Source organism: Lontra canadensis, unplaced genomic scaffold, assembly GCF_010015895.1.
Source record: "Lontra canadensis isolate GAN:19392208 unplaced genomic scaffold, GSC_riverotter_1.0 scaffold2, whole genome shotgun sequence".
Classification (NCBI taxonomy): domain Eukaryota; kingdom Metazoa; phylum Chordata; class Mammalia; order Carnivora; family Mustelidae; genus Lontra; species Lontra canadensis.
Window position 1 is genome coordinate 29,526,248 of NW_022630996.1, and position 72,089 is coordinate 29,598,336.

Sequence of the window (72,089 nt, forward strand, 5' to 3'; positions counted from 1 at the left end):
GTTTAGCCACACAACACATTAAATGCTTCCGTCTGTTTTCTCTGGCTCTTCATACTTTAAAAGCAAGAACTATGGGGGTGTTAACCAAATCTTTTGGTTTGAGGAACAAAATTTCGTTTGAAAAAAATCTTAAACATCAAGGCCTCTCCGAGTAAGACATTGAGACAACATATTATTATCAGGTGCTGGAAGTATTACCATTATAAGTAATTGACGTGGATGTGTTTGATCAGCTGTTCTCATAAAATCTATACACTTATCAAAACGCCGTCCATCCCCAACCAAAAGTAATGTCCCACCTATCTTCCCAGTTTGGAATAATTTGTTACTAACATACCAGATGACATAGATCAGAAGCCCACTTGGAGGGAGGACCACACCTTAGCCTCCTCTCGGATCCTCTGCAGCGCAGGCTCAGGGAAGCCCAACACAGCCCACACCACCAAGTGCGGCAGAGATGCTCCAATCCCACTCGTTATAGAGAATTAAGCTTGCTCTGACTTGCTTTTTCATCACATCTTTAAAAATCCTTTTCATCTTCACAGTAAGAAGAATGGTATTTCTATAATGTTTTCCCCATAAAAATTTTGATTAAGAAGCTTTATCTTCACCAGGTAAGAATAAGGGGGCACACAGGTTCCAATAAGAATAATTTCATTTTCCTCTTTAAAAAAAAAAAAATACACATCCGGACTCCATGAAAAGATAGCTCATGGCCCTGTCTCCCTTTCACAGCTTCTTCTGCGCAAACTCGTTTACAAAGGGAATAGATTACCAGTCTTTTCTGACGATCTCTCTTTCCCTCATCCTCGTCTGAATTTAAATGGGGTCATTATGTCAAGCTGGAATAAAATTATTTTATACCCCCTAACTCAGAGAAATCTTGTTTTCACTGAAATTATCTTGCTAAGCAATAAAAATGGGCTAGAACCCAATGGTTTGGTATTTCTAAGACACCTCGGTTAGTCGACATGGCATGTGCACCAAAACCCTTCCATTTTCCACCAGCTGTCAGTAGTAAAATAAGCAATTGTTTTTGTTATTTTTAACTCTCCAGGTTTGCTCTGTTCTTACCCAAAAGCCTTGCTTTGCAGATTGGCATCCCCTTTGCAGATAGGCAGTCCCTAGACAGAGGGCCTTGGTCTTTTCTGGAGAAATGAGTAATGTGTGTCCCCTAAATTGGAGCTCAGCCGCCACACTGGGAAGCTGGGGCCTCCTAGTTCAGGCTGCTGCGGGCCCCAGTGTGCTCCAACGCGCTGCGTGCTCCCACGTGCCTCCACGTGTCAACAGCAGAGCATGGGGGGAAGGGCTGGGCTAGGCTCACCTGCAGGCCGTTGCCAAGGCAGAACTCTGAGGGGCTAGAAGAAGGTGGAATAGAAAGTACATGGCTGAGGCACCTGGGTGGCTCATTCGTTAAGGGTCCACGCTGGGCTTGGGTCAGTGGTCCCGGGTCCTGGGATCAAGCCCCGCATCAGGGTGAGCGCCTGCTTCTCCCTCTGCCTGCCACTCCCCTTGCTTATGCTTTCTCTCTCTCTCTCTCAAATAAATAAATAAAATCTTTAAAAAATAAAGAAAGAAAGGGCATGACCTGGTACCTGGAGGCAGAAGGTGTGTGTAATCCTTCTATCACAGTGGAGCCCATTGCCAGAAAAGAAAAAAACCTCTCTCTCTAAACCCCTTGTGAACACATACAGATTCCAAAGAATGATGCAAATGTTCTTTTCTTTTCCTATCAGGATATGTCTCAGATCAGCTGTCTTTTCTATTTCTTTTTCTCCTCTGTGTGCTCCCTCTTTCCACTGAACCCTGTGGCACGTTATTAGTGCTGGACAAACAGATTCTTGGCTCCATCTCAGGTAAGCAAATGTGGACCCTGATGTTCGTCAGACTAGATTATTTGATAAACAATAAAACCCTCCTGCATTTATTGATCATCTCCTAGAGCACAGTAAATTTTTTGCTACAAAGCCCCTCACCCTATCATCCTTGGCTGGATGAGATCAGGATGTTATGGTCTTAAACACTGAAGCAGAAAAAAATATTTTGGCTTTAAGTCCCAAAGACTTAATGCAGAGGTTTAAATGCAGTGGGTTATTTCCACCATACCATACTTACTATTTTTTAAAATAATAATTACAATAACAACTCATACTTACTTTGTTTCTGCTAGTTTTCAGTGCTTTATTAAGCACTGAAGGCTCTGTTAAGCCTCCCAACAATATTAAGAAATAGATTTAATAATTACCCAGTTTCGCTGAAGTTAATTTTCCAAAACTCACAGTAAACAATGGCAGCAGCATCAAAATCAGGAAATTGGGTTCCCCAGCCCATGTCTCAGCCACCATATTTGACTGCTATGTGGGCAAAGAGTACAAAGATTCAGTAATGCAAGAAGAATTCGTTTTCAAGACCTTGTGTCCAGCATGGTAATGACAGTTAACAACACCGTACTGTACACCTGAAATGTGTTAAGAGGAGAGCTCTTCCATATTCTTACCTCTAAATCCCCCAAACACAAATGGTAACTATAAAGGTGATGCATATATTAATTAATTTAATTGTGGTGCTCATCCAACAATATGTATATCAAAACGTCAAGTTGTATACCTTAAATATATACAACTTTTATATGTCAATTATAGCTCAAGAAAGCTATTTAAAAAGAAAGGAAAGGGGCGCCTGCGTGGCTCGGTCAGTTGGGCATCCAACTGTTGATTTTGACTCAGGTCATGATCTCAGGGTCCTGGGATTGAGCCCTGCATCTCTCTCCTTCTTGATAAATTATTTTGCCACAACCCAACAACGGTTCAGTAAGAATTTTCAGTACACACAAATTTTAGATTATTAAAATGTTCTATACGATATCTATTAATTTTAAGAAACAAGTATGCAGGACAAATGCTTTTGAGCGCAAAAATAGGTAAATAAAATGTCTTGTGTTTATTTCATCAACTAGTGTTGTAAAATGTAAATGTGTTTTTGTGTTTAATAGTTAATGACAGGGTTTTCATCAGCCCAAAATGAGAGAATTGCAATGCATTCTTCAATAAACTTGCACAATATATTTGCATTACATAAAAGATTTTCTAAGACTCACATGCTTTTTAAGCTCATTTATATCACAGCATATCATATCACAAACTGTGTACCTGACCTTTTGAGCTAAAACAGGGCAGGTTCCAGATATTCCAAAGATACAATTTCCTCCTGTAGTTTAGTAAAGACCACAAACTTATCAGATTTCTTCAAAATTAATCAGCAGAATTATGCTGAGGGTTTTTTGCATGAGAAAAGAAGCCAACAAAGCTTATATAACTTATATATATAACCATACATTTCCCTTGTTCCCCACTTGAATGTGAACTCTTCTAAAGTAGATAGATGGTTTGCACAAAGAGCTCAATAAACATTGGTTAAATAACTCAGGCTCTCTCTTTTGACTCCCACCCTACCATACACATACCAGTACTACTAGCAAATACCAGAAGGCAACTGGCTCTGAAGTCAGCCCAGCCCCTGTCCCTGGGGAAGTAAGAGTCAGAGTTTAATCACCTGAGCAGAATTTCTTTTCTTGAGAAGAGTCATCACCTGGTTCCCTTGAATACAGATAATTCACTGGATTCATCAAGCTGTCACAGGAATTCATAGGCGTGCTTGAGGTGCCATGAACTTCACTGGCTCAGTGAACTTATTCTGATGACAAAGCTCCTTTTGTAAGAGAAGGTGTAGGTGCGGAGCCGAATTCTCTTGCTAACCTTTGGTTCTCCTTCATGTCAGCCACCCTTAACCCCAATGAAGCAGAAGGACCCTAGCATAAAATGAGCCCTTTTCTGCACAGTACCCCCATGGCCCTTTGCGTTGGAGTCGCTCCCAACCCTGCAGCAGAAAGTTGGCCCCAGGGTTGGGATCCGAATCAGATAGTCTGTTGCCTGCAGAAATGCGCACGCTCAGTTCATAATCCTGCCTACACCCAGTCTAGCGCGAAGCTCCGGTGTTAGCAGCTGCTTTTAGATGTTCATTTCTTTAGTTTTGTTCAGCGTCCAGTTGATTGAGTCGCTTTACAATCAGGCTGTTGATTTTCTTAAGATCGTCTATGTCCTTTCCCTCAGCTGTTAGTCTTCTTGACACGTCATCCATCTTGTTTCCAGTTTGAACTTCAAAATAGAAAACAGACTGCGTTACACTGGTTTCCAGGCTGTTCCGTCAGGACTGGTTAGTGCCTTGTGTTGGTGCTTAGCTGAGTGCTGAAAGGACCCCTTGGCCAGTCCCCTGCTCCAGTCTCCCAGGCAGCCCAGCTGCCCGGGAGAGGAATTGCTTAAGACTAAAGTTATCTACCAAGTGGATTATTTTTACAATTTGTTGGGGCCAGCCTAGACTACCTTTGGAAGCTCCGCACAGATTTTGGTTGAGAAACATCACCATGAGCCACCAAGGGAAACCACCAGCATGTCTCATTATGAGCATGTCAGGGAAGTGACTGTTACTTTGTCTTTTTTAGAGACCTCTTCTCAGAAGGTTTTTGGCTCCTCATCAGGAAATGAGGTTTTCTGGGTTTTGGTCTTTTTTTTTTTTTCTTTTTAAAATTTTATTTATTTATTTGGCAGACAGAGATCACAAGTAGGCAGAGAGGCAGGCAGAGAGAGAGGAGGAAGCAGGCTCCCCACTGAGCAGAGAACCCAATGTGGGGCTTGATCCCAAGACCCTGGGACCATGACCTAAGCTGAAGGCAGAGGCTTTAACCCACTGAGCCACCTAGGCACCCCTGGGTTTTGGTCTCTTTTGACATAGCTCTGCTGGTTCTGGATTACCAGCCCATAAATGAATATGTAAGAATTCCCCTCAGACCATCCTGAGAACAGAAGACAATATTTTCAAAATAAACCAAACTCCTGGTGATAAAGTCAGCTGCAGAACGGAACACACTGAGGCCTGCTGATCAGAGTTAAAATTTCCAGGAAATGCAGCACAAAATCCACACTTATTATTTGAGCTTCTTGATTTTCATTTTAGGCAAGTTTTTTCCAAGGTATCTGTCAGGAACTAATGGTGGTAACATGCCACGAGGCTTAGTGAATAAACTAATATGGGAAGGAAAACTAGACATTAGAGCTTCCCCTTCCAGGCTTGGGACAAATTATTGTTCGGAAGCTGCTTCTTCCCCATGTTTGAAAAATTATGCTGGATGAATTATGATCCAAAACTTGAAGGAAGGATCTTAATTGAGATTTGCTGCAGAGCAAGATGGAATACCACTTGCTTCTGGGGAAAAATGTGAAACTGAAGTAAATTCCTAACACGTGAGACACTTTCCCCTCTTGGGAACCTCCTAGAACATTAGTCACAAAGAGAAGGAAGCAGCAACCATGTTGGCTTAACTGTGTTCCACAATACACTGATTCCAAATTAAATTCTCCCCCCAAAAAAAGGGTTGCATGTGCGAAAAAGTTACAGAAACATTATATACTGACTTGCCTCTTGGAAACTCAGAGGAAGGTAAAAAAAAAAAAAAAAAAAAAAAAAAAAAAAAAAAAAAAAAAAAAAAGAGCATTATCTAACTCAGCAATTCTCAGGTGCATTTGGCCATAGGATCCTTTTTTTCTTCAGGCAACACTTAATAACATCCTATGTGCCCAGTATTCTCCGGAACACACTGCCTGGCCACTAGAAACTGCTACCAGAGGCATCCATAGTTATCTACCCTTGCTGTCTATTATTCCTTTTTAGGAGAGAGATTATGACAAAAACCTAAGGCCCGTTGTTGGGGTTTTATTTTTTTCTAAGATTTTTATTTATTTATTTGAGAGAGAGAGACAGAGATTGTGAGAAAGAGCACAAGCTGGGAGGAAAAAGACGCCCTGGCTGAGCAAGGAGCCCAACCTGGGGCTCGATCCCAGGACCCTGGGATCATGACCAGAGCTGAAAGCAGATGCTTAACTGACTGAGCCACCCAGGTGTCCCAAGCCCCCATGGTTTAATAAGAAAGTAATTGGCATAAAATAAGCCTTCTCTCTCATGTAAAAAGACCAGAGTTTTAAAGAATACAAGTTCTTCCACTTCAGAGAAAGGTTACAAATCTGCACTCAATCCCACTGAGAGCAAAAAGATTTCCTTGTTAAAGAGGAGCACAGGCCAAGTTCATTTCCAGATGCCTGTGCCAACTCTGGTCTTAGTTTGAGTTAAGTTTTGTCTGAAAACCAGAGGAAGTCCTTACTTTATTACTTCAACACAGGAAATGGAGGGCAGGGGAGCTCTGGAGCCGGACAGATGAGGGTTTGGATCCTGGTTCTGCCTCTGATTAGCAGGGTAAACATGGAGAGGTCAACTCTCTGGACCTTAGTCTTGCATTGATGAAATAGAAATATTAAATACTACCTCAAGATGTAAAAATTAAGATAATGAATTATGTGTCTAGCACAGAGCAACTGCCCAATAAAGACATCCTTTATTCATGTCTTCTTCCATTTGTTAATATGACTTTGCCCTCAATATAAAACACCAGCAGCAAATATAAAATAAACCATATTTATAAGGATGCTGATAAAGTCATGCTCTTTGAGGTAGGGCGGGAGAGTCTTTGGGCACTTATGAGCTGTGGACCTTGGGCATGGTAGTTTAACTCAGTCACTGTCCCAGATGGGTGTGGCAGAATGATATTTGGAGCATTCATTTTGGTTGGTGTAACATGTCAAAAGGTAATCCATAGGCTCTCTATGGTCCTGAAGGTTCAGGAACAACCCACATCCAGCCGACGGTCAGATACAAGGGTACCTTGTCAGGAACGTTGCCCTTGCAGGTTCTAAGTGCAAGAAGGCAAGGGCTGGGCAAGAGAGAATCGATTCAACATGATGCCTCCCCACCTGCCCCCACCCACAGGCTGGATAAAAACCTTTTAGCTGGAAGGAGGGAGTTTGGGGGAAAAAAGGGTGGGAAGCTATCAGTCACGTCCTCTGCCCACCTGTCTCCCCCCATCCACCAGCACTACCTCTAGTCCTGAATGAATTTAAATTAAGGGCATTCCAAAGACATGGGCTCCACTTCTCAATGCAGATTTTCAAAGGCTACACGGCCTGCAAAGTAGGAAAGGGCAGAAAGAATGACAGTGTGGTGGATCCAGGGGGAAAGGGTGTCAAAGATGACTCCCTCCACTCGGGCTTCTTTCACTCTTCTCTCGGGGCTGGGAGGAAGCTGAAAAAAATCCTGAATGATGGCCCACAGGGGTTAGCTGTGAGAGAACACTGGTGGGCTTGAGGGCAGGGGGCAGTCTTTCAGCTGAGGAGTTGTGTGGGACAGCCCAGGTCCCCATGGGAGAGGTCAGGCCCAGGCTGAGAGCAGGCAGGGCAGCGAGGAGAGCCCAGGCACTGATCAAACAGGAAAAAAGTGGTCTTATCGCCTTCCTAACACTGCCTCCCGGGTCCGGGGGCCCTGCAGAGCCCTCAGTGTTACCAGCTGATTCCTGGGAAGTGAGAAAACCTGGAAAGGAATTGGAAGCCTCAGCGTGACTCTGCTACAGACCTGAATTAATAGAACCGTTTTACACTGGACCAAGAAAACCGACAGTCACCAAGGATAAGCCGCCGGCCATTTGACAGTTAGGGACTCCAAGTAAGAGAGTAAAGTCCTAGGAGGTGTTTGTGAACTTTGGGCACCATGGGCTTGTGTCCCCACGATCCTCCTGGAGCCGCAGGGCTCACTCAGGGACACCGCACACCCTCTTTCAGCAGAGCTGTGAGTGCCAAAAAGCACGACTCCACCCAGAACAAAGTTAAACAACCAGCCACGAAGTAAGAGCCTTTGAGTAATGAGAACATGTCAGTGGTACTTACCTATTAGAAAAATCACGAAGGAAACCAGTGCCAGGCTGACAATCAGCACAATTATCAGCCCCATAAAAAACAGACTATGACTTCCTTTTCCTGAGTTAGTGCCAACATCCGGGATTTTCTCCTCGAGGGCTGATAGGAAACAAAAACAATGACAAAAACTCCTCTGGCAGATGGTTTGTCCACAGACCTGAACTGTCCCCATGATTAGAGTGTGAGTAAGGGATACATCCGTTTTCCCCAGTGATCGCCCTGGAGAGTGACTTAGGTTTTAAGAATGCCTTTGGGCTGGTGCTCTTTGTGAATTTTTTACCTTCTTCAACATTGGTATTCAAAAAACAAGGAATCTCTTTGGAAAGTTCTTTGAAGATGGTGTTAACACTGAAGGAGCAGGACCGGGGCTTTTCCTGGGCTGGGTAGAGGAAGCTACATACATTAAAGGCTCAGAATGTTGGAGGCTCTGTCTCACCTTCCGCCAGTGTGAGCCAGGAGTAAAACACAGCTGGCTGGGACACCTCTTCTAAGCAGAAGGCAGACTACTCTGGGATGTCACCCAAAGACAGAGATGTCTCTTTGCATCATGGGAGTCATCAGTGAAGCCCACATCCATTTAAGCAGAAAAATGGCTCCAATGTATTTTCGTCTCTTAGAAGCATCTTTGGGATCAAGCTGCTCTGGAAACAAGGTTCTTTTAAATGTTCTGAAGTTAAATTGAGACTGCAACCATGCTTTTAAGGCAGCTTGGGTCCGCCAGAGCATGAAGTGTCTGCATGTTGCCATCATTTTGTAAGGCCCGTGTGCCTAGTGACACCCAAAGTAAATTCATTAAGAAATAGACTTGGGAAGACTAATGACTTCCTTTCTGTATTCTCTCCTCCTTGGCATCAGTCCTACACAGGGTGCTACTTGATTGTAGCTGGGTGAGTGCCTTGTGTCCTGAGCCAAGTCACCCTACAACAACCTTTGCTTCCTAATCAAAGTGATGGGATAAGTTGGCATCGAAACACCTGTGTCTATTGAGACTGACCCAGTAAAAGCAGGTGAAAACCCAAACGCATTAAAATGAAGAAACAAGCAAGACCTCAGGAAGGATGGAAAAGGGGAATAATAGGTGTAAATTTGGGACAGTCAGAGTTTAGAATGGGAATGGAACAAATGGCCAGTGGAAAATTAAGCTGGAAAAATGGGGCTCAGAATGATCTGATCGAGCTCATGTACAATATTTAGGGAATAAAGTCTACATTTAATATTTAGCAGATTTTTGTTTTGCTTTTCCCCCGCTTTCTTCAGCCTTTAGCTGGGGCCATTTGTAATTTGTAAGTAGAAAATTAAGTTGATTTCTTTGCCCAATAAAATTCTAATGCCTTTTTAAGAGCTGGAGGAATGTGTGGAGCATTTTCCAGGAATCCACTATGAAGTCAGAGCTCTCTAGGGAAGTGGGCCCCACTGGTGATGTGGATGGTGTCCCCAGCAGGTGCAACAGATGCCCAGAGGGAGGAGCAAACCTCTCGGAAGACCTGCAGCCTCCAACACTTTCCTGGGAGAGACACTCCACAGAAAAGTCTCAGAACCCTTGAAGACAGATTCCAAATCTTGCTTAGGAGCCAAGAAAGCCCCTACACCTGGCAAGTATTAAAAGAACAAAAACAAGAATTGCCTAATAATAAATAGCACTTCCGTCATTGAGCTGTTCCTAATGCCCACCCTGCCCCCCCCACACCCCCACGTCCAGATTAGCATTTGCTATTTTTAGGTGGCCTGGAAGCCAGGAAGGGCCACCGAGCCTGGGAGGGCGCACATACAGAACAGGTGCTGTGATCCCGCAGGACAGAGGTTAAGTTTGTTTAAGTCGTTTATGGAATCCACAATATAAAGTTTTCTGTCTTCAGGCATGCCTCCAGGGCCTGTGTCCTGGGAATGATTCATTGTTCCTGGAAGAAAGGAGGGACGTGAAGCAGAAGGCTGGGCCCAGGAGCCCCCATCACAAGAACCACCGGCCACAGGCACATAAGGAACCCTCCACATACATTCCTTTCAGCCAAAGGTCTAAAAGAGCTGCGCTTGTCCAGAAGGAAATTTTTCCTTGTGGGGACAACTTCGTACCTACTCTTTTTGCCTGGCTTGCCAGGAAGCTCAACTCAAGTGTGTGGCCCAGTCTGAGCCCTTTATACCTTGCTTCTCTGAATATCCTTCCCCTCTTCCGCTGATTCCCCAGTTCTATTTCCCCCGGGCCTCCTTTTTTTTATTTTCTAAGTTATTTTAAAATATTTTTTTCTTTTATTACATTGTTTATATTCTGGTGAAATGCCTCAAATCCTTTGCCCAAGAAAAGTATGTATAAACATATAGAAAAATAAAACTAAGCTAGTCAGCCTCGGGCCCAAAGATTCTGAGGGGAGAAGAGAGTATTAGGATGAACTGTCCTAACTGCATGAGGCTTTAAAATAAAACTGCAATTTTCTTTTAACTCTTTATTTTTTTAATATATTATTTATTTATTTTATTCTTTTTCAGTATTTTTTATTTATATATATATATTTTTTGAGAGTGGGGGATGGGGCAGAGGCAGACCAGGAGAGAGAATCTCAAGCAGACGCCACACCGAGCACAGAGCCCGGTACGGGGACTCGATCCCATGACCCTGAGATCATGACCAGAGCTGAAATTGAGAGGCAGACGCTCAACCAACGGCACAAAACTGCCATTTTTATATTTTATATTCTCCCTCAATATGGCATATGAGTTTCTACCTTAAATGTACCCTTTAGCCCTGAGTTGCTGGCTGGGAGTCCTCAAGACAAAATCTTCACAAGCTTAGAAGCTACAGACAGGAACCCTACGGCGAGCTGGAGACCAGACTCTGGGACATCCGAGGTCTCTTCCCTCTGAGTTTCCTTAGATCAAGGTCACTTACATAATACAGAATTTTTAAAGTGAGGCTTACATTTTCTAACGACAGCACCACTTCAAGCAACCCCGAAAAGCCTGAATGGATTAAAAAGGTCTATTTTAAGCTGTCTGTCCAGCACAACAGAGAAATGACGGCCCTTTAACTACATGAAATACAGAGCTCTAGGAAGACAAACTCAAATTACTATCAAAGCTGTCTCTTTCACAGTTCTCTTTTCATAAAATGAGTCTGATAGTGATACCAGGCTTTTTGATCTGAAAGGGATGGTAGACATGCTCTGGTTTGGTCCTCATTCTTCCCTCAGTGAGGAAATCGAAGCTGAGCTGGGGAATGCCCGAGATCATACATTTAGTTAGTTGCAGAGCTGGAAGCGGGCCTCTTGCTTCAGAGTTCACTGCGTCGTCCCTTTCTTCTCCGCATCCCTCCCTAACCCTCTTTCAAACCTCAGCTCAAACGTCTCACCTCCTCTAAGAATCAACCTGCTTCTCCTCTGTGCTTGTGCTGGATGCAGTACCTTCTTCCACCAGAACATTTACCCTGTTTTACAACATTTATTGCTCCCATCTTTGACTTTCCCAACTGACAGAAAACTCCTGAGGGTCAGCACCGAATTCTCCAAGTGCCCAGTGTCAAATGTATAAGCCAGTGACTTACAGTAAGTGGGAGTAATTAACATATTTTATACAAGAGCTGAAGCTCACCATTTTCAAAAGAATTTAAGGCAGTTAATAATAAATACACTAATAGAAATAAAACTGAGTGTAAAAATCCTCATGTGATATCTAACTGGCCTCTGGTAAACTAAATAAGCTTTGTGCCTGCTGATAGGAAGCAACACACTACTTCCCATAAACATTTTACAATTTTCCTTCAATAGCAGTTACAGAATGAAGAAAAATAGGAGAAACCAAATTCAGGGGGAAAAAAAGATGTGAACACCTGTAGAAGATCTGAAAAAAGAATCAGCCATTTACTAAGTAGATTAAATTATATTCTAAAATTAAAAACCAGGAATTTTCCAGTGATACCTGAAACCCACTAGGACTTATGAAAAAAAAATATGCTCCTGAAGTCCTAAGAAAAACAGCGAGTTCAGAATGACCTGGGGCGCCTGGGTGGCTCAGTCAGTTGAGAGGCCACCTCTTAACTTTGGCTCATGGTCTCAGGGTTGTGGGATGGAGCCCCACATCCCGCTCCATGCTCAGCGGGGAGTCTGCTTAGGAGTCTCTCACCCTCCCTCTGTCCCTCCCACCACATATGCTCTCTCTCTCTCTAAAATGAATAAATAGATCTTTTTAAAAAATGTCATGGACTCATTAAACTTTTGCTCAACCAAAGTTAAAGACTGAACAAGGTGTTTCAGTTACCCTGAAATTTTAATTAACAAAAATACATAATTCTCTGGGTAGTTTAATTACTACTGAAGCACACCTGAGATATTGATATTACTGAATTCCAAATAGACCCATGGCGCATTCATAAGGGAATGACATGGAGTGGTCATTTTTTAAAAAGCAGCAGCAGCATATAAAATAAAGGAGCCTTAGAGATCAATCACATCTTATCCTCTCACAGGTAAAACCGTAGTGACTGAGGCATGGTCACAGATTTCTATTCTTCCAGAGATGTTTTGTGTGTTATCATCTCGTATACTTTACTCTCCCCGATACTAAAATTTGATGAAGACTAAAGGTTATATGTTTCACATCATAAGATCATCATTCCAGCCATGGCTCCTATTTTAGGCTTGGTGACTGACGCGTGGTTCATTTTTGGATCTCTGACTTAATGTCCTTGAGCCTTCCCCTTTAGGAATGGAATTCGTATTGCTCAAATCTCAGACTGAAGCTTAATTGATGTTTGCAAAGTGGAGGGCCAACTAGAAAATCACAGCCACGAAAGCGAACCCAAGAGCCGTGCAGTTAATTAAATCTCCAAATCATTAGCCTTGCTACTGCTGACTACAAAGGTGACTCAGGGCAACATGGAGTCCAAAAGCACTAAGGCAGCAACGTAAGAGAAAGCTATGAAGGGCCCTGAAAGTAAATTTCTCATTCAGGATGAAGTCACAATATAAAGAGATGCCATTTTCATGTATTTTTAACTAAAACATGCAAATGGAAAATAAAGACCTGTCCAAGAAAACAGAGTTGGGCGTCTGTGGTTCACGGCCACCAAGTGCTCACCAATGACTCAGTAAGTAAATGGATACAGGATCACATGGCCCTAAAATGAGGCCCCACGGCTGTTGGCATCCAGTTGTTGCTATCTGTGGCTCCTCCGTAAAAGGGCAACAATCAGCAGGGCTGGTTACTAAATTCTGCATCCCCCCGCCCCCGCCCCGGCTCAGCCCTCCTCCCTAATCCTGGTGTGCAAATCTGCTCATTAAGGTTGACCAAAGCAGTATCCTTTTAATGGAGCCCTTTCTGATACCTGGCACTAAGACATGTAAGTAATTGCATTTTCCTCCAGCTTAGATCAAGGCTCACAACTGATTCTTTTCATCATTTAAGGACACTTTCACTACCTACAAATATTCTGACAGAATAGTTGTCTATGAAAAATGGCTTTGCTCTTTATTTTTTAACCAAAGGTGCTCGGTCTCAAAGATCTGAAGTAACACACCGATATTGCTTGCCATAGGATCAGAATTGTTATAATCGGGCATAACTCAAAGCTAACAGGAAACTTTGAGTGAGTCATGGTAATTTGTTCTTTAAATTCCATTTCAGAGTCAGTGCCTCTTCACATTCAGGAATTAATTTTTTAAATCAAGTCTAAATCATTTCTATCAAAAGTTTAAAGCAGAGTGCATGCAACAAAAAACATCCCAGGCTCAAGAATCATAATGCAGGTCGGCAGAATAATAACATGCAAATTACTTACAAAAATGTGAGCTTTGACTGCTAGGAGGCCAGGAAAAAAAAAAAAAAAAAAACCTGATCAGAAGCAACTGCAACAAAACTTTACAAATTCTGTGGTTCTTTCTTTGCCTTCCTTCAGCGCACAGGTGCTCCTACAAGGCCCAGAAACTCCAGCTTGATGTCGGTCTATATTTAGTGTTCATTTAGCCAAGCAATGTAAGATGCCAAATACTTTTTTCAAAATGTCTGAGGTTCTTTGTGAATATATTGCTGAAACCATGCTTTGAAAATAAAAAGCCACCATGCTTTTATTCAGTTGGTAACTGATGAGGTCCTTATTTGGCTGGTGTGTGTGTGTGTGTGTGTGTGTGTGTAAGCCCACACATTTCTAGCGCCTCAGCCACGGTATGTGCCCATATATAAATGTCCACTAGCGGACTGGAGCTGCCATCCTGACAACTACCTTGCACAGGACTCCAGACCAGGCAGAGGATGGCAATCAGCAAGGACAGAACAAGGTTTTGATATTAACTAGGGGCATGGCATGTCAGAGAGCCCCTAGGGCGTCCAGTCACTAGGAAACAGGATTGTGGGGGGAGATTTTGTGGCTCCAGACCCACCGCAGAAGAGGGAAGCACTTTGTCTTATCCACCTCCCTGTCTGCTGGAAGGCTTTATTCACTCTGAGTTTTTAGGCATCCTCCTTTCTCAGGAATGTCAGGCTTTCTCTTGTGTGGTTCCCTCACGCACACGCCAAGGAGCTTCTGCCCTCTGCTGTACATAAAAGGAGCTACATTGAGTCCTGCCGTCCCTGTGAGTCCCATTTGAAGGCCACAGGGACAGACTCTCCCAGTGGGATGCTGAGGGCTGGGTACTAAACGGATTCACAGTCATTTCTAATCCCACGTTCCACTGCCACGTCTAAGACAGACATTATTTGTCCTTGAAACATTTTGTATGTCAGTGAGAAAATACTGGCTTCACAGAACTTCCTTTACATTTTACATTCAGTACAGACCTCACCCTACTTTTAGGAGAAAGGAAAGCCATTTTCTTAGGCTTCCTCTGTACCAGAGGACCAATTCATGCAGAAGACATTATAACATAACTGCCTTCTCAGAATTCTATTGTACATTAAAAACCTATGCCAAATTCCATGAAAAATGAAAATGTTTGCTGTTAATTATCAGCCTGTTTTTTAAATACTCCCCTGACTACCTGATCTTAAACCATCAAATCTTTGAAAAAATAATAGAATGGCCTCATTTTGAGCATTTACTGTTTTTCTCTCTCCTATAGTCTTACAAGCCTGTGAATTATCAATTTCCTCCAGGGATGAGGAAAATGGAGTCTAAGCAATTCCTTACACCAAAATCTGAATAAAGCCATTTTTTTTAAAGATTTTATGTTTTTGAGAGAGACAGAGATAGCAAGCATGAGTGGGAAGCAGGACTCCATCCCAGGACCCTGGGACCATGACCTGAGCTGAAGGCAGACATTTAACCAACTGAGCCACCCAGGTGCCCCTGAAATTTTTAAACCAGTGAAGGGGCTGAAAGTTTTTACAGCTTATGACCAATTGTCTCCCAATTCTGGAGAACTACATTAAGAGCAAGAGGACACACCTCATTTTATCTATTACATACCTGAAAGAACACATCAGGAATAGTTCAAAGCCACAAGAAGAAAATAGGTTTTCTCACCTGAATTGTTTAATCTGGGGGCATTTTTAAGTATTTGATTTTTATTTCAAATACTTTATTCTATCTAGATTCAATTCCCAGAAAATTCAGTGGATGCCACTTGAATCATGGAATGCTGGTTGTTCCAAAATTAATGCTTGAGCCTCAAAGAACTTAGTAGGCAGGGGCCATTTTAACCACTGAGCCACCCAGGCGCCCCTGGCAGGGACCATTTTAAATTCCTTTAAACCAGCAAGATTAACGAAGAATCAAGGAATGAAGTCGTCTGTCCTACACCATTTTACTACTTCCAAGAAAACTCAAACATTTGTATACACTGAATCCCTATTAATCCTCGTTGAGCAAACATCCATAATTGCATGAAAATGTATCCACCTACAAACCTAAGAAGCAGATAAACACTCATCTCTTCTTCCTCCTAAAACCCCAGCTAAAAGGCAGAATAAAGATTTCAAAACCACAAGAAAGAAAATTGGAAGAAACAATACTGAACAGTATTTCAACAAATGTATTAAATATGGAAGAGACCGTGGTTGTTAGCCTGCCTTCACAGGCCTCCAGAGGACGATCACTGATGAGTGAGGGAACCTGCAGGGTCCAGGCGGGCTCAAGAATTGGAGGCAACACGAAGTATGGAGCGAAACACAAGCAGGTCATTTCATAAACATTGGAAAACTACATTATAGAAATCTCCCAGAAAGAAAAATGAATGAAAAATAAGGAATCCAGCAGCTTTAGTTATGTCGTGGGGTTTGGACACAAAGAAAAGTGTATATGTGTGTGCGTCCAGTTGGGTTTTTTGGTTTGGGGAGGGTGCAGTGCAGGGCAGGGTCAAGAACTTATGAATTTTATTTTCCAGATTGCCAGGGGCCACCAAAGCACAGTATCACACAATTTTAGAACACTAATAAACCTCTAATAAAAAAAAAATCAGAAATAAATACTGTGCATCACAACACTTTAATTAGAATAGAGCAATGCCTTTGAAAATCTTGATTATCTACCTTAAGTTTTATATACCAATCCATACTACCTTTCAGACATGTAGTACTCTCAAATAAACGACCTCCCATGCACCCAATCCTGGAGTTACTGAAGGAAGTGTTCCACTTCAACAATTAAGTAATCTAATAACCAAGACATAGGGTCCAGGAAATGCGAACTCCAATCCGAGTGAAAAACAAATCCCAGGATGATGAAGTCTCAGGAAACAGCTGTATACATGGGTAAGAAAGAACTTAGTTTACACTGAAACAAGTACACAATAGAGCTTTGACCATGTCAAAAATAGATTTAAAGTTTTACCTATTTGGGACTGTTTTGGAAGAAGTAGTGATGTGTATGTAAAACCAAGACAAAATGTTGAGAATAGAAACAGAAGCAGTGAACTAGTTCGGGAATGAACACAGAAATAGGGTTGCTATAATACAAAGATGCCAATTTAATGAAAAAATACTGGGAGAATGAGAAAAAAAAAGGCAGAAACCTTCATCTATCAAACAGGAAGCTGTCAGATGTTTCTAAACATAGCAAATTAATAAATAAGCAGTATAAGCCCCACTCAGAAATATGAAACCAAGGTGCTAGGAAAAACCTCAAGGCTGAAATGCCCCCTAAGAAATGGAAAAGGATGGTGCCAGGAGCTAACATTTTTCCTTACAATCCTTGTGGTACTATTAAGCTATGTATATAGATCGCTTTAATAAAAATTCATTATTTAAAAATATGTATAAATACAGGAAATTGAAAATTAAGGGGGGGGGAAACACTACTTGCAATCTCTTTTCCACAGTTCTCACCTACTTGGGAGCACAAGGAGGTGACAGCAGGCAAACTCAAATTCTAGATTCCAAGGCAGTCTTCCGCTGCACCGGATCTGAAGGATGGAAGGATGGGCCACACACTCACAGCAACCAAGAGCACCCCCACAGCCCAGCCAAGTGCAGCCGAGGGGCCCCATCAGACCTCCCAGAGATGTGGAAAATGCAGGAGAGGAAGAACTCTAGTTTGGGAAGTACCTTCACTGATTTTGGTTCTTCTCTACACTGTACATGCTTCCCCACCCCTCCTACCTCTTATTACTGTTCTCTGCACTAATACCAAAGAAATCAGTAACTAAAATCCCAATGATATGCTACAATATTATTCTAATTTTCCCAATGACATTGCTACTTTTTTTTTTTTTCCATTTATTTTCATGTTGTCCAAATATACAGAGTAAGTTTTCTTCTCACTCTTTCCCTACTAGCTTGGTCATTTTGAACTCTACTTCAGACCCAGAAATGTTTCTTCTATTAGAAAAGAAGCACTTTTTATGTGAAAAGATCTTTATTTCAAAATACAAGAATATAGCAGATAAAATGTATTAGTACCCTCAGAGGTCAAGGTTAGCAGCCTTTCTGGCATATGCTAATTGTTCATGAACTCCCATAGCTGGAATGAATAACCTTTAAGTACATCTGTAAGGTCTATTCTGTAAGGTATAAATTCTCTATGTTGATCCCAGTGGCAAAATTAAATTAGGTTCCATTTAAAAATTAAAATATAGCAGCTTTTCCAGAAGAACTAGCTCCCAAAACCATATCCAGAACTCACCTATTTAACATCTTAACTTAAATACCTTGTATATTTACAACATTATAATCAATATTTTTGGACAACCACAGTATAGGAAATTTAACCTTGGGTAGTAATTTTCCTCATTATGAAATCAAATGAAATATCGTATTTTTGCTCTCCTCATAAACAGAAAATGACCAAACATTACATTTTATTTATGTTTATGTTTACAGAGAATAGTCAATAATCAGAACTCACAATTTGTAATACTGTACATTAAATTATAATATAACCCCTGCTACAAAAGCTATCTATGCGGACCCTAGATAAAAACTATCCCTAGTTTAAATACATTAGGAATTACCAAAGGGGAAAAAAAAATTTAGAAAGTGGTCTTCCAATCCTGAAAAGCTAGAAGAATTCTCCAACATCTGCTCTCTTATCTCGACATTTGCTTCGAGCTTTCGTTCGAGCTTTGAAGGCTGCAGAGTTATACAGGTGCTGAAATGAAGGAAAGGAAAACACATGTGGATCACTAAAATTTAAGATACTCTGATAAAGCATGAATTAAAAATCACAAAGCAAAGAAATGAGCTAACTCAACCTTATCAATTTTAAAAGTTTATAAAGCACACAGAAAGAACAAGGGGGAAAATAAACACATAATAGATGATAGATATTCTGTATTAAGAAAAAGTATTATTCAAATATGTAAAATACCAAATTCCAACAAAAACTTTTTAAAAAATGCATCAACATTTAATCTGATCAAAGAAAAAAACAATTCATGAACTAAAGTGAACAAAATACCCAAAATATCCAATTAATTAAAATAGCAAGGAAAAAAAATTAAGGCTCCATCTTAATGCCAATTAAACTAACAAATGTTTTAAATCCTAAAATTCAATGCTGTCAAATATGTAATAGCTATGTACCTTCATTCATTACTAGAAATAATTAAAAATGACAGAATAACTTTAGAAGGTAATTTGGCAGTACATATCAAATAAGTCAGAATTGACTCTGTATTCCCATGTACAGATTTCTTCTGAGAAAAAAATTCAAAGGAGAAATATATGTAAAGATGCTTATATTAAAATACTCATCAATTATATGACCATAACAATGATTAACTATAGAGAGTCTATAAAAATATAATTAAACACTTCAGGGGCACCTGGGTGGCAGAGTTGGTTAAGCTCCAACTCTTGGTTTCGGCTCAGATTGTGATCTCAGGGTGGTGGGACTGAGCCCCACATTGGGTTCTGCGCTCAGCATGGAATCTGCTTGAGATTTTCTGCTCTGCCCCTCCCCCAAATCGCACATTTATGCGCTCTCTCTCTCCCCCAAATAAAATCTTAAAAAAGTAAATTTATGTAAGAAATATATATATAAACATATATATGAGATAAACATATATATTTATAAACATATATATATGATTAAGCACTTCACACCCACTAGTATGGCTATAATTTAAAACAAAACAAAAACAAAAAAGCTAGAATAACAAGTGTTGATAAGGATACAGAAGTTGAAATTCTCATACACTGCTGGTAGGAATGCAAAATGGTACAGGACCTACAGAAAATGGTTTGGCAGTTCCCTAAAAAATTAAACATATAACTACCATATGACCCAGCAACTCCATTCCTATACCTAAAAGAATTAAGAACAGGTGCTCTAATGAAAACTTACACACAACTGTTCATAGCAGCATTATTCACAATGGCCAAAAAGTGTAAACAAGCTAAATGTCCATCAATGGATGACTGGATAATCAATAATACTCCACACAATGGAATATTATTCAGCCCAAAAAGGACTGAAGTACTGGTATGTGTTAGAACATGGATGACCTTTAGCAACATAATGCTGAATGAAAAAAAGCCACACAACAGGTCACATGTTATTTGAGTCTATTTATACAAAATATCCAGAATAGGTAAATGCAGAGACAGAAAGCACACAAGTGGTTGCCAGTAGCTGGGGGAAGAGGAGGGGAGAGGGGGAGAATGGGAAGCGAATGCTTAAAGGTATAAGCTTCCTTCTGAGGAGATGAAAATATCTTGAAACTAGACAGATAGCTGTACAACACTGTGACTGTACTAAAAGCCCTGAATTATACGACTGAAAACAGTTTGTTACGTGAATTTCACCTCAGTAAAAACATAAGAATAATTATAATTTAAGGATTTTTGAAAGGTTAAGTGAAATTATAAGTAATGTCACAAACTCTGTAAGCCTGTTTCCTTAACTTGCAAATGAATCTGGTACTTATTAAGTAGGTTTAGTTATCTGATACAAAAGCAGCACTATGTAATATTTATTCTTTAATAGAAGTTAACAGAATAAAGGAAAACAAAAAAGGAAAATTTCTATATTAATGGGACTAAGGATAAAATTATTCAATACAACCCCTCTGTACTCTAACTGCAATGAAGTTTCTACAATTTTAATACAGCTGTTGTGTCTGAAACAGCATGAGGCACTCGAGGCCCACAGACTCCACTCAACACCTATTGCCTGGTAGAATCGAAGCATCAGGTCTGCTTCTCTTCAATGCATTTGGTTCTGATGAGAACAAAAACAAAACCTACCCTTTCAAAACGAGAAATCTTCATTGTTTTAAGTGTTGCGGCATCAAGCATCACAGGGGGTCCAAGTTCAAATACATTACGAAGGAATTCATTTGACTTGAGTAAAATAGAAAGGTAATAAAGCTCATTATTAAACATCAGCTCTTTTTTATATAAAGTGAAATGATTAACAGAAGTAATGTGAAGCTTATAAATAAGAAGATAGGTCACTTATTTTCTGCTTCTCTTTGTAAGACTAAATTCTTTCAAATGCCTTGAATCCAGTAAAGTTATGAGAAGAGCAACAGCGCTCTACCGAATTTATAGATGTTCCACTGGATTTATACAATACAAACAGAAGAGTTTCTTACTTATTGAATTCTACTTTAAAATATAAATGTAAAATTAATTAATAAAATGTAGTTCTGTATCATGCTGAATGCATTCTGCATATCCCGCTAACTTCAAAAGCCCATTCAGTGAACTACATTCAAAACTGCTCCCTAATTTAAAAGCAAACACACAGAAAAGAGGTCACTCACTCACCTGCAAATGATACTGCATCCCTGATCCAAGAACTTCCTTAAAGGTGTCATAGGTATGTTTTTTGACCCAGCAATCAATATACATTCGTTCAGGGCCAAATTTAACAGTTTCTGCTGGAAAATCCCGTTCCTAGACAACAGAAGAACCAAAATTTTAAGAGGAATTAAGAGGACTTAAAGAGATCCTACATAAACACAATTTCTAAATAGATACATTTACGTGCTGAGGTAAGAAAACAATATGGTTTAAACTGATATTGCCATCCCTGAGATGTGAATAGACTAGAAATTACTATCCTAATAAGGGTGTAGAACTTCCATCTAGTTGTCATAGACTTGGCACAACTGAGTTCAGATAAATCTTACTGGCAAACCACATTGTTGAGAATGTCTTTAAATTTCAGTAGCCCTCAAGAAACCTCGGGAAACAAACTGAGGGTTGCTGGAGTTGGCGGAGTGGGAAGGATGGGGTGGCTGGGTGATGGCCACTGGGGAGAGTATGTGCTGTGGTGAGTGCTGTGAATTGTGTAAGACTGATGTATCACAGACTTGAACCCTGAAACAAATCATGCATCATATGCTAATTTAAAAGAAAACTTGAAGGAAAAAAAGTTATCTCTACCGGTCTACAAATGGGGTGAGGTGGGGAGGGAAGAGGAGGAGGTATCAAAGATAAGATGACCCCACGTGCCAGTGGTGAAACCGAGGGGAAGCAGGGTCAAGAGAACACAAACGGGGTTAACAGACCAACCAAAAAGAAGAGGACCAGCAACCAGGGGGTTCCAAGGGTTTAAGACCAGGCTTATTAAGAAAATGAGAGCAGGTACACCTGGGTGGCTCAGTGGGTTAAGCACCTGCCTTCGGCTCAGGTCATGAATCCAGGGCCCCAGGATTGAGCCCCACATGGGGCTCCCTCTGCCTCTGCCCCTACTTGTGCTGTCAAATAAATAAAATCTTTTAAAAAAAGAAAGAGAGAGAGAGAAAATGAGAGGGAATAGGTGAGTTTAAGACTTCAGAGATGGAATAATTTTGCCAGAAGACAATTTTATAAAGTATAACCCTGAGAGAGAATCAAGTGAATGGAAATAAAGGAAATGGAAGTAAAGATCACAAACAAATACAGGATAGGGTTTTCCAAATGCACAGGAGTCACACAGACTAGGGGCAAAACTTGGGAGGAAAAACACTGGCCACTCCATTGTTTGATGAATCGTGACTATGAAAGAACCACCAGGAAGAGAACAGCGGGTCACCGGAGACAGGATAAAGAGACGGAACGTGATCACCCCGACTGTCTTCCCCACACCTACGTACCCCCTTCTTCCCCAGCAGACACAGCATATAACACGGAAGAACAGAATGCAAACTCCAGACTTACACAAGTATGCTACTCACTGGCCTGTCATTTTGCCAAGTAATTTAACCCCTTTGGGTCTGTTCCCTTGCTTGTCAAGTGGGGCTTTCCTCCCTCTACCAGTTATGACAAGTGTAAGACAAAGTCTGTGTGTGAAGCACATACAGTAGCTGATCTGTTACAACAGCTCAAAAAACCCACGAGGGTTCTACTATTTCAGCCTTCCTTATTGCAGAAAACACTGAGACACCAGGAAAGAACTCCCTCTAAACTCAACTGCATCCTTACCTACTCTTCTCCTAGATCTCTCCAGTTCAAGGCAAATCATACTGTTTACATCGTACTCTCAACCTTTCATTTATAGTTTAAAATGCTCCCTTCTCCATGGCTTTCTCCTCCCATAAAATGCATCCAGCATCTTAAACAAGACACAGTAACACACCCTCCCACAGTCCGGTGGTCAACTCTCTTCCCCTTCCAATTACAGCCGTGTTTTAAAAAAGAACAGTCGAGACACCCCATCTCCACTTCTTCACTTCCCATTCTCTTTTCAATCAATCGCCATCAAGCTTTCCTGCCATCATTCTACTGAAGCTGCACTTGTAAAGGTCACCCACCAACGACCTAACTGACAAATCCAATGGACACTCTGACTCTCTCTCACTTGCCCATCTGCAGTACTTGGCCCTGTTGAAAGATACCACAGTGCAGTGAGTTCAAATTCCAGCTTTCCTACTTACTGTTCTTTATGCCTTTAGTAAACTCCTTTTTCCTTAAAAAGTTAATTCTGTTGCTTAAGAGTTATAAAGGAATTAAAATAAGAAAACTGTATGTCAAGGTACCTAACCTATTAAATGCTTGCTAACTTGAGAAATACACAGTCTTAAAAGAATGACTCCTGAATGAAAAGAAATGACAGGCAGCAATAACTATGCCTAAAATGGAGAATTCTCCTCTGTAGCAGTTTAACAACCTCCATCCATCCATCCATCCAGGAAACAGGGTCCTTCAGAGAAAACTGGCTTCCAGTAAAAGCAAAGAAACAGCAACACTCAACAAGGCTGGAAGGCCAGACCTTTCTTTGGCAGGTACAGTGAAGCAGAGCTGGAGCACAGCGAAGCCGGTCAAAGGGCAGGGGAGGAAGAGAAATCCTGAGATGGAGAGGAGAGGGTGTTTAAGGTCTGGGAAGGAGAGCCCCACAGGTCAGAATTATGAGACGAAGAAAGGGCTTTTACTTTTTGTACTGCTGGGCAAGAGCAACAGGCACACAAAAGACCTGTTAAGGCTGCTTAAAGATTTTACTTATTTATTTGAGAGAGAGAGCGCGCACAAGCAGGTTGAGGGGTAGAGGGAGAAGCAGGCTTCCCGCCAAGCGGGGAGACCAATGTGGGGCTCAATCCAAGAACCCTGGGATCATGACCTGAGCCAAAGGCAGATGCTTTACTGACTGACCCACCCAGGTGAGTAGTTTGCAGTCATTCAAGAAAATGGCTCAATTTGAGGATACCACCACACTAAAATTTTAAGATCAAAAGGATCAATTGTTAATACAGATGTCTGCTCAAGTTCAGGAATTTTATTCTGTGTTTTAGATTATAAAAACCAGAGTAAATATAAACTACTATTCTAATTAGAGTTAGCATTATCCAAAATGTTCAGGTCCCAGAAGACCTCTATACTTATACCCTAGGTTATACTTAGATTAAAATGAAGAAAGTAGTTCTTAAGTAGTCTATGTATGAGAATCATTGGAACATTTCAAAACTGGACTTGAATGGGGTCTTAGCATCTTTATTTTTTTAATTCCCATTCTAAGTTTTCATATACATGTCAGGTTGATGACTCTTTGGTGTCATACTAATTCTTAAATGAACTGCCCTATCAGATAGCAAGTATCTGAGATATTTATTCTTATATCCAAGAAATAATTCTTATCTAGCTAAGAAAAAGAAAAAGAAAAAACAAAACAAACACTTTGGTAATCTCCACAGTAAAACTGCTCTTATCCTACAGTTCCTTGTAACCATGCATTCTATCCAAATCCCTGAAAGTTTCTAAATCAATTTATTTGCCAGGTAGATTAAAATAGGTTAGAAGACTATAGAAGATACTCAAGCATCAGATGATTTTAAACCCTTATTTAAAGGCTGGATTTCATCACTTCTCGGCCTTTTGGCTAAGATCAAGTGTAAAGGCTAGATTTCGTTATTTCAGTTTTTAGCACTCAGGTTTCCCAGACAAAGGTCTTTGTTTAAAGTACTGAAGGGTAGGCAATAATTTACCATTCACAAAAAATACCATACTAAATATCTATGTGCTAATAAGCACCTTTGCTTAAATGATGGTAAGTACAACAAAGTGAAACACACTTTTTTAACTATGAAATTGTCATATTTTTTAACCTAAAAAAAAAGTACCTTTATGCATCAGAACTAAATTTTCCTTTGTTTAAAAAAAATAAAAAATAAAAAGAGTCGTCTTTATGTATGTAGTTAAAAACCTTGCTTAAAAGGAGGAAACTGTTTTGTCCAAAACTGAAGTTCAATAAAAAAATGACCCACAATTGTCCAGTTTAGCCTAAAACAATCTCATCTCAAAAACAAATAGAACATGCCTGGCTGGCTCAGTTGGTGGAGCATACAACTCTTGATCTCGGGGTCATGAGTTCAAGCCCCATGGTGGGTGCATCGAATCTACTTTAAAAAAAAAAAAAAAAAAAAAAAAAGGTAGGAAGGAGGGGAACCTGGGTGGCTCAGTGGTTAAGCTCAGGTCATGATCCCCAGGTCCTGGGGTCAAGCCCCGAATCAGGCTCCCTGTTCAGTGAGGAGCCTGCTTCTCCCTCTCCCACTGCCCCTGCTTGTGTTCCCTCTCTTGCTGTGTCTCTGTCAAATAAATAAAATCTTTATAAATAAATAAGTAAATGAAAGTAGCCATTATAGCATTAAAAGACCTACCTCCACTGCCCTCAGGATGTCTCTGAACACCGACCGCTGCTTTCTCTTGTCCACTTTGGCACGGTGCTTGTTTCCATCCGTAGCCAAAGCCCTAAGCATCTGGGTCAAAGAGTCCATATCTTCGTAAAAGAAATCCTGGTCAGGAGAAACAATTTTGTTTAGTTCATTATTGGGTCCTCCCCCCAACCTTTCCTAGTGCTAAAAGAGAACACTCTACTTTGGAAAATACCCAGCAGGGGTAAAAACAGCACCACAAATCTCCGAGCTCTTTAGAGATCTTGGCGCACAGGAACACATTAATGCATTTATAATATCATGCCAAAGTTTTAATCCAGAAATGCTGACTACAAGATGATATACTACCACTAAACAATTAACATTCCCCCTCCAAGTATATCCAGACACATTCAATAAATATTTAGTGCGCTCCTACCATATTCGAGACATTCCTAGGATTTCAAAGTAGTTTCGTGAAACCGAATACCACAAATACCAACATAGCTTCTATCCTTTGGCTCTTCAGTCCCCAAAGCACACAACCCCAAAATTCCAAATATTCTTATTCCGAAAGTACAAGCTGTCAGTAATGCCTAAAGCACCTAACTTCAAATATACTGGACATATTTCAAAAAAGCAATACAATTTAAATCTGGTGCACAATTTAAATAATTAAATTACTCAAGTTAAGAAGATATTTTAATCCTTTTGAAGGGAAGCCACAAAATGTATTACTATTTGCTACTACCTTGATATGACTCCCCTCCAACAAAAAATTATCCAGCCCAGTAATATATCAACAGTGCAGAGATTGAGAAATCCCACTATAATTGACCTCTGCCATCAGTAAAACTCAATCTAGTTTACAGTCTGAGTCAATGAGTTTAATACAGTATTAACTTGGAAAAATTAAATACTAAATATTATAGGGAAACATATCCATAACATGTTGGGGCATTAAAAAGAAAGTAAATTTAAGACATAAAAATAGCCCATAAATAGCTTCCAAAAGCCAATTTACTAGAGTTTAGGGTAACTCTACAGTAAAACTATACACCCAGGGACAAATGGGCTCTTGGAGATACAAATAAACACCTCAACTCCTATCAGTAATAAAAAGAAAACAGCATGATCATTATCACAGAAGGGTTCTGCCTTGTTCTTGCAGCACTTCCCATCTCAGGTTAGGTGGGGACAAAAAAGGAAGAACTAGGGAAGATCTGTCTATATTATATTTTGGTATAGATTCCTGAGTCAGCACATTATGTGGCTCCCAAGACCTGTAACTCTGCCCAGTAAATAGTCTTTGTTTTATTATAGGTTATCCCAGAGAGTCCCTAAAAGGCCACTACCAAAAGATCACCACCAGGAGGGGGACGTAATCCTCACTTTAATGAAGAGTTACCGTAATAGCTACCACTTACACTGTATCTATGTTCTCAACAACCCCATGAGGTAATTACTACTTTATTCTCCATTTTAAAGATACTGATACTGAGGCATAGAGAAGTCGCCCAACATTATCCAACTAGTAAGGGGGGAAAAGAGATTTGAACCTGGGAGTGTGGTGCAGAGTGCACTCTTACCCGTTTGGTTGTAGAGCGAACATGCATAATAAACCACAGAGAGCTCTCACAAACAATTCCTAATTCTTCATGTCAACTTATAATTATGTTAGCAAAAGGCTCTGAATATTTCAATGCCATGAATTTGCTTCCAAAACCTTAATTTAAATCAGCCTATGTATTCATCACCACATGGTTTAATTTTTTGAACACTCCTTAACTACCCCCACCACAGCCACACACTCACTCCTTTCAAAAAGCTTACTTAACAAAAATAGCAAACAAAACGCTAGGTTCTGTTTTGAAACCCAGGTCACTTCTGTCCTTAAACAAATAGTTACCCAAACTTGTTCAATTTTATCTGAGTTCTCCTAGCTCTCTCATATGATTTATTATACCCAAAGAATATAAGCTATGTGGGCAACAATAAAAGTATATTTACAAAATTTTTTAAAAATTCAACATGTATAACTTGAACTGCCTTATTACTTTACTTTTAAAATACACTTTAAAGGAAAAAGAAAAAGAAATTACCATTTCTGGCCTGTAGAAGAACAGAAGATTAAAAAACTGGGACATCTGGCTTCTATGCCTTGAGGTTAAGGAGGCATTAACTAGCGCAATAAAATTAAATTGATTGCTAAACTTGAGTTCAATTTCTCACATAAGTAGATTCATTCGCTACTGAAAGCATTAATAACTTCTTTTCATTCCCACCCTGCTATCCTTCAAAGAAAAAGGGAGAGGCTGGGGTAAGCCTAAAAAAGACACTTCCCAGATATTTTTAAACACAGGACTAGAATGGAATTATTCATTGTTAAATAACATATTTAATTCCTGAAAAGGTTTCATTCCAGAAATATAATCTTTGTTCTTACATTAAAAAGCAGCTAATAAGTAAGCCAAGGTTCACAAGAGATGATACAAACCAGGGTGACCAAATGTCCCAGTTAGCTTGAGAGGAAAGGTTTCCTGGAACACAGAACTTTCTGTGCTAACCAAGCAACAGAACCAGGAGAACCGGTAAAGTTGGTCAGCTATCACAAACTCAAATACTTTTGAGAGCCAAACTGAGGTAAGAAACATCCATGGACGGACAGTTGGTAGGGAACTGCAAAGCACATAATGCCCAGTCTAAAGGGGGATGTTTGCTTTCAGCTTTGGCTTAGAGAGGTTAAACAACAGTGACTAAACTCATTTGATCTCAAACCTATGTCGACTAAGTATTTCATCCATTTGTCTGACATTTATTATAAAGCACTCATGCATGAATCACCTTAATATGCCCTGTGTCTGAGACACCCAAGCAGAGCCACACAGACTGTCGTAGACAACTCTCTCCACGAGTAACAGCGTCCCTAAACTTGAGTTCTACAGACAGCAAGAGCTAAGTGTAATAAACTACACTTAAATGTTGCTCTACCAACCCCTACCGGTTTACACTCTTAAAATTTTTATATCACCACTGCCAAGAAGCAAGGCAATCAGTCACTTGATTCTCAAGCTGGCCATACTCCAAAGTTATCATCCAATTCTTAATTATGAATATAATGGTGGAATAATGGTCCTTGAGACACAATCTTTTCCCTCTGTTCATCAGACACTTACACTCTCCATCCCTCTGGCCAATTCAAACATAAGTGCCAATGATTCACCAGCAGCTATTCTCATGTTGACATCATCAGAAGAGAGGAGGCTTGGAAGTTTATGGAAATGCCTAAAAAACAGTTAGTCATTACTCTGTGAACATAACCAATCATATCAATAAATGTTGTTTCTATAAAATATGAAACTAAGAGTACATACATCTCAAGCTTTTTCTTCACTTCACTGATTGGGCATATAGTCAATAATAATGTCCATGCGAGAAGAGCGCTGATATGAAGCACTGTATTAGGGGTGCTGCAAATAACATTTGTGTCTTTGTCTTTGAGATAGGACTTGGTGAAGATACTTTCCAAACATTCCAGAGTTGAATACAGCTCCTAATGCATCAGAACATGACATAAGGTAAGGTAACCACTTTAAATTTGAAATGTGCAAGTATATTAATTAATTAAATTTGAAATGTGCAAGAGTAAAGGGTGTTCTACTTACAGTAATGTCTTCTGTAGCAATAAAACAGCAAACACCAAAGCAAGTTGCACACTAGAAAGAAAAAAATAGACATTAATGTTGGTAATTTTTTTATTATTTCCATATTTTCCTGCTTTTATAATTCAGTGTGAAAATTTTCTCAACTACATGATGACACTGCTCCCAAGCACAGAATAAAAAGAGAAAGGGGTGCCTGGGTGGCTCGTGGGTTAAGTGTCTGCCAGGGTCCTGGCATAGACTCTGCTTCTGCCTCTCCCTCTGCACAGCCCCCTCTGCTCATACTCTCCCTCGCTCTCAAATAAATAAAAATCTTTTTCAAAAAAAGAATATGAAGAGATAAAGAATATAGGATCAAGAGTTAACGGATGCGGATTTTAGCCCAAGCTCTGCTACCAAACCAACAATGCGACTTTAGGAAAGTTATTCAATTTCTCCTGGGTCTTCCTTCTTTAATCCAGCAGATCCTTTTTAAACTTCCAACTCCAACTCAAAGACAGAGATGAAGTTTGCACATTGGAGATAAAGAAGCCTACTCTGTTAAAAAACCTTTAAACACATTAAGTTTGTTATAAGCTTTTAAGTATTTAAAACCATTTATATTCATTCATCTCTTTTTATAAAGACTCTACTATGAAAACTTCTAAAAGAAATCAGTTTCCAAGAAATAGCAGAAATCTAAAATTTAATTAGCTATCCTCAAACTTGCCACCTAAAAAGGGGTCTCATTCATTCAAATTTCACTTTTTTCTGCCTATGTTGAAAACCAGTCAGGAATCCTAGAATTCCCTTTTGTTAGGGGAAAAAAGAGATTAGATAAATGATGACACTACAGGACTACCATGGTTTAAGTTACCTAATAAAATGGAGCTCAGAATACAAAATTTATATACAATCTGCTTGCAACATAAACGGGAACCATTAGTTTTCAGAACACTGCTCTAAACAAATAAATCATATGAAAACAACTTATAATTTGTGAGATTTCTGTATTCTCCATTTCCCTTTTCACCACATTTTCAGTAAAATCCTCTCATGTTGTTCTAAGTGCCACTAAAGCATGAAGTCTTTAAGTCACCATTCACACAGCCAAGTTCCTGGTATGAGGACATTTGCGGATTAATCTGCTCGGAGTCACTATTTTATTTTCATTATTTCATCCTGGTAAAACTGGATATTGCTAAAATTAAAAAGTAGTCGAGGCATTATTCTCGATAACAGAAACTTTCAATCTGTAATCCCTCATCCTAAACAAGCAGCAGAGGCAAAGCCACATCTCTCCTTTTGATGCCTCTAAGAGAGAAAAGATAGCTTGAAAACTAGAACTGCCTTCATTCCTTCTGCTAATATGAGGATTGTCAAGTACTTTTTTAAATTCACAGCAAGCATCAAACATATTATTTAAAAAATGACAACAAACACACATGCAAGGAAAATTAAGGGTTTACTACAAGTATCCACGCAACAGTGTTTTCTGTCAAACATTTCAAAAATACCACTATAGTCCTGCATGATTTAAAAGTTTCATGAAAACCCAAAAAAGGGGGATAAAAATGTAAACAGCAAAAGCTTAATTAGCTATTTTGGGATTATGAACTGCTAGAGGGGAAGAGATTCCTATGAAGTCACCAAAATTCTACTTTTTTTTTTGCCTCTGGGGAAACAGCTTAACTATTCCTAGCCTCCATATAGTTGGTAAACCAAGGAACCAGCCACTAAAGTGATGCATTCTGGCCTGAGCAGCTGTCTTTTTTCTTTCCCCATCTTGCCACCATAGCTGCCATAAGGAGGACCTAAAGGTAGGACACAGAGATATGGATGGACACCCAGGGACTCTGCCAACTTACACAGTGATATGAGCAAGAAATAAATTTTTATTAAGCCCCTAAGATTTCAGGGTTTATCTGATAGAAAGATCAATGTCATCTAAATGTAATACTAAATAGTCAGTAATACCAAAGAGAAAGCTAATGTGAAAAGTCACTATTAAAACTATTAGAAAGTCTCAAAGCTGAACTGGTTTCTTGTTAAAACAAAACAAAACAAAACAAAACAACAGCTTAACATTCAAATCTACTAAGATTAAATTCTTAAGATCCATTATGATTCAAATCCACTTTCCAAACCCAGAAAGACGTTTGTGATAATTACCTGAGCACTCCAAAAACAAACAAACAAAATCCACAATCTAAAGTCAACTGTCATGAGTAACAAGTATCAAATAATTAGAGAATGAAACATGGTCTTTCAAACCTCATGACATGACTAGACGAGTATCTCACAAGTTACAGATTCCTACGAAATAAAGCATTCAGCTTTTTCATAAGGACTTCTAGGCCACAACAGCCAAGGTTTTTTAAAAATACCTATTACATTTCTTCGAATAAAAAATGACCACCCAATAAGCACTTTCTATATCATTTAAGTTACAACAAAAATTATTCTTCAATCATCCTGAAGAACTCAAGATAGTATTTCCTATCAGCTTACGACCTTTGATTTCGAAGACGTCAAGATTTATTCTATCTGGGATATTCTATGGTATCTCAGAAAATTTAAGAAAACAATTGTCCTATTAAGTCTGCTCAAAGTAAAAGATAAATGCAAATAAAACGTTAATTAAAAACCTATTTTTTTAAAAAATGTAACCTAGACCATTCATCAGAGTATCTGGATGTCATGCCTGGACAGACTTATAAATTAAAAAATCATATACTTACAGTTTGCCTAGCCTGGATACTAGCTGTTCCATCACAAATTATTTTCTTTAAGACTGGTCCAAGAGTTTTTAAAACCTCTTCACTCTCAATTCCAGGGCCCAACTGAACACAAAGAACAGATGCTAATGCTGCAGCTGCACGCTGCTCATCACTCTTACCTAGGAAAAAAGCAAAGGTACAACCATGAAAAATTGTTCTGAGAAAACTTATTAAGACAGCAATTTCCCAAATTTGTACAATTCACCAAAATATTATTTACCGTTTATATAACCCCATAATATGCTACATGAGCTGCAAACCTAGTGACCTCAAACTCTGGAAACCAAACTCACCCTACAACCACCACTTATTAGCCAAATAAATGACTTACAACTCTTATTCTCAAAACGTATTTCTTCAGCAGTGAAATGGAGATTAACATCTGTCTTAAGGGAGCACTGTAACAATTCAGCAAAATGATGTGTTTCAAGCTGAACTGACCTTCCAGATCTTTCATGTACTCATAGAACAGTGCTCAGGTAGACTCTGAATTAGTTTCTCAACCATTTCAGATGTATGCAGCCCATGAAGTAAACTAAACCTTCAAGGTTTCTCCTTCCCCAATTTTTTTTTAAACAAGTAAGGGATTAAAAATAAAGGATTCTTGGGGCACCTGGGTGGCTCTACTCGATAAGCATCCAACCCCTGATTTCATTTCAGCTCATGATCTCAGGGTGCTGAGATCCAGCCCCACTTCCAGCTCCACACTCAGAGGGGAGTCTGCTTGCCCCTCCCCGTTCTGCTTACACATCCATGCTCTCTTTCAAATAAAATCTTTAGAAAGAAAGAAAGAAAGAAAGAATTCTTTAAAACCATATGAAAACTGCAGATACCAAATTATTACCTGACAAATTAAAAATCTATTAAAAAAGCAGATTGGAATGGAATTTTTAAAGGTCATCTAATCCAACTACCATTATAGGAAACAGTCTCAAAAAAGTTGGCTCTGCTATCAACTATACCACTAAGAAGTTATATAACCTTAGACCAATCTCACATTTCCTAGACCTTTATTCTGTACAATGAGAGAGATGGAATGGTTGAAAGGTTTGCAAATATCCATTCTATTGCAAAGCTTTCACCTGAGGTAAAATGAGAAAAACAAGAAGATAAAGGTAATAACCTCATTCAATTTAAAAAGAGCATGTGTGCTTCCCACATTTCTGGTGCTAGAAATATTTTGTTAATAAAGACCTCACGATAGAAGGTCATTATTCTCATATTGTTCTTACTTGACAGAATAATTAAGCTGGCAGCCCCAGATCCTTGTAATTTTAGTGGTTCCTAAAACTGAACTTTGTTAATATTAGACTTAATCTTCAAGGTCTCTCTCCATTCTTAAAAGTTCTATGATTATAATATGACTTCCAGAATCTCCATTACAAAGTTCTAGAATTTAAACATTTCAGGGGATATCCTGAAAATGATGTCATCCACAGGTATGACTGAGGTTTTTAGTAAGTGCAAGGGAAAATGAACTATGTGATTATAATACTTTTTAAATTAGGAAAATGAAGTAGGATGGCTTTTTTAATACCTTTGTTAAAATCTGACACAAGCTTTCAAGATTTTCTTATACATGAAAATGACAATCACCTGTTCCAATATAAACATGGATGACAATCCATCATAATCCTAGTTTCAAGCTGTTTTTACACAAACAAAAACAAAGCTTTTAACAAGTCTCATTCTGAATTGAATAAGCATAGTGTATTCCTTGACAAATGTAAAGTTAAGAATGAGCCAATCTTCCATTTCCATTAATAAATATTACTACAAAGAAGGTGGCAAATTCCTTTTTAGTTCTGTGCCTCTGACTCAAAAATAAGTATATTACCTTTTTTCAGGCAGCGTTCAATGCTGTCAGTCAAAGTCATTCTTCTTTCCAGAATAAATTCATAAAGCATTTTTGAAGCCAGTGCATTTTTAATACCTTCAAGAGCTGCCTGCCTTGTCTTCGCACTATTTAAAACAAATCAGAAGATCAATTTGGTGTGTACCATAGGTCAATAATGACTTATAAAAACTACACTATTTCCCTCTCCATTTCTCTTTATACATTTGTAGATTCTTTCTATAGAATTGTCATCAAGCTCTAACCATTTTTCAGTGTAATAAGGTGAATCCACAATTCACCTCATTACACAGAAGACATATTCTCCCGTATTATATATTTAAGCAAACTCACAATTTTTTGATACTACAAAAGTCTGGACTTCGCATTTGCATCTTTAGGGCTTTTCACTTCTGTTTAAGTCAGTTCTAGAACTACTATGAAATAAGAAAATTTAGCTTTGCTATTTTTCACATCTGCAATAAAATTAGTGGGCAAGAGGCCAAAGTTTAGCTGTTCCTTCCAGCTGAAGAGTAACTTTTAGTCCAACAAACCCATTTCAATTGCAATCAAATACAGTTATATGCTATTTATTATGCTAGAATAATGACTAATCTGAGACAATCTAAATTCTAGTGGCATGTTCCTATCTACGTTAAAAGTCCAAAGGAACAAGAAACATTTAAAGATCCAAAGTAAACAAATCAGGCTTTAGAAATATATACTGTTAAATCACAGAACTGCATATAATACACATAGTGGCTGATCAGAATCACACAGAATGAAGTTTCCAGTATCTCCTACCTTTTATCCAGGGTCAAATCAATGAATCCCTTCAATTTGTACTCTAAGTCTTCTTGAGTTCCTTCCTCATCAAGGACTTCTGGTCCTAAGGAATAATATAAACTTAACATTGTTAATTTAAGTAGGAAAAAAGCAGATAGGAAACAGCGATAGTGTGCCTTAGCTATAAGAATTCTTCTACCTAAAACATCTTTTTATCTAAAGTTGCAAATTTAAATTTAAAACTCATACCATCTTCAGCAAAACTGGAAGGATCGCTGTAACCACTGCAATGGCTCATTGTTTCAATCGATGCATCCTCATCACTAAAAGGTTGAACATTCCGATGCTGGCCACCTAGTAGGTAAAAGAGGGTGGAAGTAGATGACTGTGCTGCCATATGCTCAAAAATTTCACTTGGGAATTTTTAAATCGACTTAGGAGAAATTTGGTAATGAAAACCCAACCTTATTTAAAAGGGATGATTATGCTACAAATAAACATATTTAAATATTCTAAAATAAGTCAATTCACCTGTTTTTCAGACTACTGTTTTACAATATAAATCAACTTCAGAAATGTATCAAAAACTGGTATTATGGTTGAAAAAGTATTTCCAAAACATGACTTCGTTGAAGACAATAAAATATCCAGAAATAGAGTATGAAATAATGGGTCATAAGTATATTTTTCAAGGAGAATGACTGAGCCTAGTAAACATAAACATGGTAAATGGATTAATTTTTAAGTTACACACCTTGTGTGAAGAAATAAGACATTAAGAGATGGTAGTTTTAAAGATAACTTGAATTAAGCAAGGGGAGAGGGGGGACGCCTGAGTGGTTCAGTTAATTAAACATCCAGCTCAGGTCATGATCTCAGGAGCCCCATGTGGGGCTCTGGATGCTGGGGTCAGCACAGTCTGCAGTCCTCTTGAGACTCTCTCCCCCCTCTGCCCCTCACCCTGCACATACACACACAAACACACACACATGCAGTCTCTCTCAAACAAACAAATAAATAAAAATCTTTATTTAAAAAGGTTGGGGGGATGCCTGGGTGGCTCAGTTGGTTAGGCAGCTGCCTTCGGCTCAGGTCATGATCCCAGTCTCCTGAGATCAAGTCCCATATTGGGATCCTTGCACGGCAGGGAGCCTGCTTCTCCCTCTGCCTCTGCCTGCCACTCTGCCTGCCTGTGTGCTCTCTCTCTGACAAATAAATAAAAATAAAATCTTAAAAAAAAATAAAAATAAAAAATAAATAAAAAGGTGGGGGAAGGAATAAAATAGAAATTGTGGTTTTGATATAGTAGAAAAGCCTGTTAGATGATTCATTTTTAAAAGAAAGGTTAACATACCCAACAGTTTAAAAACATCAGGGCTGTTACTAAAAAATAAAATCTTTTTTTTTTAAAGATTTTATTTTTTGAGTAATCTCTACACTCAACTTGGAGCTTGAATTGACAACTCCAAGATAAAGAATCCTATGCTCCACCAACTGAGCCACCCAAGCACCCCAAAATAAAATCTTTTTTTGTAACTAGAATCTTTCCTCAAATTAACTTAAAAAATAAATCCAGGGTGCCGGGGTGGCTCAGTGGGTTAACCCTCTGCCTTTGGCTCCGGTCCTGGAATCGAGCCCTGCATCAGGCTCTCTGCTCAGACGCTTCCCCTCTCATCTGACTGCCTCTCTGCCTACTTGTGATCTGTCTGCAAAATAAATAAGTAAAATCTTCAAAAAATAAATAAATAAATAAATAAATAAATAAATTTAGTTATATTTTGTTTTGCAGGAATAATAAAGTACTGCTCTGTCATGAATTACATTCAGCGCTGAGTTACAGTACGTCCCAAAATCTGCCCCAAAAGTGACTTTGAGTCACCTGATTCACCTTTGAGTCCAAGTTCCCTTATCAGTAAAATCAAAGATTGTACCAAATATCACCAGGTGCCTATGTTCAAGAAATTCATGTCACTTATTCCCTTAAAAAGAGGTGGTTTGTTTGTTTGTTTGTTTGTTTTCCCAATCCTCTATGTTTAAGCTTCCTAAGTTTAGTATTTGGGGGGTATTTTTTAATAAAGTTTTTTTTTTTTTTAATCAAAATACAATCTGGCTAATTTTTAAATCAACACAAGATGACAAGCAGCCTTCAAATTTGCTTGCTATTCCAAGGGAATAACTTTGCTAATAAAGGTAGGACAGCATAAAGAATAAGCTAAGAAGCCAGACTACCATAACATATTAATCAGAGTGCTTAGGCTAGGAATAAACAAATAAACCAAGACCTATGACATCATACTCTATTTCTGGATCTACCTTCATTGTCTTCCATGATTTTAAGTCATGGGAATAGTTAAGAGTCATCTGATTTCTACTAATACACATTCACAAGTCAATTCATATTTTTTACTTTTCATATTCAGTCTACTTCGAAACTGCAAAGAAGAGTACTCTTACACACCTCTTACTCAACTCCTTTCCCTAAGTCTCAGTTTCCAAGACTCCAGGAAAGAGAAGTTAAACAAACAACAACAAATCAAGAAAAAGAACCCTGTATGAATGCCTGATATCTAGATCAAATTCACCCACTGTGTGATCCCAAGTAATATTAATTAGGTAGCACTCTAGACATAAAGTCCTTATATCTTTGGGGGTTTACTAACAAGGTTTTGTTCTTTCATTTTTTAAAAAAATGCTCTCTTTCAATTAAGTGCAATGAAAAATAAGCATACTTGTCAATTTTATCAGCTTTCTAAAACCTTGCATAACTTAAAAGAGAAAGAATTTAAATAGAAAATCAATTAAAGTAATAGGAAATGTGGTTATCTTTTTATTCTACATGTTAAGATCTTGTTTGAATCCCATCTCTACTGGATGTCATTTAAAAAATACCAATAAAGTGGGGCACCTGGGTGGCTCAGTGGTTAAAGCCTCTGCCTTCGGCTCGGGTCATGATCCCAGGGTCCTGGGATCGAGCCCCACATCGAGCTCTCTGATCAGCAGGGAGCCTGCTTCCTCCACTCTCTCTGCCTGTCTCTCTGCCTACTTGTGATCTCTGTCTGTCAGATAAAAAAAAAAATACCAATAAAGTAAATGGCTTTTAAGTAAGTACAAGTTTGTGACAACGTTCCATCTCTTCTAATCAGTTATTATTTATTCCTTTATTTAAAAAGTAATACATCCACATGGAACCAAATTAACGTTTTAAAAAAGTAAATCCCACTGCATAACCCACTTATCAGAGGTAAGCACAGATAACAAGTACTAGTGTAAATTTCCCAAAATATTCAAAGCCTGTACAGTTTTATACACTCAACAAAGAATTCTTTTCCATTCATTTGAATATGCTAAAATTCAGTGTTTAAGTTTACCTTTTCTACTGAAAATAAATTAAAAAAAAAAAAAGGCAACAGCAATAAGGCCAATGAGAAATGAGGAAAGAGGAGAGGTGAAATTTGAAAAGTAATCCCCCACCACCACCTGTGGTTATTCGTTAGCTCTAGGGAGAAAGGAAATTTCAGAGTTTCTGAGGGAATAAAGATTTGTTTGTGATTCGAGGAAGCCATGAGTAACATCCGTTACAACTTTTAAAATGACTGCTTGCTGCTTCACCATCATCTGTTCCACCAACAAAAGGTAAAATTTAAAGAATAAAATGAATAAGGACCTCCCAGACAATTCAAATTACTTCAGAGGAGGAAAAGCTAAAATACAGAAAATAGAGGTATCCCCTATTCACACTGAGCAATCAAATGCTACAACAAACTAATTTTGTATTTTACATCTTGATCAAGAATGAATTTCATGAGTACTGAGGGCATACAATCAAAATAAAGAGCAACATAAAAGGGGGGAAACTACAACTATAATAATTCATTTCTATTGTCAATTATTAAATGTTTACTACAGAACATAAGTTTTCATGCTGCTATAAATCCTACAGGAAAGCGTTTTAAACGCCAGTTTCCTATTATCTTTAACAAGAAAACCGGACTATTCATTAATGAACAGAGGCGTATCATTACGAGGGTCGGATCAGCAATTGTGTTGACAAATACATAATGGTTAGTAGTAGTTCTGATGAGCTGAAGTCTGAGAATTCCAATGTTTAACTTCAAAATCTCGACCAAAAAATTACTAAATGAGATGATTTCACCCAGTTTAACTTAATACTCGATTTAAGTTTAGTGGTGTCTCATAAGACTTTCTTTTAGGTCCTTTTCCCCTAACCCTACAGTTAGTAGTAGAGAATCATGAGTTCATTTAAGCACCTACCCATCCAAGAAAAGCTTCAACGTTGCAATGAGAACACAAAAAAATCTAAACTTTTGGCCAATTGCAACCTGAGTTCCCCACCACCTCGCCTATCCCGGCCTCAGGGGACAGAACCTATAGAACGCTGCACAAAGGAGAACGCGGTTTCTGCCCCCCGGGAGAAGGTCGCTGGACCACCCCCCGCAGACGAAGCGGGGGCGCGGGGTTTCTGCAGGTGCCAGTTTGTAATAGAAATAGACCCCAGGCTCGGACAGTGGCCCTGAGCTTCCACGCCTCCGCTCAGCCAGGTGGACATGCGGGATGCTCAAGGCGGCAACGGGATGGGATGCCACACCGGCGCCTCTGCGTCACCCGGGCCGCACAGCGCAAGGGCGGGCCTCGTGACGCAAGAGCAGGGCCAAACGCGCCGGACCTTTGGCATTCACCAGAACTCCACATTGGAGTCGGTGGATCAAAGGCAACCACTGACAGCAAGACGTAAATCCCCTCTCGGCCCCACCCTCCGTCAGGGTAAGCTCTGAGGAGCAAGCTCCAGCTTCTGAGAAGAGTTCCTCTCCCGCCCAACAATCCTTCACCCCGGACCCGGATCCACTCTCAGGCCCTAGAACCCATTCGCGCCGCCCCTCCCCGCCCCCAAGGCCGGTGCCAAAGAGTTCGGTCCGCAAGCCAGATCCAAATCGCGCGAGGTACTGCCCCCACGGCACGCTGGGAATTGTAGTTCGCCAGTCAAGCAAAGAGGCCTGCCGACACATATGTCCAGAGGAATGGAACTACAAATCCCACGGCGCCCGAGGTTGAGACTCGCAAGCCCGGCCGGCAACTGGGATGTCGGCGGCGGGGATACCCCCTTACCTGCTGTCGCCGCCGTCGCTGCAGCTGCCCCTGTGCCGCTGCCACCACTGCCACCGCGGTGGGGAGTGTTCCGCTTCTTATTCTTCGGCATCGTGGGACGCCCGGTGCCGCCTAAACTCGGAGCTTAGCGAGGATCAGCCGATGGAGCTGCACTTTTTACTCGTGCGTCTGTGCGGCGGGCGGCTAAGAGGCGAGTCTTCAGCTAACAACAGAGGCGAGAAGCGGCGGGGGTACGAGCGGGCGGTGGCAGCAGCAGAAATCCCCGTGAAGAGCTGTGATCGGAAACGATACATGTTTCTCTCTAGCGCGGGAGCTAAGGCGGGGCGGGCTGGGCCACGACGCCTTAAGTAGCAAGACCGTCGCCTGTCGTCACCATCTGTGGGCGGGACTCGAACTCTCATTAGCCAATCCCTATAGATCTCCCCACCGGAGTCCTACCTCCGGCGACCGATGGATGCTGACTACCAATCCCATGTCGCAAATCTTCCAGCGGCGAATATGGATCAACTCCTCTCTGCCGCACTGAATTCTGGGAAATGTAGTAAATCTTCGGGGAGAAGTTCTCCTGCCTCCGCCCAACGGGCTTTTCGGCGCTCTTTTCTCCCTACTCGTGTCCCCTCCCCTGCTTCTCAGCGGCCTCAGCGGCCTCCCCTCGGAATAAACTGAGTTTTCCCGGGCTATGAGCAATGAAGCGAGTATGCCTGATGACGACGGCCAGCTTCCAACTGGGAGCTACGCAATCAGCTTAGCTCATCTTTATCTTGCGGGTCGCGTTCTTCTGTTTAACCTCTCCCCTGCTTTCGTGCAGCTTCCGTCCAGGCACAGCCATACCCCTCCTCCGGAACACCTCCAAGATTTTAGTTGTTGAATTAGTTTAGTGATCACCACTACCTTTAATTGAGGGGCTGTGTGCCCCCTACCTCCAAAAAAAGGCGTGCTTTAATTAGTCGTGTAGTTCGTCTATTTCTCCTAGTATAGACTAGAAAGATCTGGTGATTCAGTGTCACAGGAGTCACATTTCTACACAAAAATGAGTCCTTTGACAATTCTGCCAGTTAGGAGGTCAATGTGGGATAAGAGTTGGTTTCTGAGAATTCAACAGCTGGTAAAACAAATATAAACTATAAATACCAATATCGCAGTGTTTTTTATTTTCCAAGGCGCTCTTAGGTATGTCTTCCCTGTTACATTTGTTATGTATTTGGGACCTGTCATTAGGTTCATGTATTATGCCCAAACTCACTGACTCACCCCAGCATAGGTGGCTCATCCCTCACTCCACCTCTCTCCTGGGCTCCTTCTCTTATTTTCTGCTTGTAGCACATTTCCGCCTGAATGTACCGCCAGCACCTCAATCCAATACCACTAAAACAAGAATTGTTTCCCTCTTCCTGTGCCCTTTGTGTGTTCACAGTACTACTATCCTCTATGTCCAAATTCAAAAACTCAACTTCATATGTGGCTCCCCACTCTCTTTAGTGCTCCCCAAAACAATCGGTTTTATGATAAACTCTAAATTCATGTACTATTCTCCAGTCACATGGCCTCAGTTCAAACCTGGGCACCTAAAGGGATCTTCCAGTCATTTCTAGAAGATTTCAGGTTTCACACATGATAATGCTGTCAAGTTTATTTATGATCCCCTGTTTTACTAATTCACTAGTTTAATAGTTGCTCAAAAACATTCCTCGGTTCCATTACCAATATGTTCAATGCCAAACCTCTTAGCTTGGCCTGGACTCCCTTTCCAGCTCCATCTCTCACTGCTTCCCCATACACATCCCATTCTTCAGCCATGTGAATGAAGCCTTAGGGAAGCCCTAAACAGAACTGTTTCTTCCTCCTCACAACTCAGTGCTCTCTGTAATGCTCTGTTGTCACTTACTATATCCCTACAGGTCACACAGCACATTCAAAGATGCTCTCCAAAGGGCCATATTTCAGGATGGCTTTTACTTTCTTTCATCCTAAGGCAGCAAGTAAGCCACATAGATAGAGCATGTAAACCAGGTAAGGATGCAGATTGGTGGACACAGCTCCCATGATTTCCTTCCATCATCCCTCCCATGACTACATATCTGAAGTCTAGTGACCTTGGGCCACACTGAGTGAGACGAACCCAGGTTAAAGGAACACAGAACTACATACCTTTTATAACACCAGGCTCTTCATCATACAGAAATAAATAATACTACACTTAAGGCAATAATTTTGCCACAGTGTGAGCCCACTGCCATCCATACAGGCTGGATGTCCAGTTTCCAAGCTTTGAACATGTGCTCTGCCTGCATTTGGGAGCATGTTCCTTTTATCTGCATCCATGTTCATGTCCACTTAGAGGCTTTTCTGGGGCAGGCCCAGCCATGGCCTACCACATGATATGCATACACGTTTTATATTTATTTATGAAAACATCTGTCATCTAATAAAATTGTTGGCTCCCCCAGAACAAGAAGCTTGGTCTCATCATCTCTATTCCTCACAGCACATAAAAAAGTGTTATCTTCGTAATTATAGATAGTCAGCATATGTTAAATGAACGTTTAAGAAATAATTGTTGACTATATTTCTCTAGTTCAAAAACAGGAAGAAACATGACATACACTGAAGATACCTCAAATTATGAACTCTGAGAGGTACTCTGATAAAATCATCTTACTATATTTTTATGTGTATAGTTACTTCAGACCAGTACAAGTGCCAGAAAGATTTAGTCACAGTCCTCATAAGACAGTGGTCCTTAACTCAACATGTTGGCTTAACAACATATTTAAAGAAATTACAAGACTCCCAACAACACTGAGTCACCAAGTGACTACAAATAGCAGGAGGAAAGGGGAAAGAGGACACAGGGCTTTTTCCTTGTCAGGATTTGCCTTTTCATTCTCCAGTGACTTCTGCGTAGATCTCACAGGCCAGACTTTTGTCACACAATGATCCCTGACCCAAAGGGAGTCTAGAAGACAAGTATTTTCAGCTGGGCTTATTGACAATCAAATCTAAGGTTCTGTCAATAAGAATAAGGGGGAGATTATGGATGTCAGGTAAGCAGCTAGCAGGGTCTCCTTCATGTACTATGAGGCAAAGTTCTCCTTCATGTACTATGAGGCAAAGTTTTCCCATGATATTTCTAAGAAATATCACATATTTGTTACCAACTTGACATTCTGTGCTGCATCTCAGCTCTTAGCAGTAAAAAGATGTTTCCTCCCCCTATAAAATACAACCTACTCAGTTTAACATTCCAACAGATATCACTATCACGTAAATAAACTCATTGTTGCAAAAATAAATTGTACATTAGTCTGAATGTGTGGACACACCTGAGAAGAGTTCCAAGCTCTCATGGGATCTGTATATTGAGAAATATGGTTCAAGAACAATTAATTAACACAAATAAGACTTGGTATTCAAACCTCCTCTGAAGGCATAAACATAAAAGCCTGTCTTTGAATGACTTTAGTCATGGCTTCCTTGGGATTCTTTGCATAGCATTAAGCAAAATTAAACGTCTCCCAGATCCAGCTGAGACTCACCATAGCCTAGTTCCTGCCTGTCTCTCCTAACTTCTCTCATCACCTAACAACAGTCATATGACAGAAGGGAAGGGACTGTGTTGTTAGAAGTTCCTCCTCTTACCTCTCAGCCCCTAGCCAGAGATCTTCTGTTTTGCCATATGGAACTCCTGGCAGGTATCGCAGCTCATCATGCTCAACGCCTGGCTACCTCTCCCACTCCTCTTTTCACCCACTACACTTTGCCTAAGTGTGTCCTTTGCCACCTCAGAATATAAAGTTCATTCCCCCTTAAGACTTTTGTAACAGCCATCCCTCACCCCTGAGTTTCCACAATTGCCATTCAATTCTCAGCTCAAGTGACGCCTCCCTAAGGAGCCTCCCTACTCTCCATTCAGACATGGTCCCCTCACCCCACTTACCACCACCCCATGTATGTTATTCTCCTAAAGCACATCTCACCACCTAATGCTTCTCAGGTTCAGTCATTATTTTCTCTTGGCCCTACTACAATATCAGAATGATGGTAAGAACAGATTTCATTTTATTCACTGCTTTATCTTCAGTATTGGCTCTCAGTAGATATTCATGTTTACTGAACGGATAAATAACTGAATGTCACTCCTCTGCCTGGAACATCCTCCTCCACCAATTCCTCTCATCCTTTAAGTCACAGATCCTGGGCCTCCCTCCCCCAGCCCATCTGGTTTAAATGTCTCTCTTCTATGTCCCCATAGTGCCTTCCTTAGAATAGATTAATTACATGTATTGTAATTCTTGATTACCATTTCCCCATCAGACACAAAATGGGCAAAGCCCAAGATCATCATTACTAAATCAGACACGAGAGCCTGATAAGTACCTAAGCTTTACATGTAGCACCTTTGTGCAAATCAGAAAGGCCAGGGCACCCAGCTTGATGGGTGATAATGAGCTGGAACTCAGCCCCCTCTCTCCCTTCATCAGGGAACAACCTGTCCATTTGTACAGAGTGGCTCTCCTAGATAATACTGTTTAATTCAGTGAGGGGATGGATTTCCTCTATATCAGAGCAGTTTTCTTAAAGACAGAAACTGAAGTGGGGGGAAAGGATGATACTAATAATTATCAGAAGTCCCCTCCGCTGCTAGTGCTGTTGTAGGTTTTTTTCCTCTTTTTTACCACTTGATTACAGTATGATTGATATACAAAAAGCTGTACTTGTTTGATGGCTACAACCTGATGAGTTCAGAAATAAGTATACACCAGTGGGACCATCACTACAATCAATGCCATAAACATATCCATCACCTCCAAAAATCTCCTCCTACCCTGTGTGTGAGTGTGATAAGAACACTTAATTGTAGGTTCACCTCACACATCTCATACACTTCTTACAATGACCATATGCAGGACAGATTAGTTGTAACATTTTGTGGATGAAGAACTGGGCTCAGAGAGGTTTTGTCACTTTCCCATGGTTGTACCATTAGTAAATAGTATGTCTGTGATTAAAGCCCAGGCCCATCTGTTTCCAAGGTTGTCCTTGGCTGACCTCGGCCACATGGCAACCTGAATGCTTCTTCCTAAGAGTCATGGGTTATGTACGTAGTCCTGCTAGGAAAGGCCACGTGGGCAGAATCTTGTCTTGTTCCCTGCTTTTGTAGTGTCCCTACACGCCTACTGTTGTTGACTGATTGTTTGATCGTTTGGCAGATTTAGAGTTTTCTGATAATTCAAAGACTCTGGCAGAATTATCTTTTTAAATATCAATGTTATTCAACCAAATAATGCTTAAAGTGATTATCATTTGTTACGTTTTAGGCATGTTGCTTTCTTTATCTGTTTGCAAGTTTTGTGTTATTGCCAGGGAAGATGATAATACAACATGATAAATATGAAGTCCCTGTTTATTTCTTTTAAGAAGGGATACAGTGGGGTGTCTGGGTGGCTCAGGTGGTTAAGCATCTCCCTTCAGCTCAGGTCATGAGGTCCTGGGATCGAACCCCACATTGGGCTCCCTGCTCAGCGGGAAGCCTGCTTCTCCTTTTCCCACTCCCCCTGTTTGTATTCTCTCTCTCTCTCTCTCTGTCAAATAAATAAATAAATAAACAAACAAACAAACATCTTTTTAAAAAAATAAGAAGGGGGCGCCTGGGTGGCTCAGTGGGTTAAAGCCTCTGCCTTCTGCTCAGATCATGATCCCAGGGTCCTGGGATTGAGCCCCGCATTGGGTTCTCTGCTCAGCAGGGAGCCTGCTTCCCTTCCTCTCTCTCTGCCTGCCTCTCTGCCTACTTGTGATCTCTGTCTGCCAAATAAATAAATAAATAAATAATCTTTAAAAAAATAAGAAGGGATACAGTGGCAAATTAGTTAAAACTCCTAAGCCTCCACATATATTTTGTTTGCTTTTTTTCTTTTTGTTATGTAGGAGACATATCTCTTATTGGTTCTGAAACTGCATACCCTTTCTCTAATGAAATTCCTGAAAAATAAAAAATAAGATTGTCAGTTGTCCTCTCAGAATGTTGCTTATCTCACAAAGTTGTGGTTCTATCAATACTACAGTATAAGGCTCTATTAGAAGAGGACTGTGAGGCATAAACACTATAATATACATGGCCAGACAGTAACATTTATCACACGATGTATTGAAAGGGCTTTTCATGAAAACAGCATACATATGGATTTTCTTTTCTTTGAAGAAAAAGCTTCAAATAAGCTTGGACTCTTTCATTTGGATATCCTCTGATACTTCATACCAAACCTAATCAAAATCAAAATCAATTTGTTCTCTGCTGACCCCTCTATCCTAAAACCTACAGGGGCACCTGGGTGGCTCAGTGGATTAAGCCTCTGCCTTGGGCTCAGGTCATGGTCTCAGGGTCCTGAGATCAAGCCCGCATTAGGCTCTCTGCTCAGCAGGGAGCCTGCTTCCCCCACTGCCTCTCTGCCTCCTTGTGATCTCTCTCTCTGTCAAAAAAAAAAAAAATCTAAAACCTACAGTCGGTTCTCCTTCCCCAGTTTCTCTGGTAGCACCAATCTTCTGGCCAAACAACCAGAGAATCTTAAAATCAAAAAAAGACTTGAGGTCATCTACTTTAAACTCCTGTCTCATCTAGGAAATGCTTTGGTAACACAACTGAGATCCTGATCTCTAACTCAGTCTACCAGGATTCAAATCCTGGCCACTTGAATGGATTCTTGAGCAAATCACTTCACCTCTCTGTGCCTTGATTTCAATGAGAATAATAACAGAGCCTATTGTATTGACTTATAATGAGGAATACATGAAATATTACTATGTAGAGCACTCAGCCCAGTGCCCAACACAGAGTAAACACTCAATAAATGTTAGTCTTTAATATTAGGAAGAAGATATTTACCCATCTTTTCTTAAACTCTGCCAGTACTAAGAATCACACAACTTTCAAGGCAGATCATTCCAATATTAGAGTTATCATTTTAAGAAGTCCCATATTCCTTCAATAAACATTCATCAAGTGTCTGCAAAATATGATGCTAGAACCTGAGAACAAAGAGAGGAGTAGAGAATAGTGTCTGTCCTGACAAAGTTCCCAGTCTATGCAGTTCAGCGCCAAGTGGCCTGTGGCTGTCCTGCACTCCCTTGGAAGGGATACTTTAAAGTTCCACAGGGATGTGACCAATGAGATGCTTCAGCTACCTCAAAGCAACTAGTTCACAGGCTCCCCAGGGAGGTCAGTCCTCTCTTCTGGAAGAAATCACCTTCCTCTTGTGAACCTCCATTTCTTTATGTCTAAATAGGAGTAAATAACCTTGCCTATTATGTCACTGGATTGTTGTAAAAATAAAATGAGATCATTATATCATCCTTGTAACCTGTCAGATATTCTGTAAAGATGAGACATTCCATGTGGTAAGCCAAAGAAAAAACATGACTCTTCTCATGATAGAATTATAGATACCAGTCAGCACGGCAAGGTCTTAGGTCTTTTGGCTAGGAACTAATACCTAGACCTTGGTCTGTACCAAGACCCCAAATCAGGTTTACCAGCAAGGACAAGACCAGACTGAATCAACAAGGCATCCAGCACTGCTCCTGAAAATCTAATTGGTGGCCACATATTTTGTTGGAAAGTCATCAGGTTTTAGATCCAGATTGACCTAGAGTCAAAAGGCCTTATCTTCCACTTACTAGCTGGGTGATCTTGTGCAAGATACTCAATTTAAGCCACAGCTCCATTTGTAAATTAGATTCTCTCTCCTCGGAATTTCAGAGTTAGAATGTAGAGACATTCAGAGTTTGGACTAATCTTTTGAGCAGAGGGGACGTGATATCAAGGAATATAAATTAGCTATCATCTGCCCACCACAGACTTGAAAAAACAACAAAGTCAGTCCGCAGAAAGAAAAGAACCAAACAGCACTATGGTGAGAAGCAGGGACAGGAGTTGAAACTTCCCAGCTCCTGATGTACTTCCACTTTCAGAGAACAGAACTTCCTAAGACTCAGCTGAATTTGGGTTCCAGGATCATCCCTGAACTTTTAAAGTAAACCGTTTCTTTAGGCTTAAGTTAGGTCTAGGTTTAGGCTTAGTCAGTTTCTATTTCTTGCAGGCTGGAGTAACTGATAGTTTCTTCTTGGCACTCCCAGGTTTCCTTGAGTGATTGTTTCTTGGAGACCCAGGAAACTATTCAGTCAGTCGCAAACGGGACTTGCAGAGCCTAATCCTCTACTCTTAGATGAAAGGTGGTGGGAAGTAGGAACAGATTCTCCAACACTTTAGAGGCATGTTAGTGTTTTAGCATTTTCCTAAATTATGGAGAATGAGTGAACTGCCAAATTTCATTCATCATCAGTGATATTTACCATGAACCATCATCAGCCAAAAGAATTCTGAAGAGTTAGTTTAAAAACCTAAACCAAACTGAACTGACCTTAACAGGTTTATTGCATTGAAATATTTTTATTAGGTGTTCTAAAATTATAATTATTTTATTAAAAATAAGATAAAATTGGCTACTGAACACATGGCTATAAGACTGAAAATTTTATTAATAAGATACATTTAATAATTATTTTGTCATTCCATTTAAGAAAGACTTTCGTAGTTAATTTAAAACAGACACCATCGATTGCCTACACCAAATCTATCCAGCTCTCTCTCCTCATTCACAAAACTGCAATTTTGTCCAGATTTCCAACCCCCTTTGAGAGGCCATGTGCTTCAGGGAAAGATGGACCTGGCCCCAGCACCAAGCACTGGGTCATGAATGATCCCGTGACTGATTCCTCCTATGAATGGTTGGTTCAGTCTCGGATACACAACATAATTCTAACCAACGAAGTGTGAGAGTTGAGGGTTTGTCAAGAAGACTTCTCTTTTCCAAAAGAAATACAAACAAAAAGGTGGTCTTCTCTTTCTCTGGATATTGTCATTTGAGACCAATGACAGGAAACAAAGCTAACATACCAGGAACTGTAAGACAGAAGGATTACAGAAACTGGATGAGATTTCTGAGATATTGAATTACCACGTAGCATCACCTATCACCTCTAGACCACTCATTATGTGAGATAATAAAAGTACTTAATATTTAAGTCAATTTTAACTGGAGATTTCTGTGACTTGGGGCTAAAAGGATCCCGACTGATACTGCTATATCTAACAATCTCTTGAAAATGATGGTAGCATTTGGCAATTTCTAACATTCTTCTATGTGTTTAAAAGTGAGTTGAATAAAAATAATTCTTCAACTATTCCCCTACAACCCTAAAAATTCCATATGCTCCAAGAAAGAAAATGTCTTTGAAATCCTCACTCCTGTCATCTGCTGTTTTGTACTTAGAATGTACCAACATAGCGCCGCTGCCCACTTCATGCCACCTCCACAGAAGTCTGTCCAAGCACACCTGTTAAAACTCTTTATTTGGAGAATTTCCTTTCCTTCACTCCCACTATGATTGTATGAGAGTGCTTTCTGGGCTTTTCCCCCTAGTATCCTTTTCTTTCTCCCTCTTTGCCATTCCTAATTAAGAGTGATCTTCCTTGGGGCACCTGGGTGTGGCTCAGTTGGTTAAGCCTGTGCCTTCAGCTTGGGTCTTGATCCCCAGGTCCTGGGACCAAGTCCTGCCTCAGGCTCCTTGCTCAGCAGCAAGCTGGCTTCTCTTTCTCTCTCTGTCTACTGCTTCCCTGCCTATGTGCTCGCTTGCTCTCTCTGTCAAATAAATAAATAAAATCTTTAAAAAAAGAGTAATCTTCCTTAAGGCAAACCCATCACTATCCCCATGTAGACTTTCCAAATCCCACCTTTGTCCCTGCAGAATGGCCTGTCCCCTCCGATGTGGTAAAAAGTGCATTTTCTGGAGTCAGACTGTTAAGATTTGAACCCTGGCTCCACCCTTTACCAGACGCAAGTTACTGAATCTGTGCTTTCAGTTTCCTCTTCTATAAAGCGGCACCAATCAATAGTGCTTTTAGAATTATTGGGATAATTAAATAAGACAATGCATGTTAGCACTTAGCACATGCCAGGTACAGAGTAAATATTCCATAAATGTAATAATCCTGTGATTATGATTACAGAAAATCTATGGCTTCCATTGCACCATCTTCTCTGTATTTTTCTTTATCATGCTTTGAGTTACTTGCATCTAATTCATTTTTGTAGCTCAGCATCTAGCACTGGCCTAAAAGGTAGTAGGCACTACATGAACACTTTTTGATTGAATGATTGTGTTACTGCCTAACTCATAACCCTTCATTGGCCCCTGACTGCCTATAGTATAAAATCCATACACTTTAACATGGTTTACAAAACTTCCAATACCTGCCTCCTATACATCTGTCTCACTTCATCTTCTACATACCAGCTAAGCAAGATCACTCATAGCTTCCCAAAGAAACATTTCCTTCAACTGGGAATGTCCTCCCAGGCCCTTTTCTAATCTGGTGAATTTCTTTTGACATCTGAGGCCCAAATCAAGTATCTTTTCCTACAGTCTTTCCTGACCATCTTAAAACTTGCCACCAAGTCCAGAAACACAGGCAAACACATAATAGTTTTGTTGGGATTATTACATTATAGGATAAAATAATCTATCTGCATTTCCAAACTTCATGGCAACGCTGTAGCTAGAACTGATCCCTCCCTCCTCTGTGCTCCCACACTATCTTTTCCCTCTTTCGTGAAGTGCTGACTACCTGGGATGCAACACACAGAGGCCCTGCATTATTGATCTGTGTCCCAACCACTGAACTCTGACTGACACAGGTGAAACACACAGAAAATATCTGTCAAATAAACAAAATGTCAACAACTATTATGGCTCATCTATGTGTTGGGCAAGGAAAACTGCCACCCACTGAATCACTGATCGTGAACATCCCTAGCGCACAAATCCTGCCTGCAATCACTTTCATCCTTGTTGCTCTGGAAAATGAAGCAAAATGCTTGCCATGTGCCCTGGTGACTTCTTCTTCTTCTTCTTCTTTTTTAAGATTTTATTTATTTGATAGAAAGAGAGGGGACACAAACAGGGGGAGTGAGAAAGGGAGAAGCAAGCTCCCCACTGAGCAGGGAGCCCGATGTGGGGCTCAATCCCAGGACCCTGGGATCATGACCTGAGCAGAAGGCAGACACTTAACAACTGAGCCACCCAGGCGCCCTGCTCTGGTGACTTCATACTGCATTGCTTATATTCAGTTTTTACTCCTGGTTAAAACATGTCTTCTTTGAAGGAATATTTGCATGTTTTGAAAATGAAAAAATTAAGGAAATGTGGTTTATAATTAGTCAATGTTATGTGATGCCTTCACAAAGAAAAGTATCAATAGAGTAAAATGAATAAAACACTTCAAAATAAATGATACACTAACATATGAATGTTCTTATTAATAAAATTAAAATTTTACAAAGAGCTATTATCTAAACTGACCAGATAAATGCATTGCTGTTAAGATCAACTTTAATTTATACTGGCTGATAGAGCTCATGTATATATAGTTGCAGTCAGATCACGTGGCATTTCAACTGGTGAACTAGTGGGCCCCTACCCCCTCTACCTGCAGTCTCTAGATTATGGTAAAAATTCTAAGCGAGGGGCACCTGGTGGCTCAGTCAGATAAGCCTTGGACTCTTGGTTTCAGCTCAGGCCATGATCTCAGGGTCATGAGATTGAGCTCCACATCAGACTGCACTTGGCGTAGAGTTTGCTTGGGATTGTCTCTCTCCCTCTCCCTTCCTCCTGTTCACGGGTGCTCACTCTCTCTCTCTCAAATAAGTAAATCTTAAAAAAAAAAATAAAAAAAAATCTCAAGCCAGTCTCCTCTCAGCAAACTCTCTAATGAAACTGTATTTCTTAAAGACAACATTTAGCCTGAAAAACAAGCAATTCACATGACAGTTTCATGAGACAGTCTGTGAAGTGGAAGATAGCCTCCAGCGAGTGATGGGAAACCATGTTGTCAGATGCATGTTTCACAGCTGCACCCTGGCAGTCTAATGAGGGAGACATTTAGAGGCTCTGCTTTAATAATAACTTAGTTTCCTGGGAAACTTTATTCTCTCTCACAGTAGAAGAGCTTACAATTCCACGGACACTATGAGCATTCTTAACATTTAAGAGATGATCCGATCTGGGGGAAGTTATATTTTCAATCTGATTTTGAGTATTGCTGTAGGGAGGTAATGCCATCATCACTCATTGAAATCTAGAGTAAAATTATTGTCATCCAATAAAGAATTACTCTGTTCATCATTAATCCAACCCATGCAAAGTGAGTCATAGTAAATACATATTCATGGTGCAAGAGCACCCAAAACTGACACTGTCAAGTTGGCACGTAAAACCTCTCAGAGGAAGTTGATAAACTGATACAGGATGATTCAAAAAATATTGAACACCTTCCAAAATGGACTACTCAGTAACCAGGTAATGTACAATCACATATGTATTAAACCATGGGTAACCTTTTAACTGTCTAGCCATAGGGAAAGTGTTAGGTTTTAACCCCATGTTTATATTGTTAAGTGTTCAATTATTTTTGAACCATTCCATACAATACTATGGGTATTCTGAGGTCCAAAAATGGGATTTAGATGCGCTGTGGACTCCCTGAAATTATATTTTATCCCATATTATAATTTGTCTTTATGTAATAGCATGGAATCAACAAAACTTTTCATTAACAGATTTTACAGTGATATTAATAATTACTTAATTTAATCTTAAGTTTAATTTAGGATTTAATAAAGTCATATATCACTTTTAGGTCTATTAGTAAACATTAAAAAAAATGTTGTCATATTAAGTACACTTCATTCACTGCAATCCCTATCATAATACCAATGGCATTATTCATAGAACTAGAACAAATAATCCTAAAATCTTTATGGAACCACAAAAGACCCCCCCAAGAGGCAAAGCAATCTTGAGAAAAAACAAAGCTGGAGGTATTATGCTCTCTGATTTCAACTATAAAACAAAGGTATAGTAATCAAAACAGTATGGTACTGGCACAAAAATAGACCCATAGATAACGGCATAGAATTGGGAGCCCACAAATAAACCCACATTTATATGGTCAATTAATCAATGACAAAGGAGGCAAGAATGTACAATGAGGGGGGCGCCTAGGTGGTTTAGTCAGTTAAGCGTCTGCGTTCTGCTCAGGTCTCAGGGTCCTGGTATCCAGCCCTGTATCATTGGGCTTCCTGCTCAGTGGGTAAGCTGCTTCTCCCTCTCCTCCCTGCTCATGCTCTCTCTCTCACTATCTCCACCACGTCTCTTTCTCTCTCTCTCTCAAGTAAATAAATAAATAAATAACTTTTTTTTAAATGTACAATGAAAAAGACAGTCTCTTTAGCAAATGGTGTTAGGAAAACTGGACAACAATATGCAAAAAAAATGTAACTGGACCACTCTCTTACACCATATGCAAAAATCAAATCAAAATGGATGAAAGACTTAAATATAAGACCTGAAGCCATAAAATTTCTGTAAGAAAATACAGGCAGTAAGTTCTTTGACATTGATCTTACCTACATTCTTTTATATATGTCTCCTCTGGTAAGAGCAACAAAATAAAAGAACAAACAATTAGGACTACAACAAACTCAAAAACTTTTGCCCAGCAAAGGAAACCATTAACAAAAGGAAAATCAACCTACTGAATGGGAGAAGACATTTGCACATGATTTATCTGATAGGGGTTCATATCCAAAATATGTAAAGAACTCATATAACTCGGTAATAACAACAACAACAACAAAAACCTGGTTAAAAATGGGCAGAGAAGGCATACAGGTGCGCAAAAAAGCACATGAAATGATGTTCAACATCACTAATCATCAGGGAAATGCAAATCAAAACCACAAGATACACCTCACACCTGCCAGAATGGCTATTATCAAAAAGACAAGTATTGGCAAGGATGTAGAGAAAAGGGAACTCCAAGCACTGTTGGTAGAAAGGTAAATTGGTGAGGCTACTATAGAAAACAATATAGAGGTTCCTCAAAAAATTAAAAATAGAACTACCATACAACTAGCTATTCCATTTCTGGGTATTTATCTGAAGAAAATGAAAGCACTAATTCAAAAAGATATACATACTGCTATGTTCACTGCAGCATTACTTACAATAGCCAAGATATGGAAGTTACCCAAGTGTCCATTGATAGATTATTAAATAGATTAGATGTGTTATGTGCGTGTACATATATACATAATATTCCAACATATATACATAATATTCCAATATTACTTCACCATATAAAATAATGAAACATGGATAGATCTAGAAGACATTGTGCTAATAAAGTAATTCAGACAGAGAAAGACAAATACCATATGATTTCACTTATATGTAGAATCTAAGAAACAAATGAACGAACAGAAGAGAAACAGACTTATAGATACAGGGAACAAAGTTGTGGTTGTGGTGGGGGGGGAGCAGGGGATGGGTGGAGGGTGGGTGAAATAAGTAAAGAGGATTAAGAGGTACAAACTTCTAGTTATGAAATAAATAAGTCCCAGGGATGATAATGTGCACTCAATAAAATCACGATAACTTTGCATGGTCACAGAGGGTAACTAGACCTATCAAGGTGACCATTTTATAATATATAAAAATATCAAATTACTATGCTGCACATCTGAAACTAATAGAATACTGTATGTCAATTATCCTTCAATTTCAGAATAACGAATACACTTCAACTCTGGCTGCTGCAGAGCTCTTACCAGCATTCCTGCTCTAGGACCCAGGTCACTGCTAGCACATAGAGAAACTTTTCTAACTTCTACAAAATTTAAAAAAGTCACCAAGATGCCCTTCCTCTTGGAGAGAGGGAGGCAGTCCTCCAATGGGGAGCATTGTTTGGTATGGGAAATGTGATTGGGTTTCAACCGCTTGGCACCTCCTCAGCTGGATACCTTTGTGTATCACACAAACTATACAACTGCAAACAGCAGCCCCACTTGGGTGCCAATGGAAGTGAAAATATACCAGGACTCTTCTGTACATTTCCTATAGAAAATACTTTGAACAAAGACTGTATATATTCTTGTTCGGAATTTGTATTTGTATTTGATTCTAAGATCCACATTTTTTAACTATTTAACATCTCTGAAACTGATGTTTCTTACAGTGCTATACCCAGTCACCCACTCAATAAATTTCATATAATGAATAATGAATACACACACACCAAAAAAAAAAAAAAATTAAGGAAGTGAAATAATTCTAAATTCTATTTTTATATTTCACTCAGAATAATAAGTTATTTTCTACTCGAAAGATGACACCCTGTAGATCTATCCAATAGAGCACTTTTTCTTGTCCTCTGTTTTCAAGGACTCCTTAGACTAAAATAATTCCTCCTCAACCTCAAAGCACTTTGTTTATGTTCTTCTTGTGGCCTTATGCTATTCTGCTTTGCACTGTAATTATATTTTGCTTTTCTTGCCTATAAAATCCTACAGGGCAGGGCCTGTGGACCTTTGTCTTCTCTGCTATGTAGGGCAACAGCATGGTCAAGTAGAAGCAAAATGGCCTCTGGAGATAGGCCAAACTCATCCAGGTCTTGGTCCTGCTGTCTACTGGCTCTATGATCGTGAGCAAGTTATTTAACCTCCCAGAATCCCATTTCCTCACTTGGAAAAGGGAGGTAACATGGGATTGGTCTGAAGGTTTAAAACTGAGTTGAGTTAGAAAGGACTGGCACTTAGCAAGTTCTTTGTAGCAGACTGCCACTATTTTTTCAGCATTCTGGAAACAGGCAGATTCACATTCAGGCTTGGCCACTTATTATGATCCCTAACTACCAGTTACTTCTGAATGTCTAAGCTTCTAAGCACCATGAAGGTAGGATGCTATCTGTCTCATTCACCGTTTGTCCTTAGCATCTAACACAGAGCCTGGCTGGTGTTGAATGGACCAGTGAATGAATAAAAAAAGAAGATAATCCTTAGAGCACTATTGTGAGAATTAGAAAGAATGTATAAAAGTGCCAGTCACAGTTACAGTGCCTGGTACATAGTAGGCACAAATAACTAATTTTTGACTTTCAAAACAAATAAATATGAAAAAAAAATAGGATGCAAAAAGTGCTATGGGCATTCACACCCTTGTATTTATCATGTGATTACTGGAATAGGCAAGAGAGGACATGGCTACATGGCTGGCTTGATGACTAACATTCTACCATAAAAATGGGCTCACACCTCCAACGCAACACGATTATAGGCAGCAAGAGTCACTTACTTGTTTAGTAAATACTTACTGAGCACTTAGGAAGTGGAGGATACCAAAACGGATAAAATATTTATGAATAAGTACATCTATGTCAGGGACTAACATGGAGGTGCTTGCTTTCCAAGACTCTGAGGCCTTAGATGACTCAAGTTTCCATGTAAAAATAGATTTTAAAAGATCACAGAGAACATACAGGACACTCAATAGCCCCTTTCCTCTTTATTTCAAATACTACTTCCATAACTGTGACCTGTCTGCTCCCACCCACTTAGACAGAGGGAGGTAGAGCCTCTGATCTTTGTCGTAAATAAGAGAGTATAGGAGCCATGACTCTGGAGGTCAGGACAAGGGAGGTTCCTACTGGATATACCCTCCCATTATTATAGCACCAAGGGAAGGAAGGTTGTGTAGAAATGAAGACTGGGTGGAGGGAGGGTAAACTGTAACCATGAGTCTAAAGATAAATGATTATACCTCATCTGTAACCTGGCTTCCTGGTGATCTCACCTAAATTTTCCATACTGATGTGTGTCATTGTTGTTCACCAAGACAGATAGGAAAGTAGAGTCCATAAGCCATACTGGAGTAACTATCGATCAAAGAGGAGGAAAAAGTCCAGGGCTGTCATGTTGAATTAACAATTTAAATTTCGTCATACATCCTTATATTGATATCCTTAATTCAAAATATAATAAGACACAGAGTTAAAACAATGCTACAGGTCTTCATATAAGCCTTTCCTGGCAGTCTAAGCAGTAACCTCAAGACCTATCCTTAAGCTTCCACAGCCTCCTGTATCCCCTCTAAGCCTTTAACGATGGATGCAGATTTCTGGCCACAACAGGGAACACAAGACATAGGGAGCAGCAGCAACACCACTTGAAAAATTATGAACAAAAAAATTTCTAGGACCAATTATGCAAGAAGGAAAGAAGGGAGGGTAGAGAGAAGGTGGAAGGGAGGGAGAAGAAAGGCAAGAAATAATAAATCAACCTAACAAGGTCCAGCCATATCAAGGACTAATTATGTAAAACACTGAGCTAAAGGAGCTCTGAGGAATGGCCCTTTCACCCCCACCGGTCTTTGGGGGGCATTTGTATTAACTGGCTGAGAAATATGATGTTAGGGGTGCCTGGGTGGCTCAGTTGGTTAATTGCCTGCCTTTGGCTCAGGTCATAATCCCAGGATCCTGGATTGAGCCTCACATCAAGCTCTCTGCTCAGCAGGGAGCCTGCCTCTCCCTCCTCCTCTGCCTGCTACCCCCCTGCTTATGGTCTCTGTCAAATGAATAAAATCTTTAATAAACAAACAAACAAACAAGTAATTAAATGTTAAAGGGGGGAAAATGGCAAGCACAGTCAATTAAAAGAAAAATTAAAAAAGGAATATGATGCTGACCTATAAGAAACAGGATGCTGAGAGAACATTCTATTTCAAACAGCAGACCTCAGGAGGGCCCAGGGCCACTTTTGAGGGTACCAAGCTACAAACAGGTGGTCAGCATCTGACATCCTCCTTGTTCTGTTTATGTAAAATATCTTCTATTCTACCTCTTCCACTGGGGAAGACAGAAGTGGCATGAGCAGCAGCTGGGAGGGAGTGTGTATGCGGAAGGGAGGTGGGGAGTTAGCCCCATTCTGGACATGCATTCATCATTGTGTGTTCTGGGTAGGCAAGATGTTAAAAGACTTCTCTGGTCTTCCAAGGGCAACAAGGATCAAAGCTAAAGCTCCTGTCATGTGTGACAAAAAGGAAATTTTTCTTGTTCCAGGTTCTCCTTCCAGGTACTTGAGAGAATTCTTCCAGAGCATTGGCCTGCTCTGCACATCTGCGCAGCCCACTGTCCCCATCGAGCAGCCCACAGCCAGGCTGCCCTTTGGCTCTCAGCAGGTGACGGCTCCCTGTGTCATAACTACCCTCCCTGGGCTGCTGCCTGCCTTCCCCCTCTGCTTCCTACCTGAATCCCTCAAAGCATCACGAAGATCAGAAGGACTGTGCTGACAGAAAAGGACATAACACTATAGAAAACAGTATTTCTCCAAAAACAAAGCGGGCTCCTGCCCTATGGTGCATCTGCTCCACATTTCCTAGTGTTCTCATATTTTGTTCTCCTTGGTTCACTACTCCTTCTACAGAATTAAGGCAGGCAGACCTAAATCTGTTTACACAAGAGAAGTCCTTGGGCCTCTGCAGGTGCCGTCAAGCCCACTACACCTCTGATCTGTACCTGCCAACATGAGACAGAGGGAGAGACTGAAGCAGCAGGAAGATACTGAGAAGAAAGAAGAGGAGAAAGACTGGGTGTGAAACATCAGCACCCTGCTCTCCATCTCACAGTAGTCTCCTGATGGTAACATTCTTTCTTGATTTTTTAATGTAACAGTTTTTAATCCATAATAAGTGATCTTCTCACAGGAAAAATTGACGGACTGTCTGTTACAATTTAACCAAGCTGAAATTTTGTAACATGAGGCCATACAGTATGTTCTTTTATAGAAAAATGGTAGGCCTGCCTTATCCCTAAAGAAAAAAGAACATGGTGAAAAAGAACACAGTGAGACTGCCTTGTTTACTGAGGCTGCTAAAATAATAAACTGATTATTATGAGTCCCATTTTAGTATGTCTGAGTGAGAATTTGTTGAAGCAGAAAGTGCATTATGGGGAAAATGCTTAGGAAGTGAAATTAGGTATTTCATACATGGAACAGCAGCTGCTCAGAGAGCAGAAAACCCCTCAGAAATAATTTATCAAGTGGTGATGTAGCCAACAACAATGAAACAACTCTTCTTCCAAATGAGGGAATGGTCCTAGATAGCTGTCACTGCAGATGACAGCAACATTATAGTCCAGATCTTGGAACTACTGCATAACTAATGTTCAACGGTTTATAGCCCAGAATGAACATTCTGGAAGCAAACAATCTTTGATTCAACATTATCAAAAACAGAATATTAAAGCATAATCACAGTGTAGACATACACCATGGCCAAAATGCAAAGTGATGTTGGCTTGTGCAAGAAAGCTTTCTATAAGCATGAGACATTCCAAACACCAGTTAATACTGAACAGGCAAGTCTGACATTAGACAAGTGCGTGAGGTAGAAAAGCCACAACTAGTATAAAAACAAGAAAAAAGAAAAGAAAAATAAAGAAGAGTGGTAATGAACAAGAAAGTTCAACAGAGTAATTGCAACTTTTGGTAGATAATTCTTCCAAGGGCATTTGTAAATGATGTACCGGCTCTTTGGCAGACAGGTCAAGTTATTCTTCTGAAACTATAAACATTTGTTGGGAGACAGTTTTAGAAAGTTTTGGAAAGAGGAGGCAAAATTGCCAGGTTGGTAAAAGGCTACTGACATGAAAACAATAGCTTCTGAGGAGAGGACTGACATGATGTTGATGATTCTTAGAAGATTAATCTACTAATCAGAAGAATGAATTGAAAGGGGATGGGCAGGGTTGGGTTCAGGTTCTGTGAGTCTGAAGCTATTATCAGCTTAAAGAGGGTGTAGGTCGTTTTGGGGTTGTTGTTTTGGTTTTTTTTTTTAAGACTTTATTTATTCATCTGACAGAGAGAGATCACAAGTAGGCAGAGAGGCAGGCAGATAGAGAAGGGGAAGCAGGCTCCCCACCGAGCAGGGAGCCCGATGCAGGGCCCGATCCCAGGACCCTGAGACCATGACCCAAGCCGAAGGCAGAGCCCCAACCCACTGAGCCACCCAGGTGCCCCAAGAGGGTATAGGTTGTTTTTAAGAAAAAGAATATATATTTAAGAATACAAAACTGCTGGTGCCATACCCAGAGCCTTTGAATGCACCCATATAAGGAAAGAGGCCTGAAGGTTAAACTTCTGTACCTTCACAATAAGCTACCTTATGGATAAGTGATAGCTTAACCCCTATCTGACCACCCAAGCTGGAAACCCAGAAGTCATCTTTTTTTTTTTTTTTAAAGATTTTATTTATTTATTTGACAGAGAGAGATCACAAGCAGGCAGAGAGACAGGCAGAGAGAGAGGAGGAAGCAGGCTCCCTGCTGAGCAGAGAGCCTGATGCAGGGCTCGATCCCAGGACCCTGTGATCATGACCTGAGCTGAAGGCAGCGGCTTAACTCACTGAGCCACCCAGGCACCCCAGAAGTCATCTTTGATTCTTCCTCGCATTTCCTCTTCAGTCACCAAGTCATGACCATTTCATTTCCTAATTATTTCTCAAATTCATTTCTTTCTTCATTCTTTTTTTTTTTTTTTTTGAAAGAGAGAGTGAGCATGCAAACAGGAGGGAGAAGGGCAGAGGGAGAGGAAAAGAAAATTAAGCAGGTTCCATGCCCAGCACAGAGCCCAAGGTGGGGCTGAATCTCATGACCCTGAGATCACAACCTGAACCAAAATCAAGAGTCTGACACTAAACTTACTGAACCACCCAGGCGCCCCTCTTTCTTCATCCTTAATAGCAATACATCTACCAACGGCATCTCTTACCTACTCTACTGCAAAGAGCTTCCTAACAGGTTCCCTGTTCCCATTCCCTGACCAGGTCAGAAAACCTTGACCCTAACACTCAGAACTCTATCTAATCTCTACCTAAAAATTAAATCTACAATTTCACATATCTATTGAGTACCCTTCATTAAAGCCCTAGTTAGGAGAAAGCATTAAGCCTCCTTAGCATGACAAGCAGGCCTCCATGACCTTGTCCTTTGTACCTCAGCAACCTCAACATTCAACTCCTCACAGTATCAACAACATACTGCCTGTATTTCTTTGCAAACACCTTTAAAGTTTTCATATCCAGGCTTTCAGTTCCTGGCTGACCTCTTAGCTTAGAGTTTCTGTTTCTCCTCATCTTCCTCCTTTCCTCCCTTAAGATACTCCACATACTATATTGAGGACTTGTTTCTCTCTTTTCGTCTCCTCTCCAGCCTATCATTAACTCAGGGGTAGGAGCCATGTCTGACTCATGTTTGTATCCCTAGCACTTAGCAGAATGTAGGTCCTCATTAGATTATTTTTGAATGAACAAATTAATGATTGAATCAATCACTGTATGAGTCATTCTCTCTGACAAAGGACATAGAAACAAGAAGAATAGAGAACTTATTTCTAGATTATGCCCATTATTGTGGATAAGAGAAAGAAAAGAAGGCAATTAAGCATAGGCTACTGAGAATAATTAGAAAAGTAGAAGGAGGGCCCTTGAGTGGCTCAGATGGTTAAGCATCTGCCTTCGGCTCAGGTCATGATCATGGGGTCCTGGGATCGAGTCCTGCATTGGGCTCCTTGGTCAGTGGGGAGCCTGCTTCTCCCCCTGCCCCTCCCTCCCTCTCTCTCTCTCTCTCTCATGAATAAATAAAATCTTAAAAAAAAAAAAAAGAAAGAAAGAAAAGAAAAGTAGGAGGATTAACAGGAATTGTGTCATTTTCTTTCTATTTATCATTAAGTTATACTGTTTCTACAGTGAATGCATACTACTTTTTAAATAAGAAGTAAGTTTGGGGCACCTGGATGGCTCAGTGGGTTAAGCGTCTGCCTTCAGCTCAGGTCATGATCTCAAGAGTCCTGGGATCGAGCCCCACATCGGGCTCTCTGCTCAGCAGGGAACCTGCTTTCCCCACCTCTCTGCCTGCCTCTCTGCCTACTTGTGATCTCTCTCTCTGTCAAATAAATGAAATAAAAAAATCTTTTAAAATAAATGAATAAGAAATAAGTTTATTAGGGTACATGCTAAGCTGCTTAAAACAGAGACCCCAGAATGCAAGCTGGTGCAACCACTCTGGAAAACAGCATAGAGATTCCTCAAAAAGTTGAAAATAGAGCTACCCTACGACCCAGCAATTGCACTACTGTGTATTTACCCTAAAGATACAAATGTAGTGATCTGAAGGGGCACATGCACCCGAATGTTTATAGCAGCAATGTCCACAATAGCTAAACTATGGAAAGAACCTAGATGCCCATCAACAGATGAATGGATAAAGAAGATGTGGTATATATATACAATGGAATACTATGCAGCCATCAAAAGAAATGAAATCTTGCCATTTGCGACGACGTGAATGGAACTAGAGGGTATTATGCTGAAAGACAACTATCATATGATCTCCCTGATATGAGGAAGTGGAGATGCAATGTGGGGGGCTTGGGGGGTAGGAAAAGAATAAATGAAACAACATGGGATCAGGAGGGAGACAAACCATAAGAGATTCTTAATCTCACAAAACAAACTGAGGGTAGGGAGAGGGTGGTGGGGTTATGGACATCGGGGAGGGTATGTGCTATGATGAGTGCTGTGAAGTATGTAAACCTAGCTATTCATAGACCTGTACCCCTGGGGCTAATAATACATTATATGTCTATAAAATTTTTTAAATTATTTTAAAAATTAATTAATTAATTTTAAAAAACCAGAGACCCCAAAATAAAATGGTTAAAATACAGTATAAGTTTATTTCTCTCTCATGTAAAGACCCAAAGGTGATTAGTACATGGCTAGTGGAGCAACAGTGCTGTCCTCAACATGCCAGCCCTGCCTCTTGACCACCAATTTCTAAGGCTACTTCTAGTCTAGAGTGAGAACAAAAGTGGAGGACAAGACAAGAGCAGCAAGTTGCTCCCAGCTCCTGGCCCAACAGCCATACCCAGTTGCGAGGGACATTGGGAAATGTAGTCTCTAGTTGGGCATTGATATGGCCCAGCTAAAATTCAGAAGAGTTTTATCCATAAAAGGAAAAAAGAGAAAGGAATACCAGGGATGACGAGTGGTCCCATGGAAAGTGTTCTGTTCTGTTGGTTCTGTACCAGAGAGAGAGGAAAAGAGAATGTTTTAGTAAAGCAGTAGAAGCAAAGGCCAGATTTCAAGGAATTAAGAGTTACTGGGTACTGGGAAACTGAAGATTAAAAAGTACAGACCATTTATTCATGTTCAACAGTGAACTGAAGAAGAGAAATAGGGTGATGACTAGAAAAAAACTACAAACTTGAACCAGATTTTGTTTTGTTTTTCTTGGAGAAGGAATAACCCATGCTTGTCTGAAGTTGTCAGTGGAGATAAGGATCAAATGCTTGAGAAGACCTAAGCCTGGATATGGCAGCTCTGCAGAGGCAGAAGGCCTCCTCTCCTGAAGCTGAGGGAGGGATGACAGGTCAGGCTGGAGACACTGATACTGAAGTGGAAGGTAGGGGGAAGTTTATCCTACCCACCAGTTCTCCAGTTCTCCCTCCACAGAGTCCCAAGCCCCAAACTTTCCTACCCCTAATCCTACCCAACCATCCCCCAAAATATCACCTGTTACCCAGTACCATTTTCTATTTTGCAAAGTCAATGAATCACCTAGACAAGAGTTTCAACAAAGACTTCGAGGGACACTCAGCCTCCTCTTCGATTCATTTAGTTACACACTCTTTATTCAGTACATAAAGATTACTCTCTACATTCTGTCAGCTAGGGGTATAGAGGTGGACAAGACAAAATCCTTGCCTCCGTGGAATTTGACTTTGAGGACAACATGTACATTTCAACAATAACCTTCTGAAGACAATGCCTGGCATTTGCTGTGTTATCCAGTTTACTTTAGCAGTAAAATTTTCTGGGAGGGGAGAAGACAGGGAAACAGTATGACACAGGGGACACACAGTCACACTGAATCTATACCTGTTCTCTGGTGGCTAGAACATAAATCTAGAAAATAAATCCACAGAACTCATACTTAGAAAACAGAGATAACACCATGTCTATCTTGAAGAAATGTTACTAGGTATTCAAGCCTCTATACAGTACCTTGAATGACCATAAAGAGCCAGTGGTTCTACCACCTTGATTCTCCACAGGAGCACATGCTTCTCTCCTTCTGTTCTCCCCTTCTCAACCCATTCTTGGCCCTCTGTTTGCTTTTAATTTTCTTCATGTTCTCCTGAATACAATCACCTTCCAACTTTCGTTTAAACTCAACAGGCCATTTGTAATCACTGCTGGGCAGTGGAGAGTACAGGTTAAGAGGATACGTGGACTCCTAAGTGAAAGGCTTGAGTGTGATTCTCAGTCCTGAACAATTTCACTGATATCTCTGAGCCTCAGTTTTCTCATCCGCAAATGGACATAACACCTACCTTGTGGCTTGCTTCTGAGAATTAAATGGGGTGTCTGTGTAAAGTTCACACACTGTTAGACCTAGCAATCACCAAAAAAGGTTATTTGTTATTATGTGACAATGCATCCATATAAAGAAGCTGGCATCAGACCAAAGCCTGACTGGTTCAGGCTGATGGCCCAAGTTAAAAAAGTAATGAAACAGCATTAAATACTGGGATGACTGATACATTCCTTCTGGAACACATAACTGCTATACAGACTTAGAATGAACTAGAAGCCAGAAGACTGGTCTGGTTTTACCAGCAGTCAGCTATGCTAGGGCCTCTGGGGTTGGCCCTATTAGTAATAATACAAAATGCTGAGTCATCCTACCCTCCCCCACAACGACCGGATTTGGCAGGGAGGGGAGCTGTTAGGGACTGAAATCCTCTCTGGCCGACTTCTCAGCAGAGCATTCCAGGGCCTACTTGGCCCACTCTGATCTCCTGACCCACTTGCAGCTCACCTTTTCTTTTGTCTCAGCCCTATTTATGAACTCACCTCTCTGCCTACTGATCCAACCGGTTATTTTCCTCCTCTGGGCACAAGCCTCCTGACCTCCGTTCTGGAGCCACAGCCAAACAGGCAGGTGTTCCTACTGCTACCTGAGAATTTCCACTTGGGAATCAGGGGATGCCCTGAGCAGATAAAGGTGCTTTCTTCCTGAAAACCCTGCTCAAGTTTTTTTCTAAAAGAGTTAAATGAGAGGGAGGAGAAAGCAAATAAAAAACCTGCTTCTAATGGACATAGATGAAGTGAAGCAAAAGGAAAAAAAAACTAGACATGTTTTCCAGAAGATAGATGGATGCAACTACTTGATTAACTTCCTAACCTTATCTGTGCAATCTAAGGGTACTGCCAGAGTTATAAAGATGGCTTGCCATCTCTTCTCTGTCATAAATTCTTTTCTATAATAATATCAATTTTGGTAACTAATTCACCCTTGCTCTGTGCTATAGGCCTGTAAGATGAATGGTTTGTTCTGATTTTCAGGCTTCAGAGCCTTGCAATAGAATGCAGATGTCTTAAGTTACAGAATTGGTCAACAATACTGTATTAAAAAAAAAAAAAAGACCACATGGGAAATGAATTTCGGCATCTTTGCTTACTGAATAACCTGTACTGGCAAAAATACTTGCCCTTTAAAGTCTTGAGTATACTGCTCCTTGTACCCCTGTATCTAAGTCCCCACTTCCTGTTTCCTTGGTTGTGAAATGCTGTGTGGTTATAAGTCTGATGCACAGGGACTGAGTGGTCAAAAAAGCCTCCTCTGTCCCCACTTCTGCAACCCTGACCACAGACCCTGCAAGTGACAGGAGGTGGAAGTTGCTGGCAGGTCTGAAGGGCACTAACCACCACCTCTACCACTTCCTTCCTTCTTGGGTTTCAATCTCTGATAACTGTCCTCTGCCCCTCCTCCCATCAGGTGATGCAAATGTAACCATCCTCTTGTGGGGGCATGTACAATGTGGCTGTGACATCTTACTCCTATCTACACTGATCACCAAGGGTGGCTGTGGCATGCGGGACTGCTTGCTGCCTCACTGCTCTATGCCTGACTCTCCAGAGGGCCATTGAAGATGCCTTCCCAACAGAGAAACAGTGCCTTGCTGGATAGGAAATATGCACCCTACCTCTGCTCTCTGCTTCACACAGGGCACTCTGTTGAGCCATTCCCTGATCTTGAGATTATTCTTCTTGGCTAACAATTTAAAAGACTTGCCATCTGCTCACGAGGTCCTAAAAGTTTTGATTTCAACATCTATGCTAAAGATCAAGTCCTTAGTTTTTATTCTTAATTCATATTCATTTGCAGACTAATTTTTTTTCAGGCCCTAGGTCTCTGTACTTATAATAATTCTCCTGGTTGTTAATGAAAGGGCCTGACACAACTCGTTTTATTTAGTTTGGTTTTTGTTGTGAATTATTATTGAGAAACAGGACAGAATCACAGAAGGAGAACTGATGACTTTTTTTAACTATTAAGGATTATGCTAATTATTTTTATTAATGTTTTCTGATTATAAAACTATTATATAATGTTTTATAAGATATGAAAAATCCAGGAAAGTTTACATCACCAAGGTAAAAGGGACAAAAATCTCACCACCCCATGGCAGTAACTGTCCACATTTTGATATATTTCCTTCCAATCTCTTTTTCCTACAATTTTTAGTAAGAATAGGAAGGCTATTTTTATTACTAGCACCCTTCAGCAAAGAACTGGGGCTGGGCTGGTGGGGATTGGGGGGGGACACACATATTTGCTTGTGTTTCCAACAACTCCAAAAGACAGGTGTTGCTGAAATTATAGAAACTGAGTCCTAGAAAGGTGTTAATAATTTGCCTGAGTGAGGATTCAAATCTACATCTCTCACTCCCAGGGCAAAACTTTTTATGAAGTGGACTCCCAACTGAAGCCTTTTCATGGATTTTATGGAGAGAATGAAATGTTCAGAGAGGGATGCTGGTCTTACTGAGAGTCAGATCTATCCAGTGTATTATTAAATCAGAGCTACTGAAAGAAGTCTCTTCATCTGTGTGTGTGTGTGTGTGTGTGTGTGTGCATGTGCGTGTGTGTGTGTGTGTAGCCATTTTCAAAGAGAGACTGATTTCTCTGAGAATCCAAAATATCACTGTTATTGTAAGCTGAGTAAAAAGAAATGGAGAGAGTGCTCTGAATTATCTCAAAGCAGCTCAGCAGTTCCACTCTACCAAAAGAGAAAGGAGAGTAAATCTTTGACAGTCTGGGCCACTCTCAACACAGCAAGAGCCTGGCAATGTCTTGCCTTCCAGGGACTTCCAGCTGCAGACAAATCATGACAGAACCATCTAGAGCTATTGGCCAGATGTGAGTAAAAGACAATGAACACAGAAATGGAGTTGTAGTTCTGCTAAAAACCTTTGGACTGAGATAAAAATATATATTAAGCAATCACTATGCTAGCCCTCCCTGTACAAGATCTGGGGCATTAAGACAAGTACATACAATAAATGGCTTCCCTGCCCACGAAGAGTTTCAACCAGTCAACAAATATTTATTGAGCACCTACTCTATGCACCAAACACTGTAAAGATGAGATAGGTCAGTAAACAAAACAAAGATCCCTGCCCTGAAGCACTGGCTGCTGAGTGGGAAAAGATAGACAAGACAACAATAAACGTAATTGAGACAAGCTGTGCAAATTCCAGAGGCCAGGATTTGGGTATGAAGTGCAGGTTTTACTGGGGAAACTCCTACATGAAGGGTTAACAAGAGGCATGGGGTCCCTTGACCTGCTATTCATTTTATATTCACTTGTTTCCAGTCTGAGGGTTTGCTTTTATTTTCCTTTTACATTTCATCTTATTATTACTTTTTAATTTGTAAAATGTTTACACTCTTCATTGTCTTTAAAGAAGTGTCACCTCCACCTCCATCTCCTCAGCCCTTTTTCCTCCCCCTTATACAAAGTCATTTTTACTAATATTTTTACTTATCCTTTCAAGGCCTTTGTATTTGGCAAAAACAAGCAAACATTCTTTTTTTTATTATTACGTTATGTTAGTCACCAAACAATACATCATTAGTTTTTGATATAGTGTTCCATGATTCATTGTTTGCGTATAACACCCAGTGTTCCATGCAATACATGCCCTCCTTAAAACCCATCACCTGGCTCACCCATCGCCCCACCCCCACCCCTCTATAACCCAGTTTGTTTCTCTGATTCCATAGTCTCTAATGTTTCATCTCCCCTTCTCCTTCCCCCCATCCTTTTTTCCCATCTCCTAATTTCCTCTATGCTATCCTTTTATATTCCACAGATAAGTGAAACCATATAATAACTGACTTTCTCTGATAAGTAAACATTCTTATATTTGTTCTTTTATTACACAGAAAGAGTATTCTATGTATATCTTTTACTAATCTTTTGTTCTGAATCTATTTTTAAAGAGCTTTTTTTTTTTAATAGCTACTCTGTTTTCTATTTTGCTTTATTTGACAAGTCCCCTATAGATGGCTGTTTGGATTGTTTTTCTTTTGCTATTATAAATAATGCCACAATGAATAACTCCCTGAACACAGTGTTTCAAATTTTTAGAGATTCTTAAAAATAGAACTGCTAAGTCAACAGGTGAATGAAATGTAGCTTTACTAGTTAATTCCAGATTATTCTCTATTGAGTCTGTACCATTTTGCACTCCCAACAATTAAGACAGCAACTGTTCCTCCAGAGCCTCACTAACAGATCATATTAGCAAACATTTTGAGTTTTGCCCATCAGATAGGTGAGCAGTAATTTTTTTAGTATAATTGACAATGTTGCATTAGTTTCAAGTGTACAAGGTAATGATCCCACAAGTTTCCACATTATGCTATGCTCACCACAAGTGTAGTTGCTGCCTTTGGTGGGCAGTAGTATTTTTAAATACTTTTTAAATTCATTTTCCGCTTAATATAAGTAAGATGGAGTAGGTTTTCAGATAGTTACAGGCCATTTCCCTCTACATTTTTAAAAAACATTTAACCACCTTTCATATCTTTTGTCCATTGTGCCTTTCTCAGGAAAGTACTTTGGAAACTTTTCTGACTCCAGTAAAAAAACAAAGGCCACGAGGTAGTCACAATAAATGTATATATCAACTTGGAGAGGACTGGCATCTCCTTGATGCTACCTTGTCTGACCTAAGAAGGTGGGATGTCTTCTTATTTGTTCGTCTCTATTTGTTTCACAGAGCGCTTTACAGTTGTCCGCTTATCTGTTTTGCACATTTCTTTGCATCCATTTGGTAAAACCACAACAGGATGGAGAAAAGCCCATGGTCATGCTGACTGGTCTTACTTTAAATTTATTACCACAGACCTAAAGCAGTGTCTTCCTGCTCCCTAGTAGGTAACACTGCCCTGTCTTTCAGCCTCCAGCTCCCCCCACAGCTCATTACACCCTATCCCCCTACCCCTCATTCAGCTGATGGTCTTGTTTTCTACCTCATTCAGAAAACAAATCAAAACGGAACAAAAAATCAGAAGACAACTTCTGGAGTTTTCCCTTAGGATAAAAACGCCAGCCACCCAAATTCCAATTTTTCAAAAACTCTCCCTCTAGGGGGAAAAAAAAAGAAGAAGAACATAAAAAAACCAACGATAGTAGAAATCCAAGGGCAGCAGTCACTTCATAGCCTACCTCAGAAGCCCAGACTTGTGAGAATTACATGGAAGAGGAGAAAGAGCAGCAGGTCTTGGTTATAGTAGACTTTAAGTAACACCAGGCTGGGTTTACTGCCAGCGAAGACAAGCAGAATACTGGTCTAAGGCAATGAGCTGGTTCAGTCTCCTCCACTGTGCCCCCAGGGGAAGGGCGGACCTTACCCAAATGTGTGTGCTCCCTCCTGAGTGCCACAGGTGGACTGGAGGATGCCTGGGAATGCCAGGTTCACAGCAAGAACGAAGGCCCCCTCATCATTCCTATTAAAGTCTGGAGGATGTGTAAGGGCTTAGTTGCCATGGCTGAAGCTTCTTTTGAATCCAGTGGATGGGGTTGAAGGCCTAGAAGATTGATAGTCATACTGAGAAAACAAGATAAACACCAAGCAATTGATAAGCAAGACAGAATGATAGAGCTTATTTATATTTACACACTGATGTATCTACTAAATTAGGCGGTAGAGACAATTCAGAAATAGAATAGTATATAATAAGGTACTGATCATAGGATGCCAGGGATAAATACAAAAATGCTTGAGAACAGAGAAATCTCACAGCTACAGCCATCAGGTCATGGATTATCTTGAGAAACAGCAGCAGTCTAAAGCTAGATTTTTATCTTCAGCATAAAGATTGTTAAGGAGGCTCCTGCCACATAGATCTAAACATGAGCAGGACAGAGGATATACATTGGTGACCATAGATTATCTGATTGACATGATTTTTAGGAAGGTCTCAGTTTAGCCAGCAGAGGGCAAAAGAACACAGAAACCATTCCAAGATTTATGATCCTTGGAATGTTCAGAATAGAAGGATTGTATAGTGTCTTTGCAAAAATAAACAACAAAAACATGACAGGTATGGGTCTTTTGAAAGATCATATTTAAAAACAGCATGTCTAAGGCAGTGACTAATTACTGTTGACATTGCAACAAAGTCTTGCTTTTTGTAAAAAGTCAGAATTTATTTAAATGACGCATTTCCTTATAGATCCTTAAATACCTGACAAAAATAGGGGAATATGTCTAAATAATTTAACTTTAATTTTAAGAAATACTTTTAGTTGAAAATCCCACAGAAATAAAGTCTCTGAAACTTTAATAAACATGCATAGTAGTGATTAATTTTACAAATCTCAGAAATGGATTTCTTTAAAGAATGTGATCAACTGTAAATATAGAATGCAGTGACATTTGGGTGTGTGTTTTTTGTTTTTTGGGTTTTTTTTTTAAGATTTTATTTATTTATTTCACAGAGAGAGGGAATACAAGCTGGGGGAGTGGGAGAGGGAGAAGCAGGCTTCCTGCCGAGCAGGGAGCCCAACATCGACATAGGGCTCAATCCCCAGGACTCTGGGGATCATGACTGGAGCTGAAGTGAGAGGCCCAACGACTGAGCTACCTGGCACCCCTGCAGTGACATTTGTTAAATGAGGTAACGAGTGTCAAAATGTTAAATGGGTTGTTTATTAAAGACAATTACGCATTTAGCCTATGCGGTCAATAAGAATGGAGGTAGGAAGAGGGGGAGAAGGAACTGCCCCTTCCAACAGAAAGAGGGCAAAAGCAGACTTAGACCTCAACAAAATCCTGAGGCTAGTGGCCTTATATCTGTTTCCTCCAATCTCCATCCACTCCTTTCCTGCTGCTCACCTGTACAATTGCAAAAAGTATATTTACTATTCAGATGAAGTTTCAAGCCCACATATTCCAGACCCAGATAGAGAAACTGCAAAAGGATTTCCCCCACATACTGTTAAATCACTTACTTTGGGGGTGTCAACCAAGTATCAAATTCACTGAGCAAAAAGTCTGAGAATCAAGATTCTAGCTCTAAGATGAACATTATCTGCGTAAACCACTGAACCTCTCCAATCCACAGTATTTTTCATCTACAAAATAAAGGTGTGAGGCTAGATGATCTCAGAGATCCCTACCAATTCACAGATCCTAAGATTCTATTTATTTTGTCCCCATCTTATACTTCTCCATCTTACCTGATATGTAAGCTGGTAAAACTATAGGATGCTAGTCTCTGCTCAAGAAAATATGCAAATTAAGAAAGAACTCTTAGGACACCTGGGTGGTTTAGTCGGTTAAGCATCTGCCTTCGGCTCAGGTCCTGATACCAGAGTCCTGGGATTGAGTTCCACAATGGGTTCTCTGCTCGGCGGAGAGCCTGCTTCTCCCTCTGCCTGCTGCTCCCCCTGCTTGTGTTCTCTCTCCCTCTCTCTGTCAAATAAATAAATAAAATCTGAAAGTGAGAAAGAAAGAAAGAAAACTCTTAAAGACCCTGAGAAAAAATAATCTCTACCACTAGAATGTCAGATCTGAAAGCAGGATACAAGGAAATTCACTTTATTTTATCTACTGAGTGGAAGATTTTATGCCATTCACAGCATACTTTTTTTTATTTTTAAAAGATTTTATGATCTAATTTTTATTTTTGTCAAGATTTTCTTTTTAAGTAATCTCCACACCCAACATGGGTCTCAAACTCACAACCCCAAGATCAAGAGATGCCCGCTCTACCAACTGAGCCAGCCAGGGGCCCCCAAACCACACTTTCAGAGGCCAGCTTCAGGTCAGAAGTCTGCTTTTATACATCTCAAGTCTCACTGAACTGTAATCATCAGGGCTCCCAGGTCACTGAACAATCAAAGCATTAACTAAGGGAATTAAGAGCAGGCAGGATGGCCAGTTTAAACACTCTTCCAGGCAGTGGTGTGAAGAAGCATTACTTCCTACCCAGACTTTAAACCATCTGTAGCAGCTGAAAAGCATTCGGCTCTAAGTAACAGAATAGCCAACCTCAGAAGCTTAAACCCTGAAGAACAAGAAGCTCCAAGCTTGGCTCCATGGGTGGTCAGTAGTTTCCTCCACAGAATTAACACCTGATGGTTACAAGGTGTCTGCCACTTTCTAGGCAGCACAGCCCCTAACGGCTCCAGAAGCAGTGAAGGATGAGTAGACAGATGGAACTTTCTTCTCCTGAAGCTTTTGCTCTTATAAGGGGGGAAAAATCTTTCCCCCAGCCTAATTGCTCTTATATTTCATTGACCAGAACTAGATTACATTTATTTCTTAACAGT

General features: G+C 40.1%; 2 protein-coding genes and 1 pseudogene across 3 annotated transcripts; 1 reads left to right on the forward strand and 2 right to left on the reverse strand.

Annotated features, from left to right (window-relative positions):
* Positions 1–3,975: 3,975 nt before the first annotated feature.
* LSMEM1 (leucine rich single-pass membrane protein 1) lies at positions 3,976–19,616 on the reverse strand. The gene is made up of 6 exons (XM_032871219.1): positions 19,604–19,616; positions 19,314–19,316; positions 13,618–13,938; positions 9,623–9,751; positions 7,824–7,952; positions 3,976–4,154 (listed from the first exon to the last, which is right to left on the reverse strand). The coding sequence occupies exons 4-6, from the start codon at positions 9,744–9,746 to the stop codon at positions 4,024–4,026; spliced, it is 384 nt and encodes a 127-aa protein (XP_032727110.1). The 5' UTR covers positions 9,747–9,751; positions 13,618–13,938; positions 19,314–19,316; positions 19,604–19,616; the 3' UTR covers positions 3,976–4,023.
* Positions 17,607–39,749, reverse strand: IFRD1 (interferon related developmental regulator 1). 2 transcript variants are annotated; one of them, XM_032871199.1, is made up of 12 exons: positions 39,448–39,749; positions 34,573–34,677; positions 34,342–34,426; positions 33,541–33,665; positions 31,665–31,822; positions 28,948–28,998; positions 28,657–28,835; positions 28,459–28,567; positions 25,289–25,423; positions 20,982–21,110; positions 20,457–20,552; positions 17,607–18,357 (listed from the first exon to the last, which is right to left on the reverse strand). In XM_032871199.1, the coding sequence occupies exons 1-12, from the start codon at positions 39,536–39,538 to the stop codon at positions 18,268–18,270; spliced, it is 1,353 nt and encodes a 450-aa protein (XP_032727090.1). In that variant the 5' UTR covers positions 39,539–39,749; the 3' UTR covers positions 17,607–18,267. The 2 variants fall into 2 exon arrangements, with proteins under 2 accessions (XP_032727090.1, XP_032727100.1); XM_032871209.1 differs by lacking the exons at positions 34,342–34,426; positions 34,573–34,677; positions 39,448–39,749 and adding an exon at positions 33,892–33,939.
* Positions 24,491–24,626, forward strand: LOC116878995 (annotated as a pseudogene).
* Positions 39,750–72,089: the final 32,340 nt, after the last annotated feature.

What these genes read in the sequence shown, in the direction of transcription:
- LSMEM1 (XM_032871219.1), bottom strand. Translation starts at nt 9,746, where the DNA reads ATGAATCATTCCCAGGACACAGGCCCTGGAGGCATGCCTGAAGACAGA. An exon ending in GGGATCACAGCACCTGTTCT is followed by an intron (nt 7,953 to 9,622) that starts GTATGTGCGCCC and finishes GTTTCCTATCAG; the next exon opens with CCCTCGAGGAGAAAATCCCG. An exon ending in CTTCGTGATTTTTCTAATAG is followed by an intron (nt 4,155 to 7,823) that starts GTAAGTACCACT and finishes TCTATTTTGAAG; the next exon opens with TTCAAACTGGAAACAAGATG.
- IFRD1 (XM_032871199.1), bottom strand. Translation starts at nt 39,538, where the DNA reads ATGCCGAAGAATAAGAAGCGGAACACTCCCCACCGCGGTGGCAGTGGT. An exon ending in TGGCCAGAGGGATGGAGAGT is followed by an intron (nt 25,424 to 28,458) that starts GTAAGTGTCTGA and finishes TCTCCTGACCAG; the next exon opens with GATTTCTTTTACGAAGATAT. An exon ending in AGATTTCTCGTTTTGAAAGG is followed by an intron (nt 18,358 to 20,456) that starts GTAGGTTTTGTT and finishes CCTTCATTTCAG; the next exon opens with CACCTGTATAACTCTGCAGC.